This window comes from Leucoraja erinacea, unplaced genomic scaffold, assembly GCF_028641065.1.
Source record: "Leucoraja erinacea ecotype New England unplaced genomic scaffold, Leri_hhj_1 Leri_487S, whole genome shotgun sequence".
Taxonomy (NCBI): Eukaryota; Metazoa; Chordata; class Chondrichthyes; order Rajiformes; family Rajidae; genus Leucoraja; species Leucoraja erinaceus.
Genome location: NW_026576388.1, coordinates 336 through 72,424, shown reverse-complemented (window position 1 = coordinate 72,424; position 72,089 = coordinate 336). Strand labels below are relative to the sequence as shown.

The 72,089-nt window shown below is 47.0% G+C and overlaps 1 long non-coding RNA gene across 2 annotated transcripts; it reads left to right on the top strand.

Moving 5' to 3' along the window:
- The first annotated feature begins 37,707 nt into the window (after positions 1–37,707).
- Positions 37,708–54,882, top strand: LOC129693941 (uncharacterized). Of its 2 annotated transcripts, none has more exons than XR_008722935.1 (3): positions 37,708–37,741; positions 39,524–39,686; positions 52,351–54,882. It is a non-coding gene; the product is annotated as an uncharacterized LOC129693941 (long non-coding RNA). The 2 variants fall into 2 exon arrangements; XR_008722936.1 differs by lacking the exon at positions 37,708–37,741 and adding an exon at positions 37,755–37,963.
- Positions 54,883–72,089: the final 17,207 nt, after the last annotated feature.

Here is a 72,089-nt window from a genome sequence, read left to right as displayed (position 1 = left end):
CAAACTGACAATGGCCGACAATTTACCAGCACCGAATTCAAATCTTTCGCTGCCAAGCCCGGAGTATCCACAAAGCAACGGCCTTGCCGAGCGGGCCATGTGGAGTGCTAAGGGTCTGCTTGAGCAGTCCCGCCTGTCTAACTCCGACTTCTACCTGGGCTTACTTAACCTCTGTAATATCTCCCGTGACCCGACCATGGGTTCCCCTGCCCAGCGTCTGATGTCGAGGACAACCAGGCCACCTATGCTGATCGCTCAACAGACCCTGTTACCCAAGGTATTCGAGCCTGCCGTTGTCCAGCTGCGGATTGAACAGAAGCATGAGGTTCAACGGCGTTCCCACGACAGGTCCTGCCGGCCGCTGACATCCCTACTGCCCGGTCAAGTCGTTCGGATGCAAACTAGCACCGGCTATTCCCGTCTCGCGACCGTTGTTGGTGTGGCTGATTCGCCTCGTTCTTTCCTGGCGGACTATGAAGGGACTGTCTATCGTCGAAGCTGTCAACACCTGTTGGCTGTGAACGAGCCGAAGCCTCCACCTGCGGTTCCTTATGCTCCACCTCTGCGGTCCCAGCCTGTCCCTGCCTGCTTTCCTGCTGATCCCTGCATGGCCCAGACCCCTCACTTGTTGTGTTCTCCTCCACCGCTGCCGCCAGGTTTTGGCCGGTTTGCCTCCCCTCCTGCATGTTCGCCCTCCCTTCCTGTGTCTCCTGCCCCGGCTGCGTCTCCTCCTGCTCTAATTCCTGCTCTGGATGCGTCTCCTCCTGCTTTAACCTTCTCCCCTACTTTTGCTGCGTCTTCTCTTCTTTCCGATGGAGGGGGGAGATGTTGTATGCACGCGTTCGGGTATCATTGTTAAGCCGCCTGTTCGCTATGGCGACATTGTTTAGATTCGCATATTGTATGTAATCATGCTGCCATGGCTCTATTTCAATTATGATTTCTAAGGGGAAGGATGCAGGTGGTTTATTCATGCAACCAATAATGTAGCTACCTCAGTACCACTAACCACGCCTTAGTTATCAAGTATAATAACACTCTCTCTCCCTATCTCTGGCTCTCTCCAGAACGGTGACAGACTGCATGCAGTTAGTGCTGGATCATGTTTAATCTGTGTGATTATTAAAGAGTTAAGTAAAGTTACTAGTGTGTCAGATTCACTTCTTTACAATTGCCATTGAGGGAGTGCCGCGTAGGTTCACAAGGTTAACCTTACAAAATTCTTAAGGGGTTGGACAGGCTAGATGCAGGAAGATTGTTCCCGATGTTGAGGAAGTCCAGGACAAGGGGTCACAGCTTAAGGTTAAGGGGGAAATCCTTTAAAACCGAGATGAGAAGAACTTTTTTCACACAGAGAGTGGTGAATCTCTGGAACTCTCTGCCACAGAGGGTAGTTGAGGCCAGTTCATTGGCTATATTAAAGAGGGAGTTAGATGTGGCCCTTGTGGCTAAGGGGATCAGAGGGTATGGAGGGAAGGCAGGTACGGGATACTGAGTTGGATAATCAGCCATGATCATATTGAATGGCGGTGCGGGCCCGAAGGGCCGAATGGCCTACTCCTGCACCTAATTTCTATGTTTCTATGTTAATTCCCGGGATAGGATGACGAATGATGAAATAATGTGTCGACCGGGGTTGTATTCGCTGAAATTTTGAAGGATGAGAGGATATTTTATTTATTTATTATTTATTTGTTTATTTATTTATTTATTTATTTCATTTAAAAAAAATGTTCGTATTTTTTATTAGAAGCAGTGTAGTAGTATAAACCATGACATAAGACATAATACATTTTGTGTATAACTCATATTTTAAATTTAGCAAGAGAAAGGTAACACAAGAAAGAGAAAGCGAGAAAAGGAAAGAGTGAAGGAAATGGTGAGGTTAACAAGTGATAGCCAGTAGATAAGGAGAAAACCCTATAGGATTATTTTTTAAAAAAGGAAGGATGAAGGAAAAAAAGAGAAAAAAAAGAGAAACGAAACAGAAAAAGGATATGACTACTTCATATCTCACCACACCCATCACCCAGTTCAGAAACGGTTAATTTCCAGAGTTGAGTTGCACCATACTATACTTGTAATAAATCAATTAAAGGAGACCATATCTTTAGGAATTGCTCTGATTTTCCTGCTAAGACGAGACTCATATCTTCAAGAAGTAGCGTCTCAGATATACTTGTGATCCACATTTTAAGCGTAGGGGTGGATGCATATTTCCAAAATACGAGTATAATTTATTTTGCCATTATCAGGCCGTAGTTAAGGAAACGTCTTTGAAATGTAGTTAGCTCGGAGCAGGCTTCTGTTGTTCCAAAAATAATCAATTCTGTATGGGGGTCCAGTTTTATTTTATATAATTTTGTGAAGATTTCAAAGATTTATTTCCAAAATTTATGGAGTTTTATGCAAGAGACAAATGAGTGTGCTTCTTGAGATAAACATTTATCACAGATGGGGATACATTTGGGAACGTTTTATTCAGTTTAGTTTTCGAGTAATATAGTCTATGTAATATTATTAATTGATTTAGGATATGTCTTACATTAATCGAGCAGTTATATACATATAGAAGATATGTATCCCATCTGTCTTTGGTAATGTTTTAAGTTAATTCCTGTTCCCACTGTTCTAATTGCATCTGACGATAGTATTTCTATATTTAGATTGATATTATACAAGTAAGATATTTTTATTTGACTCAGCTTTTCTATTCAAACCATCTAATATATCTGACATCAGAGTTTGGTATTCTTATGTATGTTTTTTTTCAAAATAATCTCGAATTTCAAGGTATCTAATATATTGAATACCTTTCAGATTGTATTTGGATTGTAATTTATGAAAAGATAAAATATATCCCATTTCATACATATCTCCAAACCTTTTCATTCCCAGTCTTTCCCAGTGAGTAAACGTTTTATCTATTATGGATGGTTTGAACGACGGATTATTAGCTATAGGAGACAGAAGAGATAGATTTCTTAATTTAAGAGTAAGTTTTACTTGTATCCAAATTCGTAAAGTGCCATGAATAATCGGGTTATTCTTGAGAGGAGATTTTAAAGAAACATATACAATTCTTAGAGGATTATACAGGGTAGATGATGGAAATATGTTCCCGCTGTTGGGGGAATCCAGAACCAGGGGTCACGGTTTAAGAATTAGGACCGAGACGAGTAAAAACATTGTTAACCCGGAGATATGTGAATCTGTGGAATTCTGTGCCACAGAAAGCATTGGAGGTCAAACCATTGGATGTTTTCGAGATGGAGTTAGATTTAGCTCTTAGGGCTAAGGGAATCAAGGGATATGGGGAAAAAGCAGGAACGGGTACTGATTTTGGATGATCAGCCATGGTACTATTGTATGGTCGTTCTGATTCAAAGGGCCGAATGGCCTACTCATGCAACTATTTTCTATGGTTCTTTATTTCTATCTTTCTGGTCAGGAAAATGTAGGTAAACTGTTGACACTGAAGGCAGATAGATCCCCAGGGCCTAATGGCCTGCATCACAGAGTACTCAAGGAGGTAGCCCTGGAAATCCTGGATGCTTTGGTGATCATTGTCCAATGTTCTATTAACTCTGGATCAGTTCCCGTGGACTGGAGGGGAGCTAATGTAACGCCACAGTTTACGAAAGGAGGGAGAGGTAAAACAGGGCATCATAACAGTTACCCTGAAATCAGTAGTGGGGAACATGTTTGAGTCCCCCCTCCTTCTCCCCACTACCTCTCCCCCTCATTCTCTCCCACCTCCCTCTTCCACCTCTTTCTCACCCTCCATCTCCCCCTCCCTCCCTCTACCCCCTCTCCTCCATCTCCCTCTACACCTGCGACTATGAATCCCTCTCACCCTCCCTCCCCTTCCTCCCTCACCCACCCTCCTCCTTCCTCTCCCGTGTCCCTTGCCCTACCTCTCCATCTAACCCTCCTCCACCTTCGCCTCCTCCTCCCATTCTCCCTCCCCGTCTCCTAATCTCCCTTCTCCAACTGTTCTCCATCTTCCCCCCCTTCCACTTTGTGAACCCCCCTCGCCTCTTCGTAAGGCACTCTTCTGACTATCCCCTCCCACTCACTCCCTCTCCCCTTCCTCACACTGCCCCTTCCCCTCCCTCCATCCCCTTCCTCTGCAACTTCCTTCCTTCCCCCTCCCCCTCCCCTCCCCCCCCCCCCCCCTCCCCCTCCCCCCCCCTTCTCCCTTCCCTCACCCTCTCCCTTTCCCCCTCCCCCCCCTACCCCTCCCCCCTCCCTCACCCCCCCCCCTCCCTCTCCCCTCCCACTCCCTCTCACTCTCTTATAGAAACATATAAAATAGTAAGATTAAACGAGAACTTACCAGTTTGAAGTTTGATCTGTATTTTATGAGGAGTTACGATGAGGGTTTACGTGAAGAAGCCCGTCCCAGGACGCGTTGCGGCATACTTCAAAGCAGCGGTGTGGAATCACAGATAGACACAAGTATTTGAAGTAACATAGTAAAGAACAAAGAGACATCAATTATCAGTTTGATCCATGTAATGAGGGTGGGAGCGGAGGGCACGTAAACCCTCATCGTAACTCCTCATAAAATACAGATCAAACTTCAAACTGGTAAGTTCTCGTTTAATCTTACTATTTTACTTCGGAGTCACGTGAGTGATTCCGTGAAGATTTCAAAGCTCTGTGATTGCAAACCGTGTAACAGTTATACTACACTCACTGCCGAAGTCTTTGAGGGAGGAAGTGTGTATCGTAACCAACCAATGATTCTGTTATAGAAAACCCAATGGTATTTTACAATAGACACTGAAGAAATTTAAATGCTCTCTTTGGCTAATTTGAATATTTGCAGATTGGAATCTTTCCTGCAAATGAAAAAACAGGTTTTGTCAACAGTTTATAATAAATTATTTCTCTGAACGTTTTACCCCCACTATTCTGCTGGAGCCAGGATGTGGTTTATAGGTACGTCCATTCTTTTGCCGTTGACGTGGAAGCTTCTCCTGTGGGATGACAACTTTGACATGTTAGTTTTATCCCAGGAGCTTTAACCTGCTTGAGCCATTTCAAAAAGGCTTGTTACCCGACCACAAGGTTTTTTGTGACCAACCCACAAGGCTTTTCATCTCCCTCGCATAATTAGGTTGTGTCTATGTAAGGTAAAAAAGGGCCTTGGTACATTACCGTGTTTTCTGGCGGGTAAGCCCGGATTTTATGACTGGATAAGGTATTCCTGGTCTGGTTTGACCATTCCCTGGACAAATGATAGAGATCTGGTCTGAAGCTGTGAGCATGGTGTCCAGTTGAAATAGGAGTAGTGACTGGACCCTCTGTGCTGCTCAGTGTGCCTTCAACATATGTTTTTAGTGCATAGAAGGTTCAGGTTTAGGGCTCTGGCTGGTGAGTATCCCCTGAAGTATGGTTAACCATTGTGACATATGGGTGTACTTGGTCTAGGGTTTTAGAGTTTAATACCCTTCAAATTTACCCCCAGCCAATACCCCATACCTGTTGTCCTGTAGCTGTTTTGAAAAGAACAGTCAGGGCAATTCTAGCTGTGTTGATGGTACTGTAGCCGAATCCTTCATCGTGATGACGGTTCTCCAGGAATTCCAGTTTGTAGTACCTGTATCGGATGAGTAGGTTTTCCCTGTATCCTTGCAGGACTTCTGTTGATGCTGGACAAGTGTTGTAGTCCAATGAATGTTCAAAAGGATGCTGACATGGTGTTGATTGTTCAGTATAACAATCCCAGTCCCAGAGGCTTGCGCAGAATCTGCAGCTCAGGAGCTTATTTTCTCATGGTACAGTTGATTTGTGCCCGGCTCCGATTGTTAATAATCCTGGGTACTGGAAAAACTCCATGCAAGTTCCAACAATCATGTCATAGCGTAAGTTCTGAAACAGAATCCTTTTGTACTGTGCGTTGTTCTCGATTGGTGAGGCAGAAGGGAAAAAATACATAGAATTAATTTCACCAATGCAACATGAACGCATTTGTCTATCAATATTATAAATATATTGTTGAATGGCAACATGACCTATAGGTCAGAAAAGTTAATATATATAGCTGACAAGCTTTCTGCTGGAACTATCTGTCCCAGAGAAATTTATTTATATATATGAGGATTCCACTGCCCCAGGGTCTGGTTTCCCCCCGCGACATACATAGGACATCCCCGAACCCCTGGTGATATAGCATTGATGCAAATAATCGATATCAGATTCACATTCCATTTTAATTGTCATTGTCAGTGTGCAGTACAGAGACAATGAAATGCATCGTATAGCTTGATAGTTTTGTTAAACTTTATATGAAAACATCTACTTGATGTTGTCCTTAATTTTATGTGACCTGGTGTCTGTCACTGTATTTTGCTTACCAGGCAGGTAAGTTGTTGATAGTCCAATACCTCTATGGATATACCATTGCCAAATTGTTTTGACCAACTTGTCATATGATACCGACTTTATGCTGCCATATGGTTAATATAAGCCACCTCCATAGTGTAGTCTATTTATACCCATACATGCAAGTGCTTAAACTCATAAATTTCACCCGAGCATTTTTTAGATACTTAATGCCCAGTGTAAGTGGTAACCCCACCACTGTCTTTCTGATATTATTTCAGTCGGTAACTTCATGAGATGCTCAATGACAACCTATATGTTGTTCTTGATACTAACATCTGAATCATGTAGACAGAAAATGGTACCATTTTCCCCCAATTACTCTGTTATTTGTCGAGTAGTTGGTAGTTTGACCATTAATTTGTTCCTTGTTTGTGCCAATTCAACTATGTTGTCTCTTGGCAACATTATAGTTACGTGGACTGAATTAATATGAAAGCCAAGATAGTCCAAGAAAGCGCTCTATATGCTGGTAGGAACCAGACCCACCTACCTCCATGGTTATTGGCGGGGTTGTGATTTTTTTTTTTTTGAGTGTTCTTCCCTGTCGACGTGCTGGCGATGTTGGGGGGAGGCGCATTTTCCAGGGGGTCCGCTGCAGGCCCTGACCTAAAAAAGGTCTCTGGGGATAGTGCGGCCCACAGCTTTGACCAGTCGGATGTTCGGGCCGCCGACTGGTAGATACAGTGGTGTGCTGCCGCCTGGGTGGAATGAAGAGCTTTGGTATGTTCACTGCCGGTGGTGCCCTCATGAGGCTAAAGGTCTTGGACGCCTCCTCCATCTCTTTGAGCTGTTTGTTCAAGTCCTTCCCAAATAAGAATGAGTCGGTCTCTACTGATGGAGTTTTGCATAAACCTGCAAATTTAGGATTGAGGGCCGGCTTGATGTTGTCTCTTCTTAGGTTATTCATCTCATATTGTGTCGTGCACATGAGTGCCAGGACATCCTGTTGGTGAGTGGTCATCTCTACGGTCTCGACTCCCCGCGCATAGGCTGTTATAGCCGCCGTGAGGAGGCGAACTATGCGCTGTAGTTTGACCTCCTGTCTCCGAATCTGTCCCTGCAGAGGTTTGTTGGAGAGATGATTTATGCTGGCAGCCATCCTTGGCTCCAGCGGTGCTCCAACCTGTGGGGTAGCAACAAAGCGGCTTACAACCCCTAGCAGCTCTTCCTGCACACCCTGCTCTCTTTCGGCTCCTTCCGCCTGCCCCATACTCAGACCAGCCTGCCCTTGGTCACCAATGCTAACCTCCCATTCCTGGTCCGAGGTCGCAAAGGGAGGTGCCGGACTCAGCACCATGGAGGGGGCGCCTGTCCTGTCTGTCCGAGAGCGCTGCTGCTCTCGGTAGACCATCCCCTCCAATAGCTGCTGGATGCAGCTTAGGCGGCTGTCTCTCTCCCGCTTTGGGGTGGACATTTCCCCGCTCCGACGAGTCGGAGACGACCGGCCGTTTGGCTTCCTAGCCCCTTTCCCAGTCCGCCGTGTAGGCTCTGGCGAGACTGGCTTGGCTCGGTCTCAGGGATAGTGAAAACGCTCTGCGAGCAACGCTGCCGCCGGTTGCTGCCCTGCTGGTAGAGTTGGAGCGGGGCAGTACCTCTTTGCGAGTTTTGCGTTGTGTTCCTGAACTATGTAATAAAAACACAACTGCAAACTTACCTTTGGAATGCCCAAGAGCTGCTCCTGTAGTTCAGGCGGCAGTCTCTCCTCCTCCTGGGTGGAGAGACTTCCCAGTCCGATGTTGGCTCCACCGCCGGGTTTTACACACATCCAGCCCGTTGCTCAGGCGCTAGCGGGCTGGCTAGGTCCCGGTGTCGGGTTTGTGGACCGCCCCCTAAGCGGTCCTACCGCCTGTTGCTGCCCAAAGACGTCGTTTCGTCGGGCAGGTGCAGCATTTCCCTCCCAGCCCGCAGCTGATGCTGACGGGCTTGGTACAGAGTCGGGAGCGGGGCGCTGATTAGCGGTCCTCCCTCTCCCTCTCTCTCTCTCCTCGGGCTGCTGCACTCGGGCTGCAGTGCACTCCACGCCAGCCCTGCTCCGTGGGTCCCCTTAACGGCTCCGCAAAAGTCGGAAGCCTCCTCCCGCCCGCCTGCCTGCCTAACCTGGACAGTCCTTGAGGGCGAGCGAGGACTGAGGGGAACCCCAGCGCAGTGCTAGCCCTGCGCCGATGTCGCCCCTGTGGACAGTTACCGGCACCCGCACCATGGTCCGCCGGTGAGTCCTAGTTGCGTCTTCCTCCCCTCCCGACAACGGAAAAACTCCTCCCGGAGTCCAAGGGGCCGCTTGCATGCCCTGCAGGGAACAAGCAGACGCAAAGGCTGTAAAGTAAAGGTAAGTACTTACCTAAACTTTAGCTTTTCTCGTTTCTGCGGGAGCCCTGTCTCCCGCGCTGCCGCTTGGCCTGCTGAAACGTAATGCCGCAACGCGTCCTGGGACGGGCTTCTTCATGGAATCACTCACGTGACTCCGAAGTAAAATTATAACAGGAGTGGACAAGCTAGATGCAGGAAAAACTTTCACAATCTTGGGCGAGTCCAGAACCAGGGAACACTCTCTTAGACTAAAGGGGAGGTGCGAAAAAACGTTTTCACCCAGAGAGTTGTGAATTTATGGAATTCCCTGCCATAGAGGGCAGTGGAGGCGAAGTCACCGGCTGGATGAAAGGGAGAGTTAGATAGAGTTCTACGGGCTAGTGAAGTCAAGGGATACGGGGAGAATGCAAGCACGGGTTATTGATAGGGGACGATCAGCCATGATCGCAATCACAAACTTAAATCACACGGTATTGGGGGTTCAGTATTGATGTGGATATAGAAATGGCTGGCAGAGAGGAAAGAAGGAGTAAGAGTAAACGGGTCCTTTTCAGAATGGCTGGCAGTGACTAGTGGGGTGCCGCATGGCTCAGTGCTGTGACCCCAGCTATTTACAATATATATTAATGTATATATAGATATTAATTATTTGGACGAGGGAATTGAGTGCAACATCTCCAAGTTTGCGGATGACACGAAGCTGGGGGGCAGTGTTAGCTGTGAAGAGGTTGCAAGGAGACTGAAAGGTGACTTGGATAGGCTGGGTGAATGAGAAAATTCATGGCAGATGCAAAATAATGTGCATAAATGTGAGGTTATCCACTTTGGTGGCAAAACCAGGAAAGTAGACTATTATCTGAATGGTGGCCGATTAGGAAAAGGGGCGGTGCAACGAGACGTGGGTGTCATGGTACACCAGTCATTGAAAGTAGGCATGCAGGTGCAGCAGGCAGTGAAGAAAGCGAATGGTATATTAGCATTCATAGCAAAAGGATTTGAGTATAAGAGCAGGGAGGTTCTACTACAGCTGTACAGGGTCTTGGTGAGACCACGCCTGGAGTATTGCATACAGTTTTGGTCTCCTAATCTGAGGAAAAACATTCTTGCCATAGAGGGAGTACAGAGACGGTTCACTAGACTGATTCCTGGAATGTCAGGACTTTCATATGAAGAAAGACTGGATAGACTCGGACTGTACTCGCTGGAATTTAGAAGATTGAGGGGGGATCTTATATACACTTACAAAATACTTAAGGGGTTGGACAGGCTAGATGCAGGAAGATTGGTCCCGATGTTGGGGAAGTCCAGAACAAGGGGGAAATATTTTAGGACTGAGATGAGAAAAACATTTTTCACACGGAGAGTGGTGAATCTCTGAAATTCTCTGCCACAGAAGTTGTTGAGGCCAGTTCATTGGCTATATTTAAGAAGGAGTTAGATATGGCCCTTGTAGCTAAAGGTATCAGCGGTTATGGAGAGAAGGCAGGTACAGGATACTGAGTTGGATGATCAGCCGTGATCATATTGAATGGTGGTGCAGGCACGAAGGGCCGAATGGCCTCCTCCACATATTTTCTATGTTTCTATGTTTCTATGAATGATGGTGCTGGCTCAAAGGGCCGAATGGCCTCCTCCTACACCTATTTTCTGTGTTTCTATGTTTCTAAAAGAGCGTGAGGGAGGGAGGGCCCCTGAATGGCGAACGAGATGATGTGTTGAAGATCGGACGTATGCAGGGCATTACGTGGGTATTACGAGTACGAGGCCTGTGCGTTCGATACACTGGCATTATCCAACGATGGGGAAAAGCATTAAACATTTTGTGTTGCCAGGTCTGGGTCATAAGTTGATTTGATACCAGTTGTCGTCGATCCACTATTCTACCCAGGTTAAACACCCCCACCACCGTTAGCAGCCTCACGCCCCAGCAAATATTGTAAGCACACGGTCCATTTAGGGACTTTGTAGTTACCCACATAATTACCGGATGTTCACTGTGTATGGTACAGACCAGTGAATAGATATTATGACCAACTGGCAGCCTCATCTACCGCTCACTAATCGGCCTCCAGTTGTTTTCAGCTCCTACTCACCAATGTCAATTCCACAGAGCCGGGTGAACTTTGACCTCCGGTTCCAAATTATGGGATGGGCAATAGAACACTAAATGTATCCACACGCCTTGCGCTGACATAATACGGGCCTCGAGAAATATTTGCTTCTCCGCTAAACCGGTGGCCACCAACCCGACGCTGAGAGCTTTCCTGCCGAAGCATTGAATACTGTGATTGCCTTTTCATCTCGCACACCTACCCTACGCAAGCGACTGTTGGTTGCGGGGCCTTGTAGTTACCCACCCATCAGTGCCGCTTCTATGCAGTCCTGGCATCTTGGGGACATTTGAACCGAGTGGACACCTTTCCCTTCACCTATGGCCCGTTCTTTCCCCAACTGCTAGCACCTCCATTCATTATCCATCTCACTCATTGCACACAATCCCACGCCCGTTTCCATCCACTTTTTCCACTCGACTCAACTTTTCTCTACCAAGTGTTATCGCGTTCTAGTGCTCCCAATCGTCTACCCCACCACCTCCCTGTAATACTCCCCGCTCTCCATCCACCGAATCCATCTAACTCCCTTACCATTTACACTTTCAAATTTCCACTGCCACCAAAGTCTGTTCTCCAAACATTATTAATCCTGGCGACGGGCAATGTACATTGCGTATTGCGTAACATCAACAAATATAAAGGTTGCTCGTTACTCCTCGGTCACAACACTGTGGTGTCCAGACTACGTCTAAATCGAGTTGATATTCGTGAATGTGATTAGAAATGAAATGTGATGTTTTGAGGACGCATTGTGCAACGCTTTCAACAGCCTAAAAATGACCCGAGACAAAGGGACACATCTCAACACAAGTTGATAGCCTGATAGGTAAAGTTGCTATCAGAGGTCAATGTACACATTTTGCTCTGTGAACACCTGATCCCAAGATTTCATGAACAGTCTTTTTTGTGTTTTTTCTGCAAGTGTAATTTGCAGCATGTGAAGCAGATTATATTGGCGGGCAATTCACATGCTTGGAGGCTAAACAGACATGGACGGGCAAATGGTGTTCCTCTTGCATCATGCTACATAATTAAGGGGCGTAGGTGCGCAGATGTGGGTCTGCACGGAAGCTTTGGTCAATAGTTTTAATAGTCCTTTATTGTCACGTGTACCCTGAGGTACAATGAAATTTGATTTACCATACAGACTTATCAAAAAAGGAATAAGATACAAAACTACATGAAGATTAAACGTAAACGGCCACCACAGCGGCGTGTGAGAATCCCTAGAGCACACAGCATAAGCGGAGACCCACAGCCATTAGTTGAATGTCCGGGCCACACACCCGCTCCTTCACAATGATGTGACCTGAGTTGTACCGACCGCTGTAATTCTCTCTGCAGTCCCTGTCAGTCACAAAGTCCTTCGCACTCGCACGGGACTCCAGGATGGCGCGATGTCCCCGCAAACACGTGAAATATTTGCTTCTCTGCTAATCCGGTGCTCCTGCGGCAATCCCTCCGAGTTCCCACCAGCGCAGGCAGCACGTCTATCTTATATTTTCGGCGACCTCGCATTCCCCACTGTGATGGAAGGCAAATAACTTTTACTCTCTACCTGCTTTAGTGAGTTTAATGAAAAATGGCAGACAGTATTGAAGGTTCAGACTTCAGCGATTTCAACAGCATGACCTAGTTCGGAAAAAAACAGGAAATTGTGCTCAGAATCCAGAATAGGCATGTAATAGACAGAACGGGATAGAAGGATTATTCCTCGCTGAAGACTAAGATCTATGCAAGTGGAAGAATCGGAACCGGAAAGACAATCCTGAAAGGCTGCTCAATCTTGATGGTGGGAGGAAGGACGGAAGGGGGTTGGTGGGCGTCTTCACTGTGGCTGTAGGAATACGCGTAATTTGCTGAGTATACTAAATTTCTTAATTTTATGAATAGTCCCCGGCGGACGGTTAATCTTCGGGGCATAAGTCGGCACCAGGGTCACCGCGGTCACCACTGCTGTTCAGGGCTTGGTTCTATGCATGAACAGAAGCACAGAGGTGAGCGGATATTTCACCGCACTTTTCACCTGTTCCCTGAACTTAGACTGAGTCGCTGCATAAATAAATGTATTCGTGCAGCAGCTGAAGTTACACAGCAATCGCCCGGTCTGTGAGATAATTTCTTCGATTTCATTGGGTTCTGCTCCAAGTGTTCCCATGATCTGATAATAAATAAAATTCAAAACATACGTCAGCCACAAAAGAATGAAATTTCCGGAGAGAGTGAGCAGTAAAATCACAGACTTCCTCCTGCTTTCCATCTCCGGGTCACTGCGGTTCTCTCCATTGCTCTGTGTTCTCAGCCCCTTACGGATCCGGTTCGCTACTAAAATATGCCGGACTGTCAGAGCGTTGAGAATCAGAATTACAGCGAATGGCAGGAACGGAGTTAATATTGTATCGAGCCAGTCATATTCCACCCAGCCACGTGCACTGAAGTAACTTGGCTTCGGAACACAGAACCAAGGTACATTATCGATGATCTTCTTGGGTCCATATGTAAAGAAGATGGGAATGTTTTTCAGAGTTAATATAACACCGGTTATTGAGATGACTGCAGCCGCACTTTTCCCAGTGCAATATTTTGTTTTCAAATTCTGGCAACAAATAGCGACAAATCGATCAAAGGTGAACGTGACCGTGAACCAGACGGAACAGTCCGTCGATACATAGGTTAGGACACGAATAATAGTGCACAGAGGGGTGTAGAACAGGAAATTTGTTGTAAAAAAATGGTATTTGATCTGATACAAAATGACTTCACTGATAATGACCAGTAGATCCGCCGCCGCCATGGCCACCAGGTACCGAGTGGTGCAAGTGGATAGGCCACATTTCCCCCGGGACAAGATCACAATCGCCACTGAATTCACTGGTGAAAAAAGAATGGAATACACACTGTGATTGATTAAACATATTCTAGGCATTTGAATACGAACTAAATGATATCGGGTACTACACATGTAAATAGTGTTACAAATGTAAAAAATGTTAAGCTGGGCCGAACCAGTGGAGCGTGAAAAACCAACGTCTTCAGACCTTAAAAATGCCTGACCTCGCAATAACGGACTGTAATATCGTTTCATCACACCTTTCGTCAGAACAGCACAACCGGCCAGTTCATGGTAAATTCGCGAGCAACGTTTCTCTACAAAGCAAAGATTAGCTATGGAAACTATGAGGATCAAAGAAGAGGAAGTACTGACACTTTTGAGAAATATAAAAGTGGATAAGTTTCCAGGCCTGGACAGGATATTCCCTAGGACATTGAGGGAAGTTAGTGTAGAAATAGCAGGGGCTATGGCAGAAATATTTCAAATGTCATTAGAAATGGGAATAGTGCCGGAGGATTGGCGTACTGCGCATGTTGTTCCATTGTTTAAAAAAGGGTCTAAGAGTGAACCTAACAATTATAGACCTGTTAGTTTGACATCAGTGGCGGGCAAATTAATGGAAAGGATACTTAGAGATAATATATATAAGCATCTGGATAAACAGGGTCTGATTAGGAACAGTCAACATGGATTTGTGCCTGGAAGGTCATGTTTGACTAATCTTCTTGAATTTTTTGAAGAGGTTACTCGGGGAATTGATGAGGGTAAAAGCAGTGGATGTTGTATACATGGACTTCAGTAAGGCCTTTGACAAGGTTCCTCACGGAAGGTTGGTTAAGAAGGTTCAATGGTTGGGGATTAATGGAGGAGTACCAAGATGGATTCAACAGTGGCTGAATGGGAGATGCCAGAGAGTGGTTGTTTGTCAGGTTGGAGGCCAGTGACTAGTGTGGTGCCAAAGGGATCTGAGTTGGGTCCACTGTTGTTTGTCATGTGCATCAATGGATGATGGTGTGGTAAATTGGATTAGTAAGTATGCAGATGATACTAAGATAGGTGGGGTTGTGGATAATGAAGTAGATTTTCAAAGTCTACAGAGAGATTTATGCCAGTTGGAAGAGTGGGCTGAAAGATGGCAGATGGAGTTTAATGCTGGTAAGTGTGAGGTGCTACATCTTGGCAGGACAAATCAAAATAGGACGTACATGGTAAATGGTAGGGAATTGAAGAATGCAGGTGAACAGAGGGATCTGGGAATAACTGTGCACAGTTCCCTGAAAGTGGAATCTCATGTACATAGGGTGGTAAAGAAAGCTTTTGGTGTGCTGGCCTTTATAAATCAGAGCATTGAGTATAGAAGTTGCGATGTAATGTTAAAATTGTACAAGGCATTGGTGAGGCCAATTCTGGAGTATGGGGTACAATTTTGGTCGCCTAATTATAGGAAGGATGTCAACAAAATAGAGAGAGTACAGAGGAGATTTACTAGAATGCTGCCTGGGTTTCAGCAACTAAGTTACAGAGAAAGGTTGAACAAGTTAGGGCTTTATTCTTTGGAGCGCAGAAGGTTAAGGGGGGACTTGATAGAGGTCTTTAAAATAATGAGAGGGATAGACAGAGTTGACGTGGATAAGCTTTTCCCACTGAGAGGAGGGAAGATGCAAACAAGGGGACATGACTTGAGAATTAAGGGACAGAAGTTTACGGGTAACATGAGGGGTAACAATGAATGAATGATTGAATGCATGAGTGAATGAATGATTGATTGATTGATTGAATGAATGAACGAATGTATGAATGAATGAATGTATGAATAAATGAATGGATGAATGGATGAATGGATGAATGGATGAATGAATGAATGAATGAAATGAATGTATGAATGAATGAATGAAAACGTGACGAGGCGCTGAATGCAATTCGATAAACGAGCAAATAACAATTATGCTTCCTGCCTGCAACTAAATTACATTCCGTACAAGCATATTATTCCAACACCACTTGTTTTGATGTTGTGGCCTACCGTGTTACATGCGATGTTGTCATATGTTTTCTGAAAATGTTTATATATTAAATTAACTGATACATCCAATTAACACCAACAATCTCCAGCCACATGTAATAGACAATTACCCTTTCAATATTCAATAGTTACATTGTCTGAGCCCAATAATGTTTTCCGATGTGTTACAAGCCATACTTTATTCTCGACCATTTCCAGTCACCATAAAGCTTGCCACTCTATTCTGTGCCACTTTTTTTTCTGTCGTACTCGGTTTTATTACACACAATGGCGTTATCTACACCACGCTTTAAGCGGCAATGGCCTTTCCATAACATAAATAATTTTGGGAGTTGACAAATAATCGATACAGGTAACTAATACCGCACTTGTTACTATACACTGAGGGGTGCGGATTATAATAACTGGGAACATATCCACTGGCGGGTTCATTACATTTGCCCCAACTATATTTTGGTTAGCATTTTCCTTTTATACAAACTTTTCTGCCATCTCTTTGTAGCTACTACTTCTTCCTACGTGCGGAAATTCCAAAATGTTTGTTTATTTATTTTTCCAGTTATGATCACACACAGAGCGACATACATTTAATAGTTCCCGTCACTTACCTGGTACTCCAATAGCGGCAATTACGACATACAACACTTTCTCCACTCTTAGATACAGAGCCAGCATGTTCTGTGTGAATCTGTTTCTTCGTGTTGTGTTTACGTAATCTCTCGAATGAAAAGTTGGAGTGGCACTGTTCCATAGTTTTATTGGCCTTGAATTCTCCAAGGGAAAACTGAAATTGCCACATAATTATGAACAGAGATGATAGGAAGAATGAACAAACAGATGACGAAATCTAATGAATCCCTGCGTGTCACATTGTGTTTATGTCGGTGACTTAATTAAAAATACTCCAAAGGTTGGAATATCTAATCATGTTATTGGGCATACATTGAAGATGGCGTTCTTTCACCATTGCGGAAAAACAGTTAAAGACCAGTAAACTAATATCACCGGGTGTCCGTCAATCTTCTTTATTCTATATGAAGATGCACATTCTTTCAGGAAGTTTGGCAGTGTGTTGAAAACTGCTCAATGTTGAATATAAAGACACATTACGGAAAGATAACAAAACAACCGTCCTGCCGCACTGGGTGACTTTACATTCCCAATATTGATAGAGAATTGCTGAATAGCAAAGCATTAGAAGGGACAGAACTTATTTGCGGTAATCAAGAGAGTTTACTGAACAGTATGTGGATAGTCCAACTCGACTGGGAATCATAGGTATGCTGGGAAACAAACCTGGCCAGATAATTGGTGTTTCAGTGCAAGCACTTTGTTGGTCTAGTGATCACAACTCCATCAATGTTACAAGCCTTTGGAAAAGTGTTAATTCTGGAGCTACAAGAAGGAAAACATTAGAGAAAAACAGCTGTTCAAGAAGGAACTGCAGATGCTGGAAAATCGAAGGTACACAAAATGCTGGAGAAACTCAGCGGTGCAGCAGCATCTATGGAGCGAAGGAAATAGGTAACGTTTCGGGCCGAACCCCTTCTTCAGAGAAAAACAGCTTATTAGGTAGGACCATATGGTATTAAATTGAGGGCAGTTGGCGGCTGCGTCTGCAATGTGGGAGTATTTTAACGGCCAACGATCAGCGTGTTCCTGGAAGGATGGGTGGGATTAGGATTGCACCATAAAGGACAGTAGATGAAAAAAGAGTTTGAACGTTCGGTCAAAAAGAAAATGAATGATTTATCAATGTTTAAAAAGATGAAAATCAGACAGAACATGCGAGGAAAATAATGCAGATGAGGAAAGCAAACTCACATGGTTGATTGGAAATGACAAATATAATGCCAGATGCATATTGTAAACAACATTATAACCAGAGATAAATCAGGGCCTCTCAGGAAACACGAGGAACTATTAGTAAGTGTGAGAGTATGTAGGTTAAATACTAAATAGGTACTTACCAAGGAGGTGTAAGACAAGGTCACTGAGATCAATGTATTGAATACTATTACGGAAAAGTAATTTGATTAACGAAAGGGGTGGTTTGGGGTTGTTGAGGATCATTATGTTGCGCAAATCTCCAGAGACAGATGGGATAGAACATAAGACACAGAACAGCACAGCGCAAGTGAAGAGAAAAGTGAAGCATCATCATCAGAATAGGGAACTTGATAATTTGGGGAGGGGGGGCACATGGGTTCTGCGGCAGCAAATGTAAGAAAGGATGATTTATTACCTCAATTTTGGCACGTCTCCCAGCGTTTCCGGTACATTCTGAATGTATGTGTGAGTGTGTGTGTGAGGGGGAGGGGGGGGGGGTACAGCTGGAAGTCGTTGTACATCTTTGCACCAATGACATAGTAAAATGGATGAGGTCTTGCAAATAAATATAGGGAGTTAGGGAGAAGATAACAATGCAGGACACAAAAGGTAGTAATCTCCGGATTACTCCATGTGCAATGTGATAGCTTGGGAACTAATAGGCAGGTAGGACAGATGACTCACCAAAGGAGTTTTCGCAGATTACTGGAATGTTGTCGTTGTTGCAACTCAGCTTAAGAATGAAGGTGGTGATAATTCTGGGAATTGTAGGCGGATGAAACTCAAACCAGTGGCATGAAGTCAGTTGGAGAGGATTCCTTTCGGTAGTGTTTACTCCCATGCGGAAAGCCATGGACAAATTAGGGGCCATCGTCATAGTTTTTTCTGGGGCATATCGCGTTTAACTAACGATCGAGTTTTATAATAAGCCGATGGAGGTGATCGATGAGGGTAGGGTGGAGGATGGTATCAGTTGCGATTTTGCTAAGGTATTGATGAAGCCTATCGTGATAGGCTGATCTAGAAGTGTAAGATTGTAAGAGATGTACCATGACATAAAATGACACAAGGTGCCGGAGTAACACAGCAGATCTGGCAGCATCCCTGCAGAATATGAATGTGATTTTTCTGTATCGGGTACCATCTTCAAACTGATTATAGGTGGTGAATGAAAGCTGAAGAGAGACAGGGCACAGCGTGGTAGGTCGGGGAAGGAGTGCAATTGGTAGGGGGTTGGGAAAAGAAGGCAGACATTAAAGTAGAATGTGTCAAACAGACTGATGGAAAATTCCAAATCATGAAGACAATGTAAGGAATACATAAGGGTTAGAAATTAATGAGAGTCCAGTTTGCATAGGTGAGTGGATGGGTGTTTGTTACCTAAAATCTGTTTATCAATGATCATCACGTTGGGTTGAAAGGTATCCAAGCCGAATGAGCGGAGATGTTATCCCAGTTTTCACGTGGCCTCACCCTGGCAATGAAGGAAGCCCCGGACTGAAAAAGCCAGCATGGGAATGGCAGGGGTCACCGAAATGCTTAGCAACTGGTAGATCGAGTAGCCCTCCCTGACGAGCTCAATGCGTTTTATGCACGCTTTGATAGGGAGAATACTGATGTGCATTCCCGAACCCCCTTCGCTGTGATGGTATTTCACTCTCAGTCACAGAGGCCGACGTCAGGAAATCCTGCAGAGAGGTGAACCCCCGAAAAGCACCTGGACATGATGGTATACCCGGTCGAGTTCTAAAAACCTGTGCGGACCAACTGGCTGGAGTTTCTACGGACATTTTCAACCTGTCACTACTGAGGTCTGAGGTTCCCACCTGCTTCAAAAGGGCATCAATTATACCAGTGCCCAAGAAGAGTAAGGTGACGTGCCTCAATGACTACCGACCTGTGGCACTAACGCCTGTGGTGATGAAGTGCTTCGAGAGGTTGATCATGGCGAAAATCAACTCCTACCTCGAAAAAAAACCTGGGCCCATTGCAGTTTGCTTACCGCCACAATAGATTAACAGTGGATGCGATCTTGCTCGCCCTCCACTCCACTCTGGACCATTTGGACAACAACAACTCATATGTCAGGCTGTTATTCATTGATTACAGCTTGGCATTTAATACTATCATCCCCTCCAAGCTGGTTACCGAACTCGCAGAACTGGTTCTCTGCGCTCCCTCTGCAATTGGATCCTCGACTTCCTCATCCACAGACCACAGTCTGTTCGTATTTGTGGAAATGTGTCAGACTCGATAACAATCAGCAGGGGAGCACCTCAAGGCTGCGTGCTCAGCCCCCTGCTGTACTCACTCTATACTCATGACTGCGTAGCCGGTCATAGTGCGAACTCCATCATCAAGTTCACTGATGATACCACTGTTAATGAGATCTGAGCTTCCCACCTGCTTCAAAGGGCATCAATTATACCAGTGCCCAAGAAGCGTAAGGTGACGTGCCTCAATGACTACCGTCCTGTGGCACTAACGCCGGTGGTGATGAACTGCTTCGAGAGGTTGATCATGGCGAAAATCAACTTCTACCTCGACAAAAACCTGGACCCACTGCAGTTTGCTTACCGCCACAATAGATCAACGGTGGATGCGATCACGCTGGCCCTCCACTCCACTCTGGACCACTTGGCCAACGACTACTCATATGTCAGGCTGTTATTCATTGATTACAGCTCGGCATCTAATTATATCATCCCCTCCAAGCTGGTTACCAAACTCTCAGAACGTTCTCTACGCATCCCTCTGCAATTGGATCATCGATTTCCTCATCCACAGACCAGTCTGTTTGTATTGGTGGAAATGTGTCAGACTCGATAACAATCAGCAGGGAGCACCTCAAGGCTGCGTGCTCAGGCCCCTGCTGTACTCACTCTATACCCATGACTGCGTAGCCGGTCATAGTGCGAACTCCATCATCAAGTTTGCTGACGACACCACTGTTGTGGGACATATCACTGATGAGGATGAGTTCGAGTATAGAAGAGAGATTGAGCAACTGTCCATATGGTGCCAGGACAATAACCTGGCCCTCAACACCAGCAAAACCAAGGAACTGATTGTGTATTTTGGAAGGAGTAGGATGGGGACCCCACAGTCCCATTTATATCAATGGGTCAATGGTTGAAAGGGTCAAGAGCTTCAAATTCCTGGGCGTGCACATCTCTGAAGATCTTTCTTGGTTCGAGAACACTGATGCAATTATCAAGAAAACACATCAGCGCGTCTACTTCCTGAGAAGATTACGGAGAGTCGGTTTGTCAAGGAGGACTCTCTCTAACTTCCAGAGGTGCACAGTAGAGAGCTTGCTGACCGGTTGCATCATGGCTTGGTTTGGCAACTTGATCATCCTGGAGAGGAAGAGACTACAAAAAGTAGTAAACACTGCCCAGTCCATCATCGGCTCTGGCCTTCCTTCCATCGAGGGGATTTATCGAAGTCGCCGCCTCAAAAAAGCTGGCAGTATCATCAAAGACCCACAACATCCTGGCCACACACTCATCTCCCTGCTACCTTCAGGTGGAAGGTACAGGGGCCTGAAGACTGCAACGACCAGGTTCAGGAATAGCTATTTCCCCATAGCCATCAGGCTATTAAACCTGGCTCGGCCAAAACTCTGAACATAAATAACCCATTATTTGTTATTTGCACTTTATCAGTTTATTTATTCATGTGTTTTGTAGTCAATGCCTATTATGTTCTGTGTGCTGAAGCAAAGCAAGAATTTCATTGTCATATCAGGGATACATGACAATAAACTTGAACTTGTACCACACATAGACTGGGTAACACATTCTGTAAATGGGCTGGATGGGTTGGAGTTTGTAAAATGTGTGCAGGATAGTTTTTGCAGCAATACATAGAGGTACCTACTAGAGGAGGGGCAGTGCTGGACCTCTTGTTAGGAAATGAGACGGGACAGGTGGCGGAGGTATGCGTTGGGGAGCACTTCGGGTCCAGTGATCACAATACCATTAGTTTCAATATAATTATGGAGAGGGTCAGAACTGGACCTAGGGTTGAGATTTTTGATTGGAGAAAGGCTAACTTTGATGAGATGCGAGATGATTTAAAAGGAGTGAACTGGGACAATTTGTTTTATGGGAAAGATGTAGAAGAGAAATGGAGGACATTTAAAGGGGAAATTTTAAGAGTACAGAATCTTTATGTTCCTGTTCGGTTGAAAGGAAACAGTAAAAATTGGAAAGAGCCCTGGTTTTCAAGGGAAATTGGACATCTTGTTCGGAAAAAGAGGGATATCTACAATAATTATAGGCAGCATGAAGTAAATGAGGTGCTTGAGGAGTATAAGGAATGTAAAAAGAATCTTAAGAAAGAAATTAGAAAAGCTAAAAGAAGATATGAGGTTGCTTTGGCAAGTAAGGTGAAAGTCAATCCAAAGGGTTTCTACAGCTATATTAATAGCAAAAGGATAACGAGGGATAAAATTGGTCCATTGGAGAGACAGAGTGGACAGTTATCTGCAGAGCCAAAAGAGATGGGGGAGATATTGAATATTTTTTTTTCTTCGGTATTCACCAAGGAGAAGGATATTGAATTATGTGAGGTAAGGGAAACTAGTAGAGTAGCTATGGATACTATGAGGTTCAAAGTAAAAGAAGTACTGACACTTTTGAAAAATATAAAAGTGGATAAGTCTCCAGGTTCTGACAGGATATTCCCTAGGACATTGAGGGAAGTTAGTGTAGAAATAGCCGGGGTTATGACAGAAATATTTCAAATGTCATTAGAAACGGGAATAGTCCTCGAGGATTGGCGTACTGCACATGTTGTTCCATTGTTTAAAAAGGGTTCTAAGAGTAAACCTAGCAATTATAGACGTGTTAGTTTGACTTCAGTGGTGGGCAAATTCATGGAAAAGATACTTAGAGATAATATATATAAGCATCTAGATAAACATCAGCATAAGCATCAGCATTGAGTATAGAAGTTGGGATGTAATGTTAAAATTGTACAAGGCATTGGTGAGGCCAATTCTGGAGTATGGTGTACAATTTTAGTCACCTAATTATAGGAAGGATGTCAACAAAATAGAGAGAGTACAGAGGAGATTTACTAGAATGTTACTGGGTTTCAGCAACTAAATTACAGAGAAAGGTTGAACAAGTTAGGGCTTTATTCTTTGGAGCGCAGAGGGTTAAGGGGGGACTTGATAGAGGTTTTTTAAATGATGAGAGGGATAGACAGAGTTGACGTGGAAAAGCTTTTCCCACTGAGAGTAGGGAAGATTCAAACAAGGGGACATGACATGAGAATTAAGGGACTGAAGTTTAGGGGTAACATGAGGGGGAACTTCTTTACTCAGAGAGTGGTAGCTGTGTGGAATGAGCTTCCAGTGAAGGTGGTGGAGGCAGGTTCGTTTTTATCATTTAAAAATAAATTGGATGGTTATATGGATGGGAAGGGAATGGAGGGCTATGGTATGAGTGCAGGCAGGTGGGACTAAGGGGAAAAAAAATTTGTTCGGCACGGACTTGTAGGGCCGAGATGGACTGTTTCCGTGCTGTAATTGTTATATGGTTATATGGTTACTTGAACATTGATTCCTATACATCCTCTCTTCTGGACTTCACCTCCACCTTCCACAGTGTCACCTCCCTCGAACGGGTGACCATATTCCCGAATCAGAAGCCATGGATGAACAGCGAGGTCAGGCTACTGCTGAAAGCACGGGACACTGCTTTCAGGTCAGGCAATGCCCGAGCCTACAGTTCATCCTGGGCTAACCTGAAGAGGGGCATCAAGAAGGCCAAGCGCTGCCATAAGCTCAGGATTGAGGAGCACTTCAACAACAACTGCGACCCCCGACGCATGTTGCAAGGCATCCAGGCCATCACGGACTATAGACCCACCAACACCACCCCCACATCCAGCTACGACTCCTTCCTTGTGGAGCTTAACCACTTCTATGGCCACTTCGACAGGGACAATCTAGAGACAGCCATCAAGGCTGTGCTACCTGCCGATCACCAACCCCTCACACTCACCCCCTACGACGTGTACGTGGCACTGAGTAGGACTAATGCACGTAAGGCTGCTGGTCCTGACGGCATCCCCGGGCACGACCTCGGGGCCTGTGCTGCGCAGCTGACAGACGTCTGGACTGACATCTTCAACCTGTCACTTGCCCAAGTAGTTGTGCCCACGTGCCTTAAAACCCCCTCCATCGTGCTGGTGCCAAAACACTCCACTGCGGCAAGCCTCAACGACTTCCTCCCAGTTGCACTAACTCCCACCATCACCGAGTGCTTCGAGTGGCTGGTCCTGGCACACCTCAAAGGCTGCCTACCCCTCACATTGGATCCCTATCAGTTTGCCTACCGCAAGAACAGTAGTACGGAGGATGCCATCTCACCGGCACTTCACTCCGCCCTCTCCCACCTCGACAACACTTACGTCAAACATCGATTACAGCTCAGCATTCAAAACCATCATACCATTTAAACTGATCACCAAACTCGGTGACCTGGGCATCGACCCCTCCCTCTGCAACTGTATACTGGACTTTCTAACCAACAGACTCCAGTCTGTTAGGTTAGACAAGCACACCTCTTCAACCCTCACCCTGAACACCGGCGTTCCACAGGGCTGTGTGCTGAGCCCCCTCCTCTACTCCCTCTTCACCTACGACTGCACACCTGTACATGGTACCAACACCACCATCACGTATGCAGATGATACAACGGTGATTGGCCTCATCAGCAACAATGATGAGTCGGCCTATAGGGAGGAGGTCCAGCTCCTAGCAGCATGGTGCGCTGACATCAACCTGGCCCTTAACTCCAAGAAGACCAAGGAGCTCAGTGTAGACTTCAGGAAGTCTAGGGGCTGCAAGCACACAGCCATCCACATTAACGGAACGGAGGTGGAACGTGTTTCCAGCTTCAAGTTCCTGGGAGTCAACATCTCCGATTACCTCTCTTCGACCCAAAATACATCTACTCAGTTCAAGAAGGCTCACCAGCATCTCTTCTTCCTGAGGAGACTAAAGAAGGTGCATCTGTCTCCTCAGATTCTGGTGAACTTCTACCGCTGCACCATCGATAGCATCTTTACCAACTCTCACAGTATGGTATGTCAACTGCTCTGCCTTCGACCAGAAAGCACTGCAGAGGGTGGTGAAATTTGCCCAACGCATCACCGGTCCCTTACTCCCCGCCATTGAGTCTGTTCAAAGCAAGCGTTGGCTGCGAAGGGCGCTCAGCATCGCCAATGACTGCTTTCACCCCAACCACAGACTGTTTACCCTCCTACCATCTGGGAAGTGCTACAGGTCTCTCCGTTGCCGGACCAGCAGGTCCAAGAACAGCTTCGTCCATGCGGCTGTTACACTACTCAACACTGTACCTCGGTGACTGCCGACCCCCCCCCCCGACACTCCTCCCACCGGAAAAAAATTACTATGACTGCATGCACATAAAAAGATTTATTTATTTCTCATATTCATGTCGCTCTTTCTAGGGAGATGCGAACTGCATTCCGTTGTCCCTGTACTGTACACTGACGATGACAATAAAGTTGAATCTGAATCTGATTCAGGTATTCATATTCTTGACATTAACTGTAAACTGTGTCCCTCCATTCAACCTCTCAATGAGCAAACAGCAGAGGTCCCATCTCTGTTCCCATGAGAAATCCATTGCTCATTGCTCAAAGACTTGCAGCCGGTCACCCTGGAGACATGGCTCGAGGGTGACCAAGGCTGGGAGCTGAACATCCAGAGATATTCAATATTCAGGGGGGATAGACAGAAAGGAAAATGAGGTGGGGTAGTGTTGCTGGTTAGAGAGGAGCTTAACGTAATAGAAAGGGAGGGCATTAGCTTGGAGGGTGTGGAATCTATATGGATCGCGCTGTGAAAAACTAAGGGGCAGACAACGCTACTGGGAGTTGTGTACAGGCCACCAAACAGTAGTAGTGGAGTTGAGGATGGCATCAAACAGGAAATTAGAAATGCGTGAAATAAAGGTAAATCTGTTATAATGGGTGACTTCAATCTACATATAGATTGGGTGAATCAAATTGGCAGGGGTGCTGAGGAAGATGATTTCTTGGAATGTATGCGGGATAGTTTTCTAAACCAACATGTAGAGGAACCAACGAGAGAGCAGGTTATTCTAGACAGGGTATTGAGTAATGAGGAAGGGCTAGTTAGCAGTCTTGTTGTGCGTGGCTCTTTGGGCAAGAGCGACCTTAATACGGTTGAGTTCTTCATTAGGATGGAGTGACATAGTTAATTCAGAAACAAGGGTTCTGAACTTAAGGAAAGGTAACTTTGAGGGTATGGGACGTGAATAAGCCAAGAGAGACTGGCAATTGATTCTTAAAGGGTTGACGGTGGCTATGCGATGGAAGACATTTAAAGACCGCATGGATGAACTACAACAATTGTTCATCCTAGTTTGGCAAACGAATAAATCAGGGAATACATCCGTAGATAACAAGGGAAATCATGGATTCCATCAAAAACAAAAGATGAAGCATACAAATTAGCCAGAAAAAACAGCCTATGAGAGGACTGGGAGAAATTCAGCTGAGGAGTACAAAGGGCGTAATTAGGAAAGGGAAAATAGATTATGAATTAAAACTGGCAGGGAACATAAAAAGTGACTGTAAAAGCTTTTATAGATATGTGAAGAGAAAAAGAGTAGTTAAAACAAATGTATGTCCCTTGCAGTCAGAAACAGGTGAATTGTTCATGGGGAACAAGGACATGGCAGACCAATTGAACAACTACTTTGGTTCTGTCTTCACTAAGGAAGACATAAATAATCTGCCGGAAATGGCAGGGGTCAAATGAGATGGAAGAACTGAATGAAATTCAGGTTAGTCGGGATGTGGTGTTAGGTAAATTGAACGGATTAAAGGCCAATAAACCCACAGGGCCAGCTTGGCTACATCCCAGAGTGCTTAAGGAAGTAGCCCCCGAAATAGTGGATGCATTAGTGATAATTTTTCAAAACTCTTTAGATTCTGGAGTAGTTCCTGAGGATTGGGGGGCAGCTAATGTAACCCACTTTTTAAAAAGGGAGGTGAGATAAAACGGGGAATTACAGACCATTTAGTCTAACATCGGTAGTGGGGAAACTGCTAGAGTCAGTTATTAAAGATGGGATAGCAGCACATTTGAAAAGAGGTGATATCATTGGACAAAGTAAGTATGGATTTATGAAAGGTAAATTATGTCTGCCGAATGTCTGATAAGGGAGAACCAGTGGATGTGTTATATCTGGACTTTCAGAAGGCTTTCGACAAGGTAATGGGTGATATTAATATACAAACTTAAAGCACACGGTATTGGGGGTTCGGTATTGATGTGGATAGAAAACTGGTTGGCAGACAGAAAGCAAAGCGTAGGAGTAAACGGGTCCTTTTCAGAATGGCAGACAGTGACTAGTGGGGTACCGCAAGGCTCTGTGCTGGGACCCCAGCTATTTACAATATATATTAATGATTTGGACGAGGGAATTGAATGCAACATCTCCAAGTTTGCGGATGACACAAAGCTGGGGGGCAGTGTTAGCTGTGAGGAGGATGCTAGGAGGCTGCAAGGTGACTTGGATAGGTTGGGTGAGTGAGCAAATGCATGGCAGATGCAGTGGATAAATGTGAGGTTATCCGCTTTGGTGGCAAAAAGAGGAAAGTAGACTATTATCTGAATGGTGGCCGATTAGGAAAAGGGGATATGCAACGAGACCTGGGTGTCATGGTACACCAGTCATTGAAGTTAGGCATGCAGGTGCAGCAGGCAGTGAAGAAAGCGAATGGTATGTTAGCATTCATAGAAAAAGGATTTCAGTATAGGAGCAGGGAGGTTCTACTGCAGATGTACAGGGTATTGTTGAAACCACACCTACAGTATTACGTACAGTTTTGGTCTCCTAATCTGACGAAAGACATTCTGGCCATAGAGGGAGTACAGAGAAGGTTCACCAGTCTGATTCCTGGAATCTCAGGACTTTCATATGAAGAAAGACTGGATAGACACGGCTTGTACTCGCTAGAATTTAGAAGATTGAGGGGGGATCTTATAGAAACTTGCAAAATTCTTAAGGGGTTGGAGAGGCTAGATGGAGGAAGATTGTTCACGATGTTGGGGAAGTCCAGAACAAGGGGTCACAGTTTAAGGATAAGGGGAAGTCTTTTAGGAACGAGATGAGAAAAAAAAATTCACACAGAGAGTGGTGAATCGCTGGAATTCTCTGCCACAGAAAGTAGTTGAGGCCAGTTCAATGGCTATATTTAAGACGGAGTTAGATGTGACCCTTGTGGCTAAAGGGATCAGAGGGTATGGAGAGAAGGCAGGTATAGGATACTGGGTTGGATGATCAGCCATGATCATATTGAATGGCGGTGCAGGCGGTTTCTAATGTCTATGTTCTTTCCACTGTCACTGGACCTCCTCTCCATCACGATCCTGATAATATTCAGTAATATTATAAACTGAGCTCATTCTTAGCTCAGTTGCATTTCTATTCCCAATTAGTTAAAAACGATTAATTATGTCAGCGTGGTACTGGTAAAGACTTGCCTTTTCCACCCCAAGTGAGAGTTTATCCAAATATATACGAAGCTAAATCATACTGGCAACAGCCCATCACAAGTACACTGAAGCCCCATCAATTAATCCCTCAAAGCTACCCTGTGAAAATCCATCACCAGCCACACACCATTGCAAAAATATTGCTCAAGATTCTATGCACGCAAGCGAGTTGTTAGATTGATTCTCAACCCGAGCAACAGAGATCTTGAGTAAATTACGTCGCTGTTGAAGAAGGGTCTCGACCCGAAAAGTCACCCATTCCTACTCTCCAGAGATGGTACCTGTCCCGCCTAGTTACTCCAGTGTGTTGTGTCTATATTCAGCCCTAATCAAGAGTTCTTTATTGAAACTCATGAAGGGGACCGGGAAGGGATCTGGTTCCCAGAGAAGGCGAAGGAGATGGAGATGTTTAATGTCTGTACAGAATGAAAGGAACGGTTGGACATTCGTTCAAAGTGCCCCGTTTGTTTAACATTGTCTGTATTTTGGCATTGCATTGTGTTGTGTAATGCTGTAGGAAAAGACAAAGGAGAGGGCCACAGAAGGCCATGAAGGACCCTGAAACCTTGTTTCACCTTCCGACAAAAAATGTGTTTGATTCCATTCGTATCCAAAGCTTTTAGATAAACGCAGCTGTATTTTGCTCATGTGATACCTTACTGAAGAAACACAAGAAATGAAACAAGGATAAGGCCTGTCTAGGTCTAGTGAACAATTGTGTCATCGCTATCTCGGTAACGTCTTCCCACGTTTACTCGTGCCCTGAGGTATTTTGCCCAGGAATTGGCGTTCCTGCTTTAACGGTGAGGGTGCAAATACGAATAATTATGTTTTCTCAAGTACAGCATGGAAGCTGTAAAATTACATATGCATTATTATAGATTTAGGGGTCATTGATGAATGTCTGAACCGATTTAGGGGTCATTGATGAATGTCTGAACCGACATCCCAATACAAATAAACTAATAACATATATATATATAATACCCTTTTAGATACTGACATTCCGTCATCAGAGTCATATAGATGAGCATGGGAGGATGAACTGGCTCAACCCATAATGAAAGACACATGGGGTGAAAGTTTACAATATGCACATCATAGCTCGTTATACATTAAACATTCCTTAATGCAATTTAAAATATTACATAGATTGCACTATTCGAAGACAAAACAAAAAAGTATTTCCCCTCTCTGTGGTAAATGTCAATTTGAAGAAGCAAATTCACACTCACACATTTGTAACTTTTATAAAAATGCAAAATATTTGGACGGACATTTTTAAAATTATCTATAAAGTTATCGATAATCAACTGGACCCAGATCTAAAATAAATAATATTAGGATTATCAGAACATAGCACAAACTTTACCATAAGCCAGAGACACTTTCTTGATTACAGTTTAATTACTGTGAAAAAATTAATGCCCAAATTTTGGGGGGAAAAAGCAACCCCCACAATTAAAATGTGGATTACGGAAATGACCGAGACCTTGCATTTGGAAAAAAAAAATAAGATGAATCTTAATTGACAAACCAGAACTATTGTTTTTAAATATGGTCTCCGTTTATTCAATCTTTTTGAAAGTAAACAAAATTAAAGTCACAAAATGACTTTAGAGTTGGATGAACAACTATACTCACATCACCCGGATCCATCTCCATAATCTCAATAATCTCGTCGCCTTCCCGGGCTGGCTGAGCCGCTCGACCACCCGCCCACCCGGACCTCCAACACATCGCCTGCGGAACCCGACTCAACCGCCCATTGATTCCGAACATTGGGTCCGCTGACCCTCGCCACTGGACTCCCACATCGGGTCCGCTAACCCTCACCACTCCACCTCCCTCCAACAACCCACAGCCGTCGCCTTATCTGGAGCCTGGACTCTGCACTGGGCCTGAAGCCTTCACGCTGCTTACTACCACTCTCCTGGGTTTGACTACACTGGGTCCTAGTGCCAGTCAACCCAGCCTGTTCCACTGAGTTTTCCCCAACCCCCTCTAACTATGTGACCCCTGCTCTTCCGCACCCACACCACAGCCCTCTCAGCCCCCCACCCCCCCCTGACCACCACCCACCACCCCCCCCCCACCCACCACCACCACCACCTCCCCCACCACCCATCGCCTCCCCACCACACTTTGCCTCGTCCCCAGTCCACCCACCTGCCTTCCTCCGGCCCCAACCCCGATCGGTGTCGGGTGTTCACCATCCCCCCCAACCTCCCCCTCTCCAACACCGAACGGTCTGTCCTCAACAGAGGTCTTACCTTTGTCCCCCTCCGTCCCCACCTCAATGAATTCCGCGCCCACCACGACTTGGAGCTCTTCTACCATCGCCTCCGTCTCACAGCGTACTTCCATGGGAAGGAGTCCTCGCCCCCCACTGATGAACACGTTTCCTGTCTCCAACGCACCCCCTCCTCGTGGAACCCCCCTCATGGCCAATTTCCGGCTTTAGAACTCTTCATCAATAACTGCCGTCGCGACATCAACCGCCTCAACTTCTCCACTCCCCTGTCTCACTCCAATCTCTCCCCCCATGAACGTTCTGCCATCGACTAACTCCGCAACATCCCAGATTGGGTTATCAAACCTGCCGACAAGGGACGTGCCATGGTAGTCAGGCGCGCCGATCTTTACAAAGCTGAGGCCACGCGCCAACTCTCGGACACCTCCTCCTACTTACCCCTGGACCATGACCCCACTGACAAGCACCAGGCCACCATCTCCAGCACCATCACCGACTTCATCAACTCCCATGCACTACCCGACCGAGCCTCCAACCTCATCGTTCCCCAGCCCCTCACGGCCCGATTTTACCTTCTCCCTAAAATCCACAAACCTGACTGTCCCGGAAGACCCATTGTCTCTGCCTGTTCGTGCCCCACTGAACTCATTTCCAAATACCTTGACTCCATCCTATCCCCCTTGGTTAAATCCCTCCCTACCTATGGTCAAGACACCTCAGACACTCTCCGTCGTCTCCGCGCATTCCATTCTCTAGGCCCTCACCCCCTCATTTTCATCATGGACGTCCAGTCACTCTACACCTCCATCCCCCACCAGGATGGTCTCAAAGCCCTCCGGTTCTTCCTCAACCTATACCCAGCCACTGACACTCTCCTCCGCCTCGCAGAATTGGTCCTTACCCTCAATAACTTCACGTTCGACTCCTCCCATTTCCTCCAAATACAAGGCGTAGCTATGGGCACACGCATGGGCCCCAGCTATGCCTGCCTATTTGTCGGTTACGTCGAGCAATCCTTGTTCAATACAGACCAGGGCCCCATCCCCTACCTCTACCTCTGCTACATCGACGATTGCTTTGGTGCCGCCTCCTGCACCCACACACAACTGACTGACTTCATCCACTTCACCACTAACTTCCATCCGGCACTCAAATACACCTGGACCATTTCCGACACTTCCCTACCATTCCTTGACCTCACTATCTCCATTACAGGTGATAGACTTCTGATCGACATCCACTATAAACCCACTGACTCCCATGGCTATCTGGACTACACTTCTTACCACCCTGCTTCCTGTAAGGACTCCATCCCCTACACCCAATTCCTCCGTCTACGCCGCACCTGCTCCACAGATGAGGCGTTCCACACCAGGACATCTGAAATGTCCTCATTATTCAGGGAACTGGGGTTCCCCTCCTCCACCATAGATGAGGCTCGCACCAGGGTCTCTTCCATACCCCGCAACACTGCTCTCTCTCCCCATTCCCCCACCCGCAGCAAGGGCAGAGTCCCCCTAGTCCTCACCTTTAACCCCACCAGCCATCACATACAAAAAGTAATCCTTCGTCAGTTTCGCCACCTCCAACGTGACCCCACCACTCACCACATCTTCCCATCTCCCTCCATATCTGCCTTCTGCAAAGACCGCTCCCTCCATAACTCCCTTGTCAATTCTTCCCTTCCCTCTCGCACCACCCCTTCCCCGGGCACTTACCCTTGCAAACACGAGAGATGCAACACTTGTCCCTTTACCTCCCCCCTCGACTCCGTTCAAGGACCCAAGCAGTCGTTCCAGGTGCGACAGAGGTTTACCTGCATCTCCTCCAATCTCATCTATTGCATCCGCTGCTCTAGATGTCAGCAGATCTATATCGGAGGTTGGGCGATCATTTCGCCGCACACCTCCGCTCGTTCCGCAATAACCAAGCTGACTCAGCACTTCAACTCCCCCTCCCACCCCGTCTCCGACCTCTATGTCCTGGGTCACCTACATGGCCACAGCAAGCAGCACCAGACATTGGAGGAACAGCGCCTCATATTCCGTTTGGGGAGTCTGCATCCTGGGGGCATGAACATCGAATTCTCCCAATTTTGTTAGTCCTTGCTTTCTCCTCCCCTTCCTCAGTCCCCCTGCTGTCTCCTCCCATCCCCCAGCCTTCGGGCTCCTCCTCCTTTTCCCTTTCTTGTCCCCGCCCCCACCACGATCAGTCTGAAGAAGGGTTTCGGCCTGAAACGTTGCCTATTTCCTTCGCTCCATAGATGCTGCTACACCCGCTGAGTTTCTCCAGCATTTTTGTGCACCTTCCATAATCTTTATATTTGTTATCTCCTTCCTTTCTTGCTTTCTATCTTTCTATTAGTTTATAGTTTATCTTATCTCTTTCTGTAACCAATTTGTTGTCTATTACTATTTGTACACAAGCTTTTAATAAAACTATAAAAGAAAAAAAAGAAATAACCATATAACAATATAACAATTACAGCACGGAAACAGGCCATCTCGGCCCTACAAGTCCATGCCGAACAAATTTTTTTCCCCTTAGTCCCACCTGCCTGCACTCGTACCATAACCCTCCATTCCCTTCTCATCCATATGCCTATCCAATTTATTTTTATATGATACCAATGAACCTGCCTCCACCACTCCCACTGGGAGCTCATTCCACACCGCCACCACTCTCTGCGTAAAGAAGTTCCCCCTCATATTACCCCTAAACTTCTGTCCCTTAATTCTGAAGTCATGTCCTCTTGTTTGAATCTTCCCTATTCTCAAAGGGAAAAGCTTGTCCACATCAACTCTGTCTATCCCTCTCATTTTTAAAGACCTCTATCAGGTCCCCCTTAACCTTCTGCGCTCCAGAGAATAAAGACCTAACTTATTCAACCTATCTCTGTAACTTAGTTGTTGAAACCCAGGCAACATTCTAGCAAATCTCCTCTGTACTCTCTCTATTTTGTTGACATCCTTCCTATAATTTGGCGACCAAAATGTACCCCATACTCCAGATTTGGTCTCACCAATGCCTTGTACAATTTTAACATTACATCCCAGCTTCTATACTCAATGCTCTGATTTATAAAGGCTAGCATACCAAAAGCTTTCTTTACCACCCTATCTATATGAGATTCCACCTTCAAGGAACTATGCACGGTTATACCCAGATCCCTCTGTTCAACTGTATTCTTCAATTCCCTGCCATTTACCATGTACGTCCTATTTTGATTGTCCTGCCAAGGTGTAGCACCTCACATTTATCAGCATTAAACTCCATCTGCCATCTTTCAGCCCAATGGCCTAAATCACTCTGTAGACTTTGGAAATCCTCTTCATTATCCACAACACCCCCTATCTTGGTATCATCTGCATACTTACTAATCCAATTTACCACACCTTCATCCAGATCATTGATGTACATGACAAACAACAAAGGACCCAACACAGATCCCTGAGGCACCCCACTAGTCACCTGCCTCCAACCCGATAAACAGCCATCCACCATTACCCTCTGGCTTCTCCCATTCAGCCACTGTTGAATCCATCTTGCTATTCCTGCATTTATACCCAACAGTTGAACCTTCTTAACCAACTTTCCCATGAGGAACCTTGTCAAAGGCCTTACTAAAGTCCATATAGACAACATCCACTGCTTTACCCTCGTCAATTTCCCTAGTAACCTCTTCAAAAAATTCAAGAAGATTAGTCAAACATGACCTTCCAGGCACAAATCCATGTTGACTGTTCCTAATCAGACCCTGTTTATCTAGATGCTTATATATATTGTCTCTAAGTATCTTTTCCATTAATTTGCCCACCACTGAAGTCAAACTAACAGGTCTATAATTGCTAGGTTTACTCTTAGAACCCTTTTTAAACAATGGAACAACATGCGCAGTACGCCAATCCTCGGGGACTATTCCCGTTTCTAAAGAAATGATACGAGAATAAGGCCTGTCTAGGTCCAGCGTACGACTGTGTCATCACTATCTTGGTAACATCTTCCCGCATTTACCCGTGCCCTGAGGTATTTTGCCCAGGACTGGACTTTGCTGCTTCCACTGTGATTGTGCAAATACGAATAATTATTTTTCTCAAGCACAGCATGGAGGCAGGCCCTTCGGCCCAACTTGCCAATGCCGAGCAGGATGCCCCATCCACACGTCCCACCTGCCTACTTTCGAATTATATCCTCAAAACATATCCTATCCATGTGCCTATTCAGGTATATTTTAAATGTTGTTATGGTACTGTCCTCAATTACCTCTCTCGCAGCTCGTTGCATATACGTACCTGCTCTGCATGAGAAAAAATCTCCCCTCGTGTTCCTATTGAATTATTCGCCTCTCATATTAAACATACGTCCTCTGGTTATTGGTTCCCTTCCCCTGGGTAACAGACTCTACGCATCTATCCTTCATCTATTCCCTTCATGTTATCCCACTTCTCCGTATCCCACATCTATTTCTTAGTTATCACATCTTCGCATCCATTCCCCACATGCTAGGAGCAATACACAGAAGCCAATGATCCTCTAAACCGGCACATCTTTGGGATGTGGGAGACACCTGGGATGTGGGTGAAACCTGGAGTAAACCATGCGGTCACTGGGAGAGGATGCAAACTTCACACAAGCAGCTTCCTAAGTCAGGATTGAATCGTGATCTCTGCCAATGTGAGGCAGTGGCTCTACCAGCTGCGCCGCTGTGCTGACCTTCCGATACCTCAATCAATTGGTCCATTCTTACATATTCAGCTGCTACAAACCTTGAATATTCCTACAAATATTACATGCATGATTTTCCTATCACATGAATATACCGTCAACGCGGCATCTGCACCCAGGATGAGGTGTTCCAAACCAGGGCATCGGAGATGTCCTCATTCTTCAGCGAACGAGTTTCCCCCTCTTCGACTACAGATGAGCCTCTCGTCAAGGTCTCTTCTATACCCCGTGACTCTGCTCGCACTCCCCATCCCCCCACTCGTAACAAGGGCAGTCCCCCTTGTCCTCAACTTCCACCCCATCAGCAGTCAATAAAATAAATATTCCTCCAAAATTTTCGCCACCTCGAATGGGATCCCACCACTGGCCACATCTTCCCATCTCCTCCCCTTTCGGCTTCCCATCCATTCGTCCCTTCCCATCCAAACCACTCCCTCTCCTGGCACTTTCCCTTGCAACCGCCGGAAATGCTACACTTGTCGCTTTACCTCCCCCCCTCCCCCCCTTGACCCCATTCAAGGACACAAGCAGTCTTTCCAGGTGCGGCACAGTTTCAGCTGTTCCTCCTCCAACCTCCTCTATTGCATTCGCTGCTATAGGTGTCAGCTGCTCTACATCGGTGAGACCAAGCGTAAGCTTGGCGATCGCTTCGCTCAACACCTCCGCTCGGTTCGCAATAACCAACCTGATCTCCCGGTGGCTCAGCACATCAACTCCCCCTCCAATTCCGAATCCGACCATTCTGTCCGGGGCCTCCTCCATGGCCAGAGTGAGGCCCGTCGTAAATTGGAGGAACATCACCTTATATGTCGCTTGGGTAGTTTACACCCCAGCGGGTATAAACATCGAATTCTCCAATTTTAGATAGTCTCTGCTTTCACCTTCTTTCCCCTCCCCTTCCCAGCTCTCCCTCAGTCCACTGTCTCCGCCTCTTCCTTCTTCAACCTGCACCCCCCTCCCACCCTCACATGAAGAAGGGTTTCGACATGAAACGAGGCCTATTTCCTTCGCTCCATAGATGCTGCCTCACCCGCTGGGTTTATCCAACAATTTTGTTTACGCTGGATGGTCCAGCATCTGCAGTTCCTTCTTAAACATAAAATAAACCGTTCCTGTCATTGTTTTTTGTATTTGTAATTGTGTATGAAACAAACTGTCATGTGTCTGACGGATGAAAATGTTTGGCAACCAGGAGATCATTGTGAAGAAGGGTCTCAACCCGTAACGTCATGGAATGAATAAAAACGACTGAACGGAATATCGCGAATCCGTCTTCATCAGATGCTTTGCATTTCATTCGTTCCGACAGCTCTGTTTTGACCGCAAACGCTTGTGACGACTTCCTCCTTGCTCTCTAAAGGCAATTACAAGAATGCATCCTTTACTGCGAATGTGTTTTTCATAGCTGTTTCCCCAGCTTTGCTGAAATGTCCCCTGGAGGGGCAGTGGCGATGGACGCCATTCTTCCATTTTGCAGTTGGCTAAAGTTGTGAATAAAAAAAATCATAACTGTAGCAATGCTACAGAATTTTGAGATTAAAAAAATCAAGTCTGCAATTTATCCCATCAAATAAAGCATAACAATATGTTTAATTTGACACCTAATTCACTTTCATATCTTCAGTATTAAAAAGGTTATGGCCATTTTCATACTCGGAAATTAACATCTTGTTCCCTATTGATTTTCCATTGACTAAACACAAAGGTTGTGATCAAGGACAGTGAAATGGCCACAATTTTATTAAAAATTAAGATAACTGAAAGACATTTTCAGTTATTATAGATAGAAGCATTCTGAAACAAATATTAAACAATCTTACTTGGATGATCTGAAATTAAAGCATATACTTAGTTAGTTACCTTATTGTAGCTAATTCCAAAATTCAATTACTAGACCTATACATCTATCCATTTCTTAAGAAAAGATTAACATTTTTAAATAGCCTAAGTGTCCAAAGAACATTCACACCAGAATTCACAATAACACATGATTTTTAAATCTCATTGACATTAATTTCAAATGGAAGGGATTTAGTGTTCAATTGCTGTAAATTATTGGCCATTTAAATCAGCTTGCGAGTGGGTTTTTCTCGAATGCGATGGTTTGGAACGATGCCATTGCGGTGGATTTGAAGCCGATATGCGGCATGAAAAATACTGCGGGATTGAATGGGTCCTCACGTATTCGCAACTTGAAAGTTTGAATAAAGGGAGCTTAAGAAGCCCTTTTTTAATGTAAAAATAAACCTACCTTGCCTTGTCCCCTACATAAGATCCGTCCCGTTGTCCGCGTTTGCGGCTATAGAGGATGATTTTTAATCTACTATAGCAATTAAATAACCCAATTTAGTTTAAAAATAGCTGCAGCAAACGACTTTCGCAGCGATTTTTTGTCGGCAACTAAGTAGGCTGAACTACATAGATTTCAACAGCCTAATAGAGAAAACATCGTTTTAAACCCGCCGCCCTCTCAAAGGCGGCAAAGTCGCGCACACGGGCAGCGGCAGAACTGCAGCGCCGCTGAAGGTGCGTTTTGTAACATACCTAATAGCTGACGCTAGAGTACAGGAATTTTACTTCGGAGTCACGTGAGTGACTACGTGAATAGAAGGCCGTCAGCCCGCATGCGCGTATTACGTCGACGCATGCGCAACGTCTGGCTAGCAGGCGCGCTGCTCCTCCAGCGGTAAGTTTCAAATCCTAGACGGAAGTCTAAACTTACTTTTCTGGTTGTTCCTTGTTGCAGGAATCTGTGCTCGCAGAGTTTCCAGTTTGGATATTGTATACGGGAAAAACCCGGTCGGACCACGGGGAAACCAATTGGACCGCGGTGACGCCGGCTACGGACCGCGGAAGTGCGGGTAGCGGGTGGCCGTCGGATTTACTGCTCGAAGTCGCCGACAATCAGGTCAGCGACTCCCGATGGTTTTTAATTCGGGCCGCGGGGTCTTTAGACTTCTCTAGACGTCGGGTTCGCTTCATCGGCTCACTGCCGGTACGGTCACCGACCCCGACCTCGGCAGATCAAAAGAAGGGCAACGATACGGAGTCGGAGAAGCCTGGGCTGGACGAGCCCGGCCAGTAGGGTTCCCCTCCGTCATTTTAGGATACGTCCTCGGACGTTTACCCATCCTGATATGGTCCTCATGGAACTGCGGCAGCGTCTGTCTTCAGGGCTGCTTACTAACCTCCACTCAGTGGAGGGGAGAGCTAGGGGTTAGTGTGTGACTGACCCCATCCCTGGAAGTATGTCCAGGGCACATTATACATTTATCAATAAAAATACTAGAGTTCCCCTCACGTTACTAGGGGCAACATCACCCTTACGTCCTAAGGCAGTAGCATTTCTCTAAGCTGGTAGCATGTACATATAGGTGCCATTTGGTCACCTTGTGACTATCATTACCAAAGGAGACATTTTATTATCAGTTACACCAATAATATGTGTAGTAGAATGGTAAGATTAAACGATAACTTACCAGTTAGGGTTAGGGTTTAAAGGATATTTTATGTTAAGGTTCCCTGGTTTGTTTTTGTGGTGGTGAGCGGTGGGGGATGTCGAGGGAATTATTTTTTCAATCTCATACCTTGCCGGAGATACGATTGTTTTCGGATGGTATCGCCGGCTCTGCGGCCTAACATCTTGGAGCTGGAGGCCTTGCTCTGGACTGACGTTGAGCCCCATCGCGGGGCATGGAGTTACCATCGGAGCCGATTCATCTCCTGGGATCAACGCTCCAACAGCGGCCTGCGGACTTTACCATCAAGGACATCGCAGTCACGGGACAAGACAGTCGTCGGGAAGCTTCAAAAGTCACACGACGTTCGAATATCCTCGACCTGAGGTAGATAGCCCAGCTAGGGCGAGCCGAAATCCCCCCCCCCCCCCCCCCCCCCCCCCCCCCCCCCCGATGCTTGATCGCCCCGACGAGGAGGCCCGAAGTAAGACCGTCCCGTCAATGGAAGGTTAGAGGCCCCGACCGCTGGAGGATAAAGACGGGAGAGGTTGAACTTTTTTTCGCCTTTCATTACAGTGACGAATGAGGAGGCGTCACTGCGGTAGATATTCATGTTGCGTGTATTTTGTGTGTTCTGTTGCTTTTTTTCGGTATTACTGTATGGCAAATTAAATTTCTCGTATGTTGCAAAACATACTTGGCTAATAGAGTATGATTATGATTCGGATTATTATATTCTCGGTCTTTAATTAATGTTTCTGCTTTACTGCCCCGTTGAGACATTGGACGTGGGCCGAAGAACCGATGCACTGTGATGCCATAGTGTGAACGGTATTCTGCATTCTGCATCTTCCTCTTTCCTCTCTGTATTGTACGTGAGATGCAACTGGTTGTGTGCTTGTTTCGTATATTCGATTTGTTTGGATAACTTGCAAAGAATGTTTTCATTATAACTCGTATTACGCGACAATAAACAACTAAAACTAAACCTGAACCTCCTTTCGCTACAGAGAACAAGTGTCCAATTGCGGTGTGATATGTGGGAATATTTATTTACGATTCAGATTATGAAGATGAAACGTGGCAATTCATTCCACTTGGCGAAGACATCTGTTGCTATGTTTGCAGGGCAACCTGGGAAAACTGCTCAAGGATGCAGATGCCACAGCTCAGGTATTACATTATACATTTGATTGGCCGGCTTCAGAGAAGGGATAGTTGCCGAGGCTGCAGTGAACGAAGGAAACGTATGACAGAGAATACAGTGTGGATTTCTAGCACATAAATAACAGACTGGCTGGTTGAACTTAAAGTAGGCACGGCAGCAGGCCTGAATGGGAAGTCTAATGATTCTGAGCGGCAAGTTGGAGGAAATCGGAATACAGTGATTTTCGAAGTCCGGAGAGTAAACATTGTTTCAGCTTTCTTGATATAAGACGGAATGATAAAGATGCAACTGTAGTTCCGTCTATCCACCTTTTGTGAGAAGGGTCGCTTTTGGAAATATTAGCATAGGAGAACGATAATTCGTTAAGGCACAGCAGAGCGTATTTTACGAGCAAATTGTCTGTGACGAATTAAACCGGTGTTCCCGACCTAAGAGATGAGTTTGCTGGCTTTGCTATCCACATGTTACACAAGATATTCCAAAAGGATCTTACCAATTATTTAATCAACTGACGAGTCGTCAGAGATAGCGAACACACAGGAATACTGACATGAACACTGCATTTGCTAAGTAAAAGAAACTATCTGCAGTGGCGCCACAGAAGCATCGTGTCAAACTTGCAGGAAATATGCCCTACAGCTAAACGCCCATTATGACTAAGATGCCCATCTAAGCTACTCCCATTTACTCGCGTTTGATGCATGTCCCTCTGCGTATTTCCCGTTCCCACACAGCTATTTTAAAAGTTGTTGTGCTTGCCTCAAATAGATATTCTGGCAGCTCATTCAATATACTCGCCGCCATCTTTGTGAAGCGTTGTCCCTCAGATTCCTACATTCATCTTTAACCTTTATTGACTAGTTCTTGGCTCCGTTACCCCGCCCTATCTTTTTCCACTTATGATTTTGTACAACTCTATACGATCACCTCTCAGTCTCCTGCGCTGTAAGAAATATTACCTAGCCTACCATATCCACTGTGATATTTGTCAACGCTAAGGATGCATAATATGTCCCCTTCTACCGAATATGCCAACCGAATGTCAATCAAATCAAACAAACATTTCGAAAACGATACCACTGTAATGGGCCGGATATGGAAAAATAAATGAATGAGTACAGAAAAGACAAGGCAACAACCTATCCCTCAACGAGGGCAAGACAAATGGGGTTGTGATTGACTTCAAGAAGTGGAGGATTAGACACAGCCCAGTCAACGTTGCTGGTGCCGAAGCAGAGATGATCGATAGCTTCGAGCTTATCGGAATAAATGTCACCAGCCATTTATCGTGGACCAGCCACATCAAAGCAGTAGCCAAGAAAGCACCAATGCCTCTATTTACTTCGAATGCCCAAGAGGTTCGGTATGTCCCCAATAACTCTCACTAACTCCCACTGATGCGCCGTAGAAAGCATCTTATCGGGATGTGTCACAGCCTGGTTTGGAAAAAGCTCCATGAAAATACACAAGAAATCGCAGTTTATTTCCAGCTGTCATCATCCGACTGAATGGTCTTGAATGGTCTTTCACCAGCTAGAGTGCAGAGCTTACATCCCATCTACCACATGGGAGACCTCTGAACTATTTTTTATCGGACTTCATCGGACCACAATGTTACATCTTGCATTAAATACTGTGCCCTTTATCCTGTATCTGTGCACTGTGGATGACTTGGTGGCATTTAAGTAAAGCCTTTCTTTTGAATGGATAGCACTGGATAACAAAAGCTTTTTCTTACCTCGATATAGGTGACAATAATGAACTAAACAAAATTACTAATCTTCTCCCCATATTCCAGGCCCTGGGAGTGCCGTCAACATCCCCTTAAATATTTTATGCTCTCTATCTATCTTAATAACACCTTACTTGTGAACAGAGTGTCCAAAGCTAATTGCATTATTTTACGCGAGGACTCACCAACCTCTCGCACAACCGTAACATAACCTTCCTCCTCTTTAACTATACATTTCCTGAGGAAGGCCAGTGAAACAAAAACATTTGGCAATATTTTTTTAACTGCTACGGCACTTCCGAACAACTCTACTACATACTCCATGAACTTCCCATTCACTGTGAGGATACTGCCATTGTTTGAGTGAAACACAATGTTTAATTGCATTACAGTATATCAGCCAACCCTCGGTCACATTTGCCCAGCTGTAATTCCATCTTAATTGTTTATGATGCCCCAAAGCTCAGAGTTACTTGCAATCTTTCCAGTCGTGCCGCTTACAAGCTCAAGTGAATTGTTTATAAAAATAACTAATATCAATGGGCCCAAGACAGGCGCCCAAAGCGCATGAAGTGCCATTAATCACATCAGTTTCTAATGCGATCTGATCTTCCAGACCAGGTAATCACGCGGAACTTCAACGAACGCCTTCTGGTAACTTACGTCTGTCACCCTAGATTCCGTAATTATACAGATTGACTGATAGGATAAGAAGGGGCAAGAGAGATAAAATACAATTAGTTAAAGTAATTGGTTGATGCAACTTCCTGAGAATAATGAGGACAATACAGCATAGATTATGACGAATGAAAGGATGAATAGGCGCAGATGGATTTGTGTTTTATGGGGCGGAATTCATTGTGAATGGGCATGTACCTAAGGAAAATGGTAAAAATAGAAATGCTAGTTTTACAATTCCGGAGATGGGGTATAAAACAAAGTGATCAGTCTGAACCTGAACAAAATATATGTTTTGGCTGAATTGGAAAAGTGAGTTCAAACTTCGTCATCACATTACCGAAAACATGTGATGGTTTGCGAGATGTTAAAAAAAAAAAGCAGAGCTTGAGAAGGGTGCCCGATTCGAAAGAGACTGGTTAAAATAATAATTAGAGAGACTGTGCAGCTATTATTTGATGCAGTGAATGAACGACTGAGGGAGACGGGAGGGATGTAAGTGAAATTCCGAGCAGGCCAGACAGAATTGATAAAGGAACACATTTTCATTTGCTGTGCTGGTCCTAAATACCCAGCAGACAAAGTAACGGAGAGGAAGAAAGAGGGATATATAAGACTGAATATAATTGCATTCTATCATGTATAGTCTATTGGTGTGCTGGAGCAAGTTCCACAATAACTTGCAATCAAGGATGGAATACATATATACTGTAGCGTAGAATAGAAATCTAAATGCTGTGCAGAAAGGCTGATGGTTGCAAGCAATGAGCTCGCCATCATATATTTCTCTTGAAATTTCTGTGAATCTGTTTAAAAAAAGGCTGAAGCATGTTTATGGTGCTCCTGTATCTCATTTGTATGAATTGTAAGATTGTTTTCATTGCTCGCTTCATAGCACATTGTAAAGGTATCACCAATTTTGGATGAATTGCACTTTACACACAATCCTTGAATAGTTTATCCATTTTGTTTGCGCTAAAGTGACCCGAATCTATAGGCTTTATTTGTTACCGGGAAATGATTGCAGCAGTTTCTTAGAACATAGGGTTACCTTAGTCTGGAAAGCAATGGAATGATCAGGATTGACCCAAAATGATGGAATAAATCAGCGAAGGTAGACACAAAAATGCTGGAGTAACTCAGACGGATGGTGGAGGGTGTATGAGAAAGAACACTGGAAAGAGAGGTACAGGAGAAAGCCAGGTAGGTAATAGGTTGAGGCAGAATTGATGCAGCTGAGGTGATGTTTGAGAGGCAGATGATGGGACCATGGTTATACAAGAAATGGACCGAGTTGTGTAACGGAAGGTTTGAAGGGTTTTGAATTGCGTAGCCAGAGGAAGGAATGTAGATGGAAGACACCGGTAGAGGAGGAAAAGGTGTCGGACTAAATTGTGTATTTGGGAGGGGTGAAATAATAGAGGTGGGGTAGGGAGGTTGTGGGGGAGAGTGGGGGGGGGGGGGGGGGGGGGTGCGAGGAGAGGGGGCGGTTGGTATTTAAACATTGAAAATTCAATGTTCTTACCATTGGTAGAAAGCCACCCCAGCAGAATATGAGATGATGGTCCTACAATGTGCATGTTGTCTCACTCTGGCAGTGGAGGTGGTCCTGGGCAGACAGGTCCGTGGGTGGGAATGGGAAGCAAAGTTAAACTGGTTAGCAAACGTGAGATCCCACAGAATATGGCAGAACAAGAGCAAGTGTTCACAAGACAGTCACCGAATCTACTTAGTCTCGCCGATGTATGGAAGTCCACATCGGGAGCACCGGGTAATTTAGACGCGGTTAGAGGACGTGCACGTGAAACGTAGAAAGTTAGAAGCATAGAATATAGGTGCAGGAGTAGGCCATTCGGCACTTCAAGCCTGCACCACCATTCAATGCGACCATCGCTGATCATCCGAAATCAGTATCCCGTTCCTGATTTTCCACCATGTCCCTTGATTCAGTTGGCCCTAATAGCTATATCTAACTCCCTTTTGAAAACATCCAGTAAATTGGCTTCCACTGCCTTCTGAAGCAGAGAGTGCCACAGATTCACACCTCTCTGGGAGAAAACGTTTTTCCTCATTTCTGCCCTAAATGACGCACCCTTTATTCTTAAACAGTGACCCCTCGTTCTGGACCCTTCCAACAACGGGAACATTTTTTGGGCATCTAGCCTCTACAATCACCAAAGAATTTTAGATTTTACGGTAAGATTCCCTCTCACCCCTCTAAATACCAGTGAATACAAGCCCAGTCGAGCCATTCTTTCATCATGTCAGTCCCGCCGTCCCGGGTATTAACTCCCCGAATGGCAAGAATGTCTTCCCGCAAATAAGGAGACCAAAACTGCACACAATACCCCAGGGCCCTGTGCAACTACTGTAGAGCATCCTTGCTCCTATACTCAAATCCTCTCGCTATCAAGGCCAACTATTTGCTTTCTTTACTGCCTGCCGTACCTTCATGCTTCGTTTCAGCGACTGATGTACACGCAAACCCAGGTCTCAATGCACCACCTTTTCCTAATCTGACACCATTCACATATTAATCTGCCTTCTTGTTCTTGTCACCAAATTTAACCTCACATTTGTCCACATTATACTGCATCTGCCATGCATCTGCCAATTCACCCAATCTATCTACGTCATCCTGCACGTCATAGCATCCCACTCGCACCTCAAATTGCCACCTAGCTTTGTGTCATGCGCAAACATGGAGATATTGTATTTAATTCGCTCATCTAAATCGTTTTAATATATATTTCAAATAACTGGTGACCAAACACTGAGTTTGCGCACCCCACTGGTCGCTGCCTGCCATTCTGAAAATGACCTTTTAATTCTTACAACTTACTTCCTGTCTGCCAACCACTACTTTAGCCATGCCACTACCCTACCCTCAACGTCATGTGCTCTAATTTTGCACACAATTGTCTTGTATGGGATCTTGTCATAGGCTTTCTGAGAGCCCAGATACACAACAACCACTGGCCCTCCCATATCCATTGTACTTGTTACATCCTCACAAAATTCCAAAAGATTAGTCAAGCATGATTTTGCCTTCATAAATCCATGCTGACTTTGTCTGATCCTGTCTCACCTGGAAATACTGCTGGTTTCATTGGATGGAGGCGAGAGATGAGGTACAGGATTAAATGGTACCTCCCCTTCGGTTGCGGAGAAAATACCTGGGTAGGCGATGGGTTGGGTGGGACAACCAGTGACATAGAGCGCGATCCGTTTGGGAGGCGGAAAGGGATTGAGATGGGAAGATATGACTCGTGATGGGGTCACGTTGGGGTGTCGGAAATATCAAAGGATGTTATGTTGGATTCACAGACTGTTGTGGGTGAAGGTGGCTGCCAGGGGAAGTCTATCCTTGTTCCGTCTGTTTATTGTTTATAAAAATAACTAATATCAATAGGCCCAAGACAGACGCCCAAAGCGCATAAAGTGCCATTAATCACATGATCCCGTCGGAAAACATCTTGTTCACCACCACCCACGGCTTTCTACCATAAAGCCAGATTCAATGTCGAGTTAGCTCCTTGGTTTCTAGTGCGATCTGATCTTCCGGAGCAGGTAACCACGTGGAACTTCACTGAACGCCTTCTGGTAACTTACGTCTGTCACCCTGCCCTCGTCAACTTTCGCGGTGACTTCATTAAAAAAAATTAATGTTCAATTAAACGATCTACCGCACACAAAACCATGCTGCCTTTCCCTAAAAAACTCCCTCTTTCCACCAACTGTATCTATATCATGTCCCTCTGAATACAATCCAGTAACTTTCCTACTACCGATGTTAGGTGTGGTGGACTATTATTTTCCCATTTTCTAATTTGCAACCGCTTTTAAATGGATGGGCCATGTTAGTCACCATTTAATCTTCTGGTACATCTCATCCGTAACTAACAAAAGTGAATTATGTTTAATTGCAGATTGGGAGTAAATGAAATAACTTACCTATGAATTTATGTTAGGGTCATTTGCAAAGTGATGGGTAGGAAGGACCTGATTTGAGCATACAGTAGATGTTTGAAATTTGAAGATTAGGGCAGGGGTCGTTGATAGGTTTTGAACTTGAGCGCCCTGGAGAGGAAGAGACTACAAAAAGTAGTAAACACTGCCCAGTCCATCATCGGCTCTGACCTTCCTTCCTTCGAGGGGATTTAACGAAATCGCTGCCTCAAAAAGGCTGGCAGTATCATCAAAGATCCACACCATCCTGGCAACACACTCATCTCCCTGCTACCTTCTGGTTGAAGGTACAGGAGCCTGAAGACTGCAACGACCAGGTTCCAGAATAGCTACTTCCCCCAGCCATCAGGCTATTAAACCTGGCTCGAACAAAACTCTGAACATTAAAAACCCATTATCTGTTATTTGCACTTGATCAGTCTATTTATTCATGTGTTTTGTAGTCAATGCCTATTATGTTCTGTGTGCTGAAGCAAAGCAAGTATGTCATTGTCCTATCAGGGACACATGACAATAAACTCAATTGAACTTGAACTAGATTCCGAAATTATACCGATTGACTGATAGGATAAGAAGGGGCAAGATAGATAAAATACAATTAGTTAAAGTAATTGGTTGATGCAACTTCCTGAGAATAATGAGGACAATACAGCATAGATTATGACGAACGAAAGAATGAATTGGCGCAGATGGATTTGTGTTTAATGGTGCGAAATTCATTGTGAATGGGCATGTACCTTAGGGAAATGGTAACAATAGAAATGCTAGTTTTACAATTCCGCAGATGGGGTATAAAACAAATAGATCAGTCTGATGCTGAAAAAAAATATTTTTCAGCTGAATTTGGAAAAGTGACTTCAAACATCGTCATCACATTATCGAAAACATGTGACGGTTTGCGAGAAATTAAGAAAAAACAGAGCTTGAGAAGGGTGCCCGATTCGAAAGAGACTGGTTAAAAAAATAATTAGAGAGACTGAAGCTATTATTTGATGCAGTGAATGAACGACTGAAGGAGATGGCAGGGATGTACTTGTAAGTGAAATTCCGAGCAGGCCAGACAGAAATGATAAAGGAAAACAGTTTCATTTGCTGTGCTGGTCCTAAGTACCCAGCAGACAAAGTAACATAGAAGAACGAAAGAGGGATATATAAGACTGAATAATTGCATTCTATCATGTATAGTCTATTGGTGTGCTGGAGCAAGTTCCACAATAACTTGCAATCAATGATGAAATAAATATATACTGTAGCGTAGAATAGAAATCCAAATTCTGTGCAGAAAGGCTGATGGTTGCCAGCAATGAGCTCTCCATCATATATTTCTCTTGAAATTTCTGTGAATCTGTTTAAAAAAAAGACTGAAGCATGTTTATGGTGCTCCTGCATCTCATTTGTATGAATTGTAAGATTGTTTTCATTGCTCGCTTCATAGCACATTGTAAAGGTATCACCAATTTTGGATGAATTGCACTTTACACACATTCCATGCATAGATTATCCATTTTGTTTGCGCTAAAGTGACACGAATCTATAGGCTCTATTTTTTACGGGGAAATGATTGCGGCTGTTTCTTGGAACCTTAGTCTGGAAAGCAATGGAATTATCAGGATTGACCCAAAATGATGGAATAAATCAGCGAAGGTAGACACAAAAATGCTGGAGTAACTCAGACAGATGGTGGAGGGTGTATGAGAAAGAAAACTGGAAAGAGGGGTACAGGAGAAAGCCAGGTAGGTAATAGGTTGAGGCAGAATTGATGCAGCTGAGGTGATGTTTGGGAGGAAGATGATTGGACCAAGGTTATACAAGAAATGGACCGAGTTGTGTAACAGAAGGTTTGAAGGGTTTTGAATTGCGTAGCCAGAGGAAGGAATGTAGATGGAAGACACCGGTAGAGGAGGAGAAGCTGTCGGTCCAAATTGTGTAGTTGAGAGGGGTGAAAGAATAGGGGTGGGGTAGGAAGTTTGTGGGGGAGAGTGGGGGTGGGAGGGGGAGCGGGGGGGGGGGGGGGGGGGGGGGGGGGGAGGAGAGGACCGATTGATATTTAAACGTTGAAAATTCAATCTTCTTACCATTGGTAGAAAGCGAATATGAGATGATGCTCCTACAATGTGCATGTTGTCTCACTCTGGCACTGCAGGAGGTCCTGGGCAGACAGGTCCGTGGGTGGGAATGGGAAGCAAAGTTAAACTGGTTAGCAAACGTGAGATCCCACAGAACATGGCGGAACAAGAACAAGTGTCCGCAAGACAGTCACCGAATCTACTTAGTCTCACCGATGTATGGAAGTCCACATCGGGAGCACTGGGTAATTTAGACGCGGTTAGAGGACGTGCACTTGATACGTAGAAATGTAGAAGCATAGAATATAGGTGCAGGAGTAGGCCATTCGGCACTTCAAGCCTGCACCACCATTCAATGTGATCATCGCTGATCATCCGAAATCAGCATCCCGTTCCCGATTTTCTCCATGTCCCTTGATTCAGTTGGCCCTAATGAATATATCTAACTCTCCTTTGAAAACATCAGTGAATTGGCATCCACTGCCTTCTGAGGCAGAGAGTTCCACAGATTCACAACGCTCTGGGGGGAAACGTTTTTCCTCATTTCTGCCCTAAATGGCGTACCCTTTATTCCTAAACAGGGACACCTAGTTTTGGACTCTTCAAACAACGGGAACATTTTTCGGGCATCTAGCCTCTACAATCACTTAAGAATTTTATATTTTACTGTAAGATCCCCTCTCACCCCTCTAAATACCAGTGAATACAAGCCAAGTCGAGCCATTCTTTCATCATATGTCAGTCCCGCCGTCCCGGGTATTAACCTGGTGAACGTACGCTGCACTCCCTGAATAGCAAGACTGGCTTTCCGCAAATTAGGAGACCAAAACTGCACACAATACCCCAAATGTGGTCTCACGAGGGCCCTGTGCAAATACTGTAGAACATCCTTGCTCCTATATTCAAATCCTCTCGCTATCAAGGTCAACGTGCTATTTGCTTTCTTCACTGCCTGCCGTACCTTCATGCTTTGTTTCAGCGACTGATGTACACGCAAACCCACGTCTCAGTGCACCACCCCTTTTCCTAATCTGACACCATTCATATATTAATCGGCCTATTAATTTGAACAATATTATATGGCCTTCTTGTTCTTGTCACCAAATTTAATCTCACATTTGTCCACATTATACTGCATCTGCCATGCATCTGCCAATTCACCCAATCTATCTACGTCATCCTGCAGCGTCATAGCATCCCACTCGCACCTCAAACTGCCACCTAGCTTTGTGCCACGAGCAAACATGGAGATATTGGATTTAATTCGCTCATCTAAATCGTTTTAATATATATTTCAAATAACTGGTGACCAAACACTGAGTTTGCGCACCCCATTGGTCGCTGCCTGCCATTCTGAAAATGACCTTTTAATTCTTACAACTTACTTCCTGTCTGCCAACCACTACTTTAGCCATGCCAATACCCTACCCTCAACGTCATGTGCTCTAATTTTGCACACCAATTTCTTGTATGAGATTTTGTCAAAGGCTTTTTGAGAGCCCAGATACACAACATCCACTGGCCTTCCTATATCCATTGTACTTGCTTTATCCTCACAAAATTCCCAAAGATTAGTCAAGCATGATTTCACCTTCATCAATCCATGCTGACTTTGTCTGACTCTCTATCACCTGGAAGTACTGCTGGTTTAATTGGATGGAGGCGAGAGAGGAGGTACAGAATTAAATGAACCTCCCCTTCGGTTGCAGAGAAAATACCTGGATAGGCGATGGGTTGGGTGGGACAATCAGTGACATAGAGAGCGATCCTTTTGGAAGGCGGAAAGGGATTGCGATGAGAAAATACGACTCGTGATGGGGTCACGTTGGGGTGTCGGAAATATCAAAAGATGTTATGAAGCATTCGCAGACTGTTGTGGGTGAAGGTGACTGCCAGGGGAAGTCTAGCCTTGTTCCGTCTGGGTAACCTGAGTGAGAGCAGAGCTACGGGTGACAGGTGACCCGGGGAAAGGATCGATCTATGATAGCTGCGAAGAAACCACGTTAATTACGAACAAGGAGTTCTCGGATTGACTACAATGATAATCACTATATTGGGGATAGATGTAATGTAGACTGCGAAATACCTAGTTGCAAGAGGCTGGATGGGAGAAAGTGTAGTCCTTATGACTACGGGTAGTCTTGTAGTAGACGTCATTCGATAATGTCTCCCCTGTGATCAAGGCAGAGAGGTCAACACAGGGGATAGTGGTGCCAGGCATAGCCCAGGTTATTTGTAGCAGTGGATCCGTGCTTGAAGGGTCATATCTTACCAAGATGATTGACGTTGTTGATGAGTTGATTAAGGCGAGTGGGAAAGCGAATATTGTCGATATGCACTTTGCAAGGAGATATTGAACATGCGCACACAAAAGATGGGATCCACGGAAGATTATTGGATTGATGGATTTGATTCAAATTTGACGGGCACAGGAGGCCGGAAGGTCGTTAACCTGACGGTAGACACAGAAAACTGCAGCTGCTGGAGTCAGAAAAGGTCAGTGTATTGTCAATAGAATGTATGCATTCTTCAAGCTTCATTGTGAACTGAAAGATTAGTCCCTTAAACGTGGGATGGTTACGGTTAGGTTAGGGTGAGGAAAACTGATGGACGGACATGTTGGGGGATGTCGGTTAGTAAAGGCGCTGAAGGCTTGATAATCACGGTTGATCTAGTTGGAGATGTACGCAGGCGGAGAAGAGTGCTGAGATGGATAAGTGCTTTATCAATGTTGGATGGCGGGATGTAACCGGAATATGCCCGAAGGCTGTATACATTTCAAGGGAATGCCTGAAATATTTGGAGAGCCAGACAAAATCAGTAGCAAGTATAGTCATAAAGATAGATAAATAGATGATGGCTAATTACGTAGCTTGGTTTGTTCCCACATGACTGATAACATTTTTCACCATATTGTTGATGTCAATGAACGAAGTGGGAAATCTTGACTGGAATGAAGGCTGTTTCATAAAATGGCGATACGATCAGTGCCTGTGGCCAAGTGGACAGGAACTCGACTGGGTTCAGTGCACGGAATTAAAGGGCAATGGAAATTCTATGTTTTATTTTCCTTGCGTTGTGCAAGTGGTCTCGGAATATATCTCTGATGTTTCAAGTGGAAAGCAGACAACACTATTGGCACCGTCATAGGTAATCTAAAGTACATGACGCACGAGTCACTCAGAATTGGAATGTTTACGAATGATTACATTTTGTGACGATGCGTGATACAATAATATCATTGGCGTTTCGTACGGTTTTATGCCAAGTTTTATTTCGAAGCAAAATTAGCTTAAAGAGTGACTCAGTGATTTGTGGAGCAAAAGGCTCACTATGGATGCTGAAAGTGGGAATAACCATATAACATATAACAATTACAGTGGTAGTTTGCTACAAAATTGTTCGAGAAATGCCACGAAAAACGAAATTGCTTTCCATATTTTACGTGGTGATGCATGGACAATATGTTGCATGGTTTGCCGTTGATTTTTGCCGTTGTTTTGTTGAAAACTCATGTACCCTGTATTTTCTTGGATATGGAGTGATAGGACATGAGCCTAAGTAGTAGGAAAGTGCTCGAGTCTTCTTTGGACTTCCTCAAATTCACAATTTTCCCTCAACATAAGGGTTGAACAGCCGCAGATCACAATGACTATCTTGCCGTCACCCATTGGAGAAGTCCTGTTAGAAAGCCATGCCATTGCCCTAGTTTGCTCAACTTACGCATGACCTTGGAATTTGAGTCAGAGCACTTCATTGTTTCCTCACTATTTATTTACTGGTCCAGATCAGAATTGTCTCAAACACATGCCTATTCAGTTTCTCTAATTTCTACATTCCCCTAGTTTCTTCAACGTATTTGAGTTTGTATTTACTGACCAAATCCCTCCACACTATCAGATTCACATTAAACGGACATTCAGTTAACATTATCACTCAAATATTTTCTTCCCCTCTATATCAGCGTTTGTTTCATTCTTTGATCCACACCAAGCTGTAGCATTCTCTCGTTTCTCTCAGCCATGCTCCACGTATATGATATATTAATTTTACTAGGTGCCGTTCCAACATTTAGATAAACCCAGCATACCTCATTTCCCAAGCAGGAATTCATCTATATTTCCAGATTAGCGGATTAAATGTACTGTTCAAAACGTGGTCTCCGCCACAGAGTGAATAAACACACACGTACATAAATACTGAACTGTCTACTTTTCTTTTCAGAACAAAGTTCGAGAGAGTGGCTATGAACACCCAGCGACCTGTCCCACACTCGCATCCACTTGCAACACGATTCCTGGATGTTTGGCAATATATGCCACTCAGCGAAGAGTATTCCGCAACTTCCGAGGTTTTCTACATTGCATCAGTAGTGGTCAAGCATGATAATTGTTCATAGAAACATAGACACATAGAAACATAGAAATTAGGTGCAGGAGTAGGCCATTCGGCCCTTCGAGCCTGCAACGCCATTCAATATGATCAACGCTGATCATCAAACTCAGTATCCTGTACCTGCCTTCTCTCCATACCCCCTGATCCCTTTAGCCACAGGGGCCACATCTAACTCCCTCTTAAATATAGCTAATGAACAGGCCTCAACTACCGTATGTGGCAGAGAATTCCAGAGATTCACCACTCTCTGTGTAAAAAATGTTTTTCTCATCTCAGTCCTAAAATATTTCCCCCTTATCCTTAAACTGTGACCTCTTGTTCTGGACTGCCCCATCATCGGGAAAAATCTTCCTGCATCTAGCCTGTCCAACCACTTAAGAATTTTGTAAGTGTCTATAAGTTCCCCCCTCAATCGGCGGCGGCGACCTGAATCCGGGGCTGTGCCGCGGGCCAGTGGACGACATCGTCGGGAGCTCGCAGGTTACAGGCTGGTGACCTAATTTTACGGAGCTCCCGCAGCAACAGCTGCGTCCGCTGGACTAGAGGGCGGCATCTTCCGCAGCTTCGTCCAACCCAGGCCGCGGAGCTTGAACCCACCCGTTCGCGGAACTTGGTTGAGCCGCGGGACTGACTACCATCACCCGGTGGGTTAACAACAGATCGCCTCAGCGCAGAGGGAGAATAAGAAGGGAAGAGACAGTGACTTTAAGACTTTTGCCTCCATCACAGTGAGGAGGTGCCTGGTGAACTCACTGTGGTGGATGTTAACTTGTGTTTATTGTGTGTTTTGTTATTTAATATATGTATTACATTATTATATGTAGGGGAGAATAAGTGTTCGGCACGGACTAGAAGGGCTGAGATGGCCTGTTTCCGTACTGTAATTGTTATATGGTTATATGACTGCAGGCACCGAAATTTCGTTCAGACCGAAAGGTCTGAATGACAAATAAAGGAATCTAATCAAATTTAATCTTATCTAATCTAATCTAATATTCTAAATTCTAGCGAGTACAAGCCGAGTCTATCCAATCTTTCTTCATATGAAAGTCCTGACGTCCCAGGAATCAGTCTGGTGAACCTTCTCTCTACTCCGTCTACGGCAAGAATGTGTTTCTTCAGACTAGGAGACCAAAACGGTATGCAATACTCCAGGTGTACTCTCACCAAGACCCTGTACAATTGCAGTAGAACTTGCCTGCTCCTATACTCATATCCTTTTGCGATCAATGCTAACATACCATTTGCTTTCTTCACTGCCTGCTGCACCTGCATGCCTACTTTCAATGACTGGTGTACCATGACACCCAGGTCTCGTTGCATCTCCCCTTTTTCCTAATCGTCCACCATTCAGATCATTAACACACATTTGCTCTGGTTTCTCCCACCATGGATGCTGCCTGACAGGCAGTGTGTTGCAAGTATTTTATTATATCTGTGCATTGCTGGGATTGTAGATTCCAGCATTGTATTTTCTTCTGCCTTTCCCTTCCCAAAATCATGTTATTTTTCATCCTCCAGTGAAATAGTGAGATTAACACGTGTGCATCACCTCAGTGTTTTGTTTGACATCTATCTATATATTACAAAATCTCTTTTCTTGACCGCATTTGGCCTTCTGTGCTGCGATTTCCGAGAGAACACCGCCACCTACGGCCGTCATTTTTGGCCACCTCACTCAGATCCCCCCCGTCGCATGTGTGCCGAGGATTTTTCCTGTCGATGAATAATGACAGAGATATTAATGTTTTTACAATATTCCGCATTCACTCTGCTGCCCCCGCTGGCGGCAGGGGGGAGGGAGGGACTATAAAACCAGGAAGTGGTGTGCCTCAATTAATCTCTGCAAGATGGAGCTCTGTCAATTAGTCTCTGTCACTCTGAGCTCTGAATGACACTGGACAAATGTCTACAGCACTGTGAGCACCCTTAATTGGTTTGACAATGAATATAGGGTTAGAGGTAAAAACACACTGCCTGCAAATGGTTGTTTGGGTTTGGATTGAAGTAAAAAGTCTCTCTCTCTCTGTTTTTTCTTTTTCTTTTTCAAAGACTTTATTCAACACATCAAATAATACAACAGATCAAGTCATACACAAAACGAACTAACATTATATCGTGTCATTATAGTACAACATTACAATAATTATTCACAATACTCTCAAACCCACGCGGTGACCAGCGCCCATGGAATACCTCCAAATTCCCCGTGAACACCGCATGTTCCCTCTCCAGGGACACACGTGCACGGACGTAGGCCCGAAAGAGGGGCAAGCAGCCGACTCTTGCCTTACCATCCATCGCCTGCTGCCTGGACCCGCGTATGGCCATCTTGGCCAGGCCCAGAAGTAGACAGACAGGTAGGTCCCACCCTCCCACTTGGCTCTCCCCATACCCTGCCTTGTGTCCAAACACAAGAATCATAGGACTAAAATATAACCCGAACTTTAGGAACAACCCCTTCAGATATTGATACAGGGGCAGTAGCCACTCACACTCCATATAAATGTGGAACACGGTTTCTTCCTCGCCACAGAACATACAGGCAGCGGATTAGTCTCCGTGAACCGACTCAAAAGTTTGTTACACGCCACCGCTCTGTGCAGCACTCTCCACCCCAGGACCCCCACGTAAAGGGGGACAACTCCCTTGTAGAGGGACCCCCACTGGGGACCTTCCCCGCCTTCAGGTGGTAACACCGTCCGCTATGGTGTGTCGGGACAGGAGACGAAGGCAAGGAGGTGCAGAATGTGCAGGAACATTCTATACAGTGAGCGTCTCTTCGCGTCACGAAACGGCATGCTAATCATCTCCGAAAGGCGGCTCAGGTTGTGTGGAACCGGTGCCCGAGATATATCCCGGAACCGAGGCCCAATGAGCAGATCTGACGGAGTGGGTAAGAGCTCATTTAAAACCACTCTGGGCGCACGCCTCTCCTCGACACCCGCCATGATTTGTTGAGGACCGGCCACTCCCGCAGCCGCAACATCCCCCTCCCCTCGTGGAGCAACACGCTGGCTGAAAACAACCAGATTCCTCACTCTTAACACATCCCGGTAGAAAACAGGCAAGCCCCTTAGGGCGGGTCGACTGATGCCGGGAGCCGCGAGACCCCCCTTAGACAACGACCCCGTTGGAAAAAATACGTGGCCAAAACGTGCCATCTGGGGGGGTTACCTATATACATATACCTCCTCAGAGTCCTGAGGCGGAGAGCCGCCACCTGGGTACGCACGCATACCAAGGACTGGCCGCCCTCCTATAACGGGAGACTCAGGACAGCTGCGGAAACCCAGTGCTTCCTATTTTCCCAAAATAAGTCCACCAGCTTCTTCTGTAAAGCATTTACAAAAGTGGGAGGCGGGACAAGAGTAGCCAGCCGGTACCATAACATGGAGGCCACCAGCTGGTTTATGACCAACACCCTCCCCTGAAAAGAAAGAACTCCAAGCAGGCCTGACCAGCGCCCCAGCCTGGCAACCACTTTCGTCTCCAACTCCTGCCAATTTGCCGGCCAAGCATCCTCAGTGGGACTCAGGTACACCCCCAGATAGAGGAGGTGCGTGGTGCTCCACGCAAACATTGCCATCTCCTCTGGCAGGGAGTCCACCTGCCACTGACCCACTAAAAGTCCAGAGCACTTGCTCCAATTAATCCTGGCAGAAGATGCAGCCGAGAAAATCTTCTGGCAATCACGCATCCTCCGCAGTTCACCAGGATCGGTGAACATAAGGAGTACATCATCGGCATAGGCCGAAATAACCAACTCCACCCCTGGGCCCAGTAGGGCCAGGCCTGTCAACCTCCTCCGAAGAAGACACAGGAATGGCTCCACACAGACCGAGTACAACTGACCTGACATGAGGCACCCCTGACGGACCCCCTCCCAAAATGAAACGGAACCAACAACACACCATTAACCTTCACAAGGCACTCCACTGCAACATACAAGAGGCAGACCCGGGCCACAAAATGCGGTCCAAATCCAAACGCTTGCAACGTTCCGAACAGGTATTCATGCTCTACCCTATCAAAAGCCTTCTCCTGATCAAGAGACAGAAACGCAGCTGACTGACCAGTTCCCTGTGCTAGATGAATCAGGTCCCTAACCAGGTGGATGTTATCCTGAGTGGACCGACCAGGGACTGTGTAGGACTGGTAATGGTGAATCAGCTGAGACAGCACAGAGCCCAGGCGATTTGCCATTGCCTATGCAAATACTTTATATTCTGTGCATAGGAGAGAGACCGGGCGCCAGTTTTTCAGCAGGCGGAGTTCCCCCTTCTTGGGCAGCAGGACAACCACTGCTCGATGCCACGAGAGGGGCATCTCCCCTGTCACCAGGCTCTCCCCCAGAACCGACATGTAATCACCCCCCAGGATACCCCAGAAGGCTCTTACAAACTCTACCGTCAGCCCATCCAGCCCGGGGGACTTACCCCTCCTGAGCTGATGCAGTGCACAAGTCAACTCCTCCAAAGATAAAGGACCATCAAGAAAATCGGCCACCTCCCTATCTATAATCGGTAGACTCTCCCACAGGTCCTGCTGAGCTTCCCCGCTGACTCCACCTGCGGAGAGCAGGGAACCATCAAAGGACCTGACCAAGGCACTAATCCTCTCTGGATCCGTGACAGAGGAGCAATCATCTGCGAGCAGCTCCACGAGCTGCTTGCGGGCTCCCCGCCCTTTCTCCAGAGAGAAAAAGAAAGGCGAAGATCGATCCAGATCGTGCAGCATCTGGACCCGCGCCCTCACGTAAGCGCCTCGGGACCGCTCAAGTTGCAGGTTCCTCAAGGCTTCCTTCTTCTCATGAAACACACCCCATTCGCAAGAGTCGCCTCCAACCTGACCCAGGCGAGACTCTGCGTCCATCAGCTCCCTCTCAAGCTTCTCAACCGCTGAGTCCCGCCGCCCGGTCGACCCCCACGTGTATTCCTTACAAAAAATATGGATGTGAGCTTTCCCCACATCCCACCTCTGCCTTAGGGAAGAGAAGCATCTCTGCCTCTCTCTCCACCGCACCCAAAACCGAGTGAATGACTCCCGGAAACACCGATCCTCCAGCAGCCGGTTATTAAAGTGCCAGTACGCAGACCCAGCCCGAACGCGCGCTGGATTAAAATCCACACGCACCAGACAGTGGTCCGAGCATGGCACCAGCTGCATTGAGGCCGCTGAGACACGGGAAACAAACGCTCGGGAGATATATATTCGATCAATGCGGGAAACACCACCCTCAGACCTCTGCGAAAAAGCAGTGGAGTCTGGGTTGAGGTCCCGCCACGCATCAACCAACTCAAAAGAATCAATCAACCCTCTCAGCTTCTTTGCTACAGCAGGAGCACACTGAGTACCAGAACGATCTCGCACCTCAAGTGTGCAGTTAAAGTCCCCCCCAAGGAAGACACACTCTCCCCGATCAATAGTGCTCAACAGAGCATTCACTTCCTGAATTAGGCCGGCCTGCATCGTGCCGGAGCTGGGGGCATACACGTTAATGAAATGCAATGGCATGCCATCCAGGCTCACGGCCAGATGGAGCAAACGTCCTGGCACAACTTCTTGCACTTTTATAATATTGGGCAGGAAATTCTGAGCCAACAGAATGGCCACCCCATTCGAATTTGAGCTAAGATGACTCATATAGACCTCTCCTTTCCACTCCCACCTCCAAGTGGGTTCATCATTGACAACAGTATGCGTCTCCTGCAGAAAACACACTGCAAATTTCCCCTCCCTAAGGACCGATAAAAGTTGGAACCTGCAAAAACTCGCTTTTAAGTTTAGGGTAGCTAACGTGAATGCACTGGTACATTAAATTGAAATCCTCATACTTCTCCTCCTGGGCTCTGTAGCCCTCTCTCTTTTTAGGAACTCCAAAAAGTCCCTAAACTGGCACTGCTCAGAGCCAGGAAGATCACTATCCTTGGTCGCAAGGATAGCCTTGAGAGTTTTAACTAAGGCCGACAGATCAGCCCACCGTCTCTTAGCAGCGTCAATCTTTTTCTTATTGGTACGGCTTATTTTTAGAAACTCCCGCACCTCACAGATAACAATTTCATGAGACTCGTCCTTGGCTCCTGGGCTATCGTCCAAGTTACTCGCACCTGACACAACACGCTCAGCATCACCAAGGTCATTTTCAGAATTCGAAAAACCAGAGCTCTCTGGAATTTCGCCAACCCCTCCACACAAATCGGCCCCATCACTCTCCCTCTCCTCCGGCATGACACCACCCCCAGGATCAATGCCGGGGAAGGGTCCCGAAGCCCCTATCCGCATCACGCAGCCCACTGACTGGCTGGGCTCCTGCGCTCTGTCCTCACCCTCTATACCTGGGCCTGGGGAAGAGAAAACAAGAGGCACCCCCAGGGTCTGTGGTAAACTGGCACCCCCAGAATCTGAAAGAAGGTCGCTGCCTGAAATAACTCCGACCTCCACAGCACCGAAAGCACCCCCTCCACTGGCAACACCCAGAGGCTCTCCACTAGTTTTTTTCCCCTCCCCTGCCAAATCACCCGGCAATACAATACACACCTCAGAACCACCATTGGCTCTAAAATTGAGCACTGATTGGAACACCACTCCCCCCGACCCCCCCCCCCCTCGGGCTGACTCTGCTCATCCCCCGTCTCAGGGTCCGCACTACCAGGGGAGCTTACCCCACCCTCCTGCGTGCTAACACCCTCAGTAGGCCTCTGAAACGAGGGGACCTCCTCCGACCCAGAAGACACACCCCCAGGGGAGCCAAGATCAACACACGATGAGATCCCCCCCTTGGAGGGCCCCTGAGACAAAATGACATCCCCCCGCCAAGAGGACACAACTCCAGAGGGGTCTACCCCATCACCTGACCCTGTGGTACCCTCGAGAGATCCCTGAGGTGGAGGCTCAACCTCCAACCCAGACGACGTCATTTCCTGACCTCCAACCACATCGGTGGTGGAAGATCTGGAAAAATCCACCCCCCTAACTTTGGACTCACGTCCCTGCTCTTCCTCACCAGGCCCAATCCTCCTTTTTGTCCCACTAACATGCGGCGGTGTGGTAACCTCCATAAGGAGAGGGTCTTCCTCCTCCACACTACCCCCCACCTCCTTACCACCCGCGCGTTTTACCTTCCCTACCCCCTTCAGAGCCACTTCAGCTCCTTGTTGGGCCACGTCAGTTTCACTCTGGACCCCCCTGGAGCTGCTAGGTGCCCCTTGGGTGATCTCCGCACTCGGCTGTAGCACACCCGCCTGCTTTTGACTCACTTGGGTGATCTTTATCTGCTTAATCTTCTTCTTCTTCTTCAGCTCCCATTTCTCTCCCCCCTCACCCTGTGCCTCACCTTCAGCCACCCCCTCAGGTTCAGGATGTAGGGGGCGGGGGCCCTTGCTGCCCCGGGTCCCCAAGGCTGAAACTGCAGACCCAGAAAGGCTATCCCCGCTGCCCCGGATCACCGATGCAGAGCCGGCAGCCCCTTCCAGGTCAACGGTTCCACCCCGCCCCTCCGAGACATGACGAGCAACCCCTGATGGGCCAGCAGTGCATTCCTGAGCCGCTGCGCGAGAGGTTTTAGCAGCGACCCTGTGCTGGACCACTTTCTGTTTGCAGATATTAATGCCACCTGCTGGATGTTCAGGTTCCTACAGCTTTGGGTTACCTTTCCGGTTAGGCAGGAAGTTGTCATAAACCAGGAAGTCCAGCTCAGGGACAGTACCGCATGGTGCACACTGTAATTCTAGTGTGTAATTTCTGCCATCCTACCGCACCAGCTTGTTAGAAGCATTGTCTGTGAGTAATCATGTTTGTGTAACAGCAGCTTTATACGTTATTGTGCAGCATTGCTATTATTAACAGTTAAGAATGTTTCATGTGCCCTGGCTGGTTTCTTACATAACAGCATTGTATTTAGTGGTGGCATCATAGTTTATGTTTCTATACCAAGTGTATAACGTTACTAAATATGCGGTTTCTCTTTCTGCTTGTATGTTACAGTTTTACAGTTGAAAACAGTAAAGAATCAACAACATCTCATGTCTACGGGTCTTTATTGGATTAATTGTTTAACTTGCTAGATAGCTGGATAGGGACATCCAGCGAGTCCAGTATAGTAAAAAGACAGCACCACAACAAGCTGTACTACAGGGTGGCCCACATCATCACATTGCCCGTCCACACCTCGACGCCATGGCAACAAGCAACCAAGACAACGCTTCACAGAATGAAGCCAAGTCCCTCAGCGTTCGTTCTTACTGCTCTGCAGCCAGCTCCAGTGCCAGCATGGCCGCCCTTAAAGCACGGGCTAAAGCAAAAGCAGCTGAAGCTAGAGCAGCATTCTCTCAGAGAGAGATAGATATGAAGGTCGACGCTGCGCAGATTCAGGCAGAGATGCAGGTCGAGGCTGTGCGGATCAGGCGACCTTAGAGGCCTTGCAGCAAGAAAAAGAGATGGAAGCAGCCATTGCAGAGGCCGACACCATAGAAGCAGGTTTAATAGCAGAACAAGGGTCACGTGATAGATCACCGAGCCCTGCTCGCCCTCAAAACCAGCACGAGCGTACTCTGGACTACGTCATAGAGCAAGCCAGCATAAAGTCAAGCCAACATGTCACTGATTATGATTTCGAGAGTGGTAGCATAGTATTTTGCCCATTGCCGCCCATTCACCAGACCAAATCTAATCTGGCCAGTTCATTTCATAGTTATCACAATCCCAGTAATGTGCAAGGAAACGTGGAGCATAAATTGGAGGATAGAAAGCCAACGGCAACCTTTCTGCACAGCGGCTCTAACAACTCTCCTCAAGCCACCAACGATATCAATCCCACCACCATGAACCTCGCCAAATACCTCGCTCGCAGCCAATTTGTTACAACAGGATTGACGGCCTTTAACGACAAGCCTGAGAATTACTGGGCTTGGAGATCCTCCTTCCAAAACGCCATAGAAGGTCTGGGCCTTTCACCCGGAGAGGAGCTCGATCTTTTGGTAAAATGGCTTGGGAAAGAATCCTCGGAGCAGGCAACAAGAATTAAGGCTGTCAACATGAGGAATCCTAAAGCAGGTTTGAAGATGGCTTGGCAGAGGCTCGAAGAAACTTATGGTTCACCCGAGTCTATTGAGCATGCCCTCTTTAACAAGCTCGAGAACTTTCCCAGGATCACCATCAAGGAGCCATACAAACTACGTGAGCTCGGGGACCTTCTGTCAGAAATCGAAGCGGCAAAGGCCGATGGGTATCTACCTGGGTTGTCTTACCTTGATACCTCCAGGGGAGTTGCACCAATTGTTGAGAAGCTTCCTTATAACATCCAGGAAAAGTGGACTGAATTTGGATCCAATTATAAACGCCGCCACCGCATCTCTTTCCCCCCATTTAAAGTGTTTGCCAACTTTATCCGTGCAGAGGCAAAAACCAGAACGGATCCCAGCTTCAATCTTTGCCTCTCTCGTCCAGCAATCGTCCAGAGGGATAACATAGAGAGACACGGTAAAACTCTCGTCTCCGTCCACAGGACACAAGCATCTCCAACAACTCCTGAGACACAGAAATCCAGTGACCCATCAAAGCAGTGTCCCATTCATGCCAAGATTCATCCATTAAAGAAGTGCAGAGCCTTCAGAGAAAAGAGCCTGGAAGACCGCAAACACTTCCTTAAGGAACATTCCATTTGTTTCCGCTGCTGCTCCTCCACAAGTCATTTCGCCAAGAACTGCACAGCAGAAGTGAAATGTACCGAGTGCAACAGTGACAGACACCTCTCCGCTCTACATCCAGGCCCAGCCCCCTGGAAGTCCGAGCCATCTCCCCCCGCATCCGAGCATGGCGGGGAGGAAGAGGTAGCAGTAAACCAGGAGATCACCTCCACATGCACGGAGGTGTGCGGTGATGGGGTCAGCGCGAGAGCATCCGCTAAGATATGTCTCATCTCAGTCTATCCAGAAGGACGTCGCCAAGAGGCACGCAGGATGTACGCCATCTTAGATGAACAGAGCAACCGCTCTCTTGCAACATCCGAGTTTTTCAATATCTTTGGGGTTAAAGGCAATCTTAAGCCATATTCACTGCAGACATGTGCCGGGCTTAAGCAGACTGCAGGTAGAACAGCCTGCGGTTACATGGTGGAGTCTGTGGATGAGAAGACATTGCTCCCTCTTCCTCCACTCCTAGAATGCAATCAAGTGCCTAACAACCGTGCCGAGATCCCCACTCCCAACGTTGCGCTTCACCACAGCCATCTCAGATGCATTGCCAACGCGATTCCTCCACTGGACCCAAACGCCAAAATACTGTTCCTATTGGGGAGAAATATTCTGCAGGTGCATAAAGTGAGGAAACTAATTAACGGTCCCAACAATGCCCCGTACGCCCAGAAGCTGGATCTGGGATGGGTAGTTGTTGGCGATGTAGGTATTGGTGGAGCACATAGACCTACCCAAGTGGAGGGACGAGTTCCAGGGTCTACAGATGCGACAGATTCCACGGCCCTACACCACATTCTCAAAGTTGAGCATGCTACAACAGGAGCTCTATCTGTTCTCCGACGCATCAGGCAAGCCAAGATACGCAGTTGCGTATCCGAGGGTCATCACCGAAGACGGAATAACGGAGGTGGGCTTCATCTTTGGCAAAGCAAAGCTAGCAACCCAGCCAGAGCTCACTATTCCAAGACTAGAATCGTGCGCAGCGGTCTTGGCTGTCAAAATCGCAGAGACGATTGCGAAGGAGATGGACGACATCCCCTACCACACGGACGGCAAAGTAGTACTGGGGTACATCTGTAATCGATCGTGGCGATTTACACATGCGTCCACAGCCGTATCCAACGCATCCATCAGTTTTCGCCATCTCATCAGTGGAGGTTCGTTCCCACGCACGACATCCCAGCTGACCCCGGGGCACGGTCCATCCCAGAAGCTCTAGGTCCGCCCAATCACCGAAATGGTTCTCCTCCTGTCTCCCGAGGACTCTGGGGGTTAAATGGGAGATTTGCATGGGGTCTGGGAGACCCCAGGTGGGGAGTGTGCTGGACCACTTTCTGTTTGCAGATATTAATGCCACCTGCTGGATGTTCAGGTTCCTACAGCTTTGGGTTACCTTTCCGGTTAGGCAGGAAGTTGTCATAAGCCAGGAAGTCCAGCTCAGGGACAGTACCGCATGGTGCACACTGTAATTCTAGTGTGTAATTTCTGCCATCCTACCGCACCAGCTTGTTAGAAGCATTGTCTGTGAGTAATCATGTTTGTGTAACAGCAGCTTTATACGTTATTGTGCAGCATTGCTATTATTAACAGTTAAGAATGTTTCATGTGCCCTGGCTGGTTTCTTACATAACAGCATTGTATTTAGTGGTGGCATCATAGTTTATGTTTCTATACCAAGTGTATAACGTTACTAAATATGCGGTTTCTCTTTCTGCTTATATGTTACAGTTTTACAGTTGAAAACAGTAAAGAATCAACAACATCTCATGTCTACGGGTCTTTATTGGATTAATTGTTTAACTTGCTAGATAGCTGGATAGGGACATCCAGCGAGTCCAGTATAGACCCCTTGATTAGGACATTCCCTTCGGAGATGTCCATAACCACCGCACGCATGACACCGTGCCTTTCCCCAACTCCAACGCACGGTTCTGGGAAGACCCCTACACTCCACCTCGAAACTCCCCTCATCACCTTCCCCTCCCCCACCTTCACGAACACCCTCCTTTTGAAACTAAGAATCCCTTTTTCCTCCGGGTCCCCCCCAGGGTGCATGAGCCTGAAGCACTTAGACTGCACCTCCCCAATCTGAGACAGTTGTGGAATGAGTGTCGCATCCGGAATACATGTAGGGCAACTCCGCAGGAGAACCGGTCTCACCGTGGGCACCCATGGGTCCACCTGTATATGGACCCCCCCCCACTGAAATCCCCCTCTCCAACACTTTGACCACATCCTCCCGGGTCTTCAGTATCATCTCAACCTTTCCCGTCTCGAGCTCAGAAGAGACAATAGCCCCCCTACCAAGAAGGGCATTCATAGCCTTCGTAATTGATCCCCTGGACATCTGGGGCCCAGTTTGAACCGAGATACCAAAACTGTCCCAGTCCAAGTCAACATGAGGCTCATGTTCAGATGTCCTCGCTTCCGCTGCTGATGTCGCTACTGCGTAGCTCCTCGCCTTCGGCCGAGCCCCCGCCATCGCCATCCGGGATAGAGGCACAAACCAGCTCCCGACACCCCAGCAGCTCAGCAATTCAATTCCCAGGGACAGTCACAGTCCAAAGCAATCCTCAAAAAGCAAAGTCCTCCAGCTGAAAGTAGGAAAGGCTCCAAGTTCAATCCACCACCGAGAACACCTTGCCTTGTCTTGCTGAACGCAAAAGCACCTTCTTCACATTAAGCCAGGCAGCCGCACTGTGCAAAATGACTTTAGGGCAGAGAATCAGTGCCAAAAACACGACAAAGACACCAAAAAAAATCTCCATACCCTCGATCTCCAGGCACTCTTGGCAGTCCGCCAATGGCAGCCGCTCCCTCGACAATGTAGAGAAATCTCAGAGCTTTTCACACTCGTGGAGGCATTTTTAAAGCACAGGAAAGTTTCAACAGTCCAACAATAAGTTAAACTATGAAGCCCCTCTGCCTCTGTTCGTTCTCCTTCCACCAAAAACCTTGAAAGGCTTAATATCTCTCAGCCACTGGAGCTGAGAAAGACACATCCCCTCTCTCTCTTTCTTTTTTTTTTTTTTTTTTTTTCTTCCAAGACTTTATTCAACACATCAAATCATACAACAGATCAAGTCATACACATAAAGGACTTACATTATATCGTGTCATTATAGTACAACATTACAATCATTATTCACAATACTCTCAACCCCACGCGGTGACCAGCGCCCACGGAATACCTCCAAATTCCCCGTGAGCACCGCATGTTCCCTCTCCAGGGACACACGTGCACGGACATAGGCCCGAAAGAGGGGCAAGCAGCCGACTCTTGCCTGACCATCCATCGCCTGCTGCCTGGATCCGCGTATGGCCATCTTGGCCAGGCCCAGGAGTAGACCGACAGGTAGGTCCCACCCTCCCACTTGGCTCTCCCCACACCCTGCCTTGTGGCCAAACACAAGAATCGTAGGACTAAAATGTAACCAGAACTTTAGGAACAACCCCTTCAGATATTGATACAGGGGCAGTAGCCTCTCACACTCCATATAAATGTGGAACACGGTCTCTTCCTCACCACAAAAAATACAGGCAGCGGACGAGTCCGTGAACCGACTCAAAAGTTTGTTACATGCCACCGCTCTGTGCAGCACTCTCCACCCCAGGTCCCCCACGTATAGGGGGACAACTCCCTTGTAGAGGGACCCCCACTGGGGACCTTCCCCTCCTTCAGGTGGTAACACCGTCCGCCATGGTGTGTCGGGACGGGAGACGAAGGCAAGGAGGTGCAGAATGTGCAGGAACATTCTATACAGTGAGCGTCTCTTCGCGTCACGAAACGGCATGCTGGTCATCTCCGAAAGGCGGCTCATGTTGTGTGGAGCCGGTGCCCGAGATATATCCCGGAACCGAGGCCCAAAGAGCAGATCTGACGGAGCGGGTAAGGGCTCATTTAAATCCACTCTGGGCGCACACCTCTCCTCGACACCCACCATGATTTGTTGAGGACCGGCCACTCCCGCAGCCGCAACATCCCCCTCCCCTCGTGGAGCAACACGCTGGCTGAAAACAACCAGATTCCTCACTCTTAACACATCCCGGTAGAAAACAGGCAAGCCCCTTAGGGCAGGTCGACTGATGCCCGCCACCGGGAGCCGCGATACCCCCCTTAGACAACGACCCCGTCGGAAAAAATACGTGGCCAAAACGTGCCATCTGGGGGCGTTCTCTGTATACATATACCTCCTCAGAGTCCTGAGGCAGAGAGCCGCCACCTGGGTACGCACGCAAGGACTGGCCGCCCTCCTCTAACGGGAGGCTCAGGACAGCTGCGGAAACCCAGTGCTTCCTATTTCCCCAAAAGAAGTCCACCAGCTTCATCTGTAAAGCATTTACAAAAATGGGAGGTGGGACAAGAGTAGCCAGCCGGTACCATAACATGGAGGCCACCAGCTGGTTTATGACCAACACCCTCCCCTGAAAAGAAAGAACTCCAAGCAGGCCTGACCAACGCCCCAGCCTGGCAACCACTTTCTTCTCCAACTCCTGCCAATTTGCCGGCCAAGCATCCTCAGTGGGACTCAGGTACACCCCCAGATAGAGGAGGTGCGTGGTGCTCCACGCAAACATTGCCATCTCCTCTGGCAGGGAGTCCACCTGCCACTGACCCACTAAAAGTCCAGAGCACTTGCTCCAATTAATCCTGGCAGAAGATGCATCCGAGAAAATCTTCTGGCACTCACGCATCCTCCGCAGGTCACCAGGATCGGTGAACATAAGTAGTACATCATCGGCATAGGCCGAAAGAACCAACTCCACCCCTGGGCCCGGTAGGGCCAGGCCTGTCAACCTCCTCCGAAGAAGACACAGGAATGGCTCCACACAGACCGAGTACAACTGACCTGACATGGGGCACCCCTGACGGACCCCCCTCCCAAAATGAAAGGGAACCAACAACGCACCATTAACCTTCACAAGGCACTCCGCTGCAGCATACAAGAGGCGGACCCGGGCCACAAAATGCGATCCAAATCCAAACGCTTGCAACGTTCCGAACAGGTATTCATGCTCTACCCTATCAAAAGCCTTCTCCTGATCAAGAGACAGAAACGCAGCTGACTGACCAGTTCCCTGTGCTAGATGAATCAGGTCCCTAACCAGGTGGATGTTATCCTGAATTGACCGACCAGGGACTGTGTAAGACTGGTCATGGTGAATCAGCTGAGACAGCACAGAGCCCAGGCGATTTGCCATCGCCCGTGCAAATACTTTATACTCTGTGCATAGGAGAGAGACCGGGCGCCAGTTTTTCAGCAGGCGGAGTTCCCCCTTCTTGGGCAGCAGGACAACCACTGCTCGACGCCACGAAAGGGGCATCTCCCCTGTCGCCAGGCTCTCCCCCAGAACCAACATGTAATCACCCCCCAGGATACCCCAGAAGGCTCTAACAAACTCTACCGTCAGCCCATCCAGCCCGGGGGACTTACCCCTCCTGAGCTGATGCAGTGCACAAGTCAACTCCTCCAAAGATAACGGGCCATCAAGAAGATCGGCCACCTCCCTGTCTATAACCGGTAGACTCTCCCACAGGTCCTGCTGAGCTTCCCCGCTGACTCCACCTGCGGAGAACAGGGAACCATAAAAGGACCTGACCAAGGCACTAATCCTCTCCGGATCTGTGACAGAGGAGCCATCATCTGCGAGCAGCTCCACGAGCTGCTTGCGGGCTCCCCGCCCTTTCTCCAGAGAGAAAAAGAAAGGCGAAGCTCGATCCAGATCGTGCAGCATCTGGACCCGCGCCCTCACGTAAGCGCCTCGGGACCGCTCAAGTTGCAGGTTCCTCAAGGCTTCCTTCTTCTCATGAAACACACCCCATTCGCAAGAATCACCTCCAACCTGACCCAGGCGAGACTCTGCGTCCATCAGCTCCCTCTCAAGCTTCTCAACCGCTGAGTCCCGCCGCCCGGTCGACCCCCACGTGTATTCCTTACAAAAAATACGGATGTGAGCTTTCCCCACATCCCACCACTGCCTTAGGGAAGAGAAGCATCTCTGCCTCTCTCTCCACCGCACCCAAAACCGAGTGAATGACTCCCGGAAACACCGATCCTCCAGCAGCCGGTTATTAAAGTGCCAGTACGCAGACCCAGCCCGAACGCGTGCTGGATTAAAATCCACACGCACCAGACAGTGGTCCGAGCATGGCACCATCTGCATTGAGGCCGCTGAGACACGGGAAACAAACGCTCGGGAGATATATATTCGATCAATGCGGGAACCACCGCCCTCAGACCTCCACGAAAAAGCAGTGGAGTCTGGGTTGAGGTCCCGCCATGCATCAACCAACTCAAAAGAATCAATCAACCCTCTCAGCTTCTTTGCTACAGCAGGAGCACACTGAGTACCAGAACGATCTCGCACCTCAAGTGTGCAGTTAAAGTCCCCCCCAAGGAAGACACACTCTCCCCGATCAATAGTGCTCAACAGAGCATTCACTTCCTGAATTAGGCCGGCCTGCATCGTGCCAGAGCTGGGGGCATACACGTTAATGAAATGCAACGGCATGCCATCCAGGCTCACGGCCAGATGGAGCAAACGTCCTGGCACAACTTCTTCCACTTTTATAATATTAGGCAAGAAATTCTGAGCCAACAGAATGGCCACCCCACTCGAATTTGAGCTAAGATGACTCATATAGACCTCTCCTTCCCACTCCAACCTCCAAGTGGGTTCATCCTTGACAACAGTATGCGTCTCCTGCAGAAAACACACTGCAAATTTCCCCTCCCTAAGGACCGATAAAAGCTGGAACCTGCGAAAACTCGCTCTACTCCCGTTTAAGTTTAGGGTAGCTAGCGTGAATGCACTGATACATTAAATTGAAATCCTCATACTTCTCCTCCTGGGCTCTGTAGCCCCCTCTCTTTTTAGGAACTCCAAAAAGTCCCTAAACTGACACTGCTCAGAGCCAAGAAGATCACTATCCTTGGTCGCAAGGATAGCCTCGAGAGTTTTAACTAAGGACGACAGATCAGCCCACCGTCTCTTAGCGGCCTCTAACCTTGTTCTATTAGTGCGACTTGTTTTTAAAAATTCCCTCACTTCGCAGATTACACTACCATGAGAACCAAAAAAAGATTCTGGGCCGTCGTCCAAGTTACTCGCACCTGACACAACACGCTCAGCATCCCCAAGGTCATTTTCAGAATTCGAAAAACCAGAGCTCTCTGGAATTTCGCCAACCCCTCCACACAAATCGGCCCCTCCACTCTCCCTCTCCTCCGGCATGATACCACCCCCAGGATCAATGCCGGGGAAGGGTCCCGAAGCCCCTCTCCACGTCACGCAGCCCACTGACTGGCTGGGCTCCTGCGCTCTGTCCTCACCCTCTATATCTGGGCCTGGGGAAGAGAAAATAAGAGGCACCCCCACGGTCTGTGGTAAACTGGCACCCCCAGAAACTGAAAGAAGGTCGCTGCCTGAAGTAACTCCGACCTCCACAGCACCGAAAGCACCCCCTCCACTGGCAACACCCAGAGGCTCTCCACTAGATTTTTCCCCCTCCCCTGCTAAATCATCTGGCAATACAATACACACCTCAGAACCACCATTGGCTCTCAAATTGAGCACTGATTGGAACACCACTCCCCCCGACCCCCCCCCCCCCCCCCCCCCTTGGTCTGACTCTGCTCATCCCCCGTCTCAGGGTCCGCACTACCAGGGGAGCTTACCCCACCCTCCTGCGTGCTAACACCCTCAGTAGGCCTCTGAAACGAGGGGACCTCCTCCGACCCAGAAGACACACCCCCAGGGGAGCCAAGATCAACACACGATGAGATCCCCCCCTCGGAGGGCCCCTGAGACAAAAGGACATCCCCCCGCCCAGAGGACACAACTCCAGAGGGGTCTACCCCATCACCTGACCCTGTGGTACCCTCGAGAGATCCCTGAGGTGGATGCTCAACCTCCAACCCAGACAACGTCATTTCCTGACCTCCAACCACATCAGTGGTGGAAGATCTGGAAAACTCCACCCCCCTAACTTTGGACTCACGTCCCTGCTCTTCCTCACCAGGCCCAATCCTCCTTTTTGTCCCACTAGCATGCGGCGGTGTGGTAACCTCCATAAGGAGAGTGTCTTCCTCCTCCACACTACCCCCCCCCTCTTTACCACCCACGCGTTTTGCCTTCCCTACCCCCTTCAGACCCCCCTCAGCTCCTTGCTTGGCCACGGCAGTTTCACTCTGGACCCCCCCGGAGCTGACAGGCGCCCCTTGGGTGATCTCCGCACTCGGCAGTAGCACACCCTCCTGCTTTTGACTCGCTTGGGTGGTCTTTATCTGCCTATTCCTCTTCTTCCTCCTCTGCTGCTCCCACTTCCCTCCCCCCTCACCCTGTGTCTCACCTTCAGCCACCCCCTCAGGTTCAGGATGTGGAGGGCGGGGGCCCTTGCTGCCCTGGGTCCCCAAGGCTGAAACGTCAGACCCAGAAGGGCTATCCCCGCTGCCCCGGATCACCGAGGCAGAGCCGGCAGCCCCTGCCAGGTCAGCAATTCCACCCCGCCCCTCTGAGACCTGACGAGCACCCCCTGATGGGCCAGCAGTGCATTCCTGGGCCGCTGCGCGAGAAGTTCTAGCAGCGACCCCTTGAACAGGACAGTCCTTTCGGAGATGTCCATAACCACCGCACGCATGACACCGTGCCTTTCCCCAACTCCAACGCACGGTTCTGGGGAGACCCCTACACTCCACCTCGAAACTCCCCTCATCACCTTCCCCCTCCCCCACCTTCACGAACACCCTCCTTTTGAAACTATAGATCCCTTTTTCCTCCGGGTCCCCCCCAGGGTGCATGATCCTAAAGCACTTAGACCGCACCTCCCCAATCTGAGACAGGTGTGGAGTGAGTATCGCATCCGGAATACATGTGGGGCAACTCCGCAGGAGAACCGGTCTCACCCTGGACACCCATGGGTCCACCTGCATATGGACCCCCCCACACTGAAATCCCCCTCTCCAACACTTTGACCACATCCTCCCGGGTCTTCAAAATCATCTCAACCTTTCCCCTCTCGAGCTCGGAAGAGACAATAGCCCCCATACCAAGAAGGGCATTCATAGCCTTCGTAATTACTCCCCAGGACATCTGGGGCCCAGTTTGAACCGAGATACCAAAACTGTCCCAGTCCAAGTCAACATGATGCTCATGTTCAGACGGCCTCGCTTCCGCTGCTGATGTTGCTGCTGCGTAGCTCTTCGCCTTCGGCCGAGCCCCCGCCATCGCCATCCGGTTTAGAGGCACAAACCAGCTCCCGGCACTCCAGCAGCTCAGCAATTCAATTCCCAGGGACAGTCACAGTCCAAAGCAATCCTCAAAAAGCAAAGCCCTCCAGCCGAACGTAGAAACTCCTCCAAATTCACTCCACTGCCGATAAAATCCTCGCCTTTTCTTGCTGACACCAAAAGCACCTTTACACATTTAGCCAGGCATCCGCACTGTGCAAAATGACTTTAGGGCAGAGAATCAGTGCCAAAAACTCTGATCTCTCTCCTCAGTCTCTCCTTCCTTCTCCGATCAGTAATCGACAGATGGTAGAAAAACAGGCAGCGACTCTCTATTATCTCTCTCTCTTCGAGCGTCTAAAGCTCGTGACTCGAGAGAGAGAGAGCGAGAGCGAGAGTATCCTCCTAGAAGAGAGAGAGAGAGAGAGAGGAGAAGAGAGAGACAACAGCGAGAGACTCTAAGAGCGAGAAGAGATCTCTAGCTCTCTCTGAGAGAGAGAGAGGAGAGAGTCTCTGAGAGAGAGAGAGAGAGAGAGGAGAGAGTCCAGAGAGAGTACAGAGAGAGAGATCCTAGAGAGAGAGCGAAAGGCTGCTAGAGAGAGCGCTCTCTCGCTTCTCTCTCGCTACCTCTCTCCTCTCTCTC